Below are 50,522 nucleotides of genomic sequence, written 5' to 3' on the forward strand. Positions count from 1 at the left end.
TAATTTTTCTCCAGACTGGGAGGTTCAAATTGTTGTGCGCGCATGAGCAGCTGAGGATGCACAGAATACTTCCGTTGAGGCTATTAAAATATTATTATTCAATGCGCTGCTAACTGTGTTTCTTAATGGGTAACTTTTGTGCTCACATCAGCAACACTGGAGATACCTGGATGGCATTAGCTGGAAACAATGTTCTGCCCGGTCTACACCTAAAGCTGTGATACTGTGATGAGGAGATCCGAGTGCAGAGCAAGCAGCTTTAATGACTCGCACCGCGACATGCCGAGTGCCAAAAATGTAATCTGAACATAAAGGTCGGAACACAAGCTAAATATATTAAAAAAAACAATCCAGGGTAATGAGAATACCAAGTCCAAGCCATTTCCTGCAAACGGCGTCGGAAAAACAGGCAAGAGTTCAGAAACCGACATCAGCCAATCAGAAGCCCAGCAAGTCAACAGTCGACCAATAGCAGCCCCGCAAGTCAACGGCCTGGTAACAAGTGGGTTCAATACCTCACAAAAAGCCTCATTCAGAGAAAGTCCTCATGCCTCCCCTAAGGTTAATCAAGGAATGTGAAATAGTTGCATAAAGAATTCAAGCGAGGTGAGGTGTGCACTGGAGGGACTGCTCACTGGTGGTCAGCATTACGGAGATGCATTTCAAATCCCATTACAGTCATGGAAAAGCTACTTATAGCTCCACTTGGGAAGAGGAATAGATTATCAGCTTAACAGTTGAGTCATACATTTCGGACAGGTGCAGGTAGATTTCAGCTCCTATCTCCAGAACCTCTGTTACCTTGGTGCTGAGCAAGGAATCTTGTAACTTATATTTAAGACCTTAGTCACTGAGACAGGAGTTCCAAGCTGAAACAGCAGGTGCTTTTTAAACGAATAGACCCCAGTAGCAGAAAGCATCAGTTAGGGAAGCCGTCAATCAGCTGGTAACCTTTTTCAACAGATACATACTGGCTAAAGAGGAAAAACACCTTTTTCCATCCTGACGTGAGTTTACAAAAGGTGTGACAGCCTAAGATCAGCTACTTTGTAAGATCTTCTGGCAAACTACGCATTTAGACCAACCCATACCCTAAACTGTTCTTCAGAGGACTAGAAAAATGATGACCTTCTCTGAAGGAGGTCACTTCTTCTGTGGGAACATTCCGACAGCAGCCAGTGCTGAATATTTCGGGGTTGCCTTAGTCCAGGGGTAGGGAACCTGATCCATGGAGAGCCGGTGTGGGTGGGGGTTTTTGGGATGGCCTCTCAATCAGCCAATAACAGTGGATTCCAAGGACTGGAGTTGAGAATCGCTGCTTTATTATTGGCTGATTGAGAGGTCATCCCAAAAACCCGCCCCGGCTCTGCATGGATCAGGTTCCCTACCCCTGCCTTAGTCTATCGATGCCAATAGATTCTGTAGTGAAGCAGCTATGCACTTCAAGACAGCTGGAGTGCCTGAATCAGAGAATGAGAATATTAAGATGCTAGAGGCTGTGGATGCCAGGACTGAGACCATCTGAGAACAGGACTTTGAGGTCACAGCATTCAATAAACCACAGACAGTGGGGACAGTTACCTCATTTATGGACAACCAAGCTTGTATATTTTCAAGACAAGACAGCAGAAGGTATACGACAAATATAATGGGACCGGACTCTTCAGTGTCAGTTCTTGTAGAGGATGCTCAGTCTCAGCTGCCATTAATCATCAGGGTCTTCGGGGGGGGGGGGGGTGGGGGGGTTTGCGGCTGTGTCCCAGCCCTTACCTATGTTCAGAAGCTGTGGGTAATGACTGAAAGGATAAAATCACAGTTTCAAGCAGTTAAAAATGAGGTTTTCTTGCAAGTACAAGTGGGTTCATACTTTGTTGCGATATGTGGTGCTCAGTGATCCGAAGCAGCCTTTTGGTAGAATCTCAACTTAATTATAAGACAGTAAAGATGACAGAGAGAGTATGAAGGCAGTTCAGGAACTATGTCTCGGAGACGGTTTAAACACCGGCAAATTATAGCAGGAGTAACAGCCCTTGGTTTAGGGTGGTGCGGGGACTCGACTGATCTAACCGCTTGTGGTTCAAAAGTTTGATGAATGGGTATGTATATTTATGCGTGAAATACCTATGGTCTACCACCCTGTCTAGGATAAGCAGCTCGAAGATGGATCAATAGATGGATGGATGGATAGTCTAGTATATTTTCTATTCTTTTCAATGGTATCCATTAAGGTGAAGAGATACCATTAGCTGATAATGTTAAACATTTCTGTAAGACAACCAACCTCCTACTGGGACGGCCTTAATTCCCAAACACGCTTAAGTATGACTGAATCCGTGTTACAGTGCCGCTGGTGGTCAAAAGTACCTTAACGTGATGTCATGCATAAACGTCCGGGGCCTCCTGCAGGTTCGGGAGACGCTGATGCTGCTCCGCACCCAACGCCAGCTGCTGAGATAATGGATTACCTGCGGGCCCAACACTCCAGCAGCTCCCTACTTTACTGCATTCTCAAAGCCTATTAAAATGGATTTGTGCAATCCATGAATTGTCTGTCCCTCACGGCTCCCCCACCAAGCCTGGCTTCGCTTCAGTCCACTGCCACACCGCTGGTAAATAATGCGCAGTAATGTCGCCTGTGTGAGCATGAAAGCCTTTTTTCGGATGCCATTTTCCCTCCCTCGAGGTGAGATACCGCTTTTGTGCTTTAGGAAATTGCATTTTATAACCCTGCAATTTTTTTTTTTATTGTCGAACAAAAAAAACAATTTTGTTCCGGAGCTAAAGAAATACAAGTCACAGACATTGTACACAGAGTGAACTCATAAATAAGGATGTCTAATGTATAACAAGGATTTTATACTAGGGGTCTTCCTAAAACTCCTCTTTGTCTCGCCGTTATATTCGATTTGTCCACTTTGTTTTGATACACACAGCGGGAGACGCTTCTGTTCTCCGAATCCCAGGAGATCTCACAAGCATAAGACAGTAACTAAACATCATCCTCAACCAAAGACCCATCACTACCTTCCTAAAGCTATGTGTTATTTTATTGTTCCGCTTATGGCAGTGTACATAACCTTCTCATCCATAAGGACAGGGTCAGTCGAACAAAAAACTTTCAACTAAAATCAGGCTCGTTTATGAGTGATCATAGTTGGCTAGGGGGCCAGACTGGAATCCATCTAATCCATTTGGATCCCACAGCGCCTACGCTCTTGGTGTTCCCAAGGTCATTCTGTATCTGGGTAGCTCGTAGGAGTTCTACTTACACAAAAATGTTCTTAGGACAGAACAAAAAATGATTGGTTCAGAGAGATAAGATCAGATTGCAGAGGAGGTGGGTCAAGCAACTAGAGGAGGCTAGACCGACCAATTAGATGTCTTGGTCCCGCCTCCTCTACATGCTTGGACCCACCTCCTGTGCAATCTGATTAGTTATCTCTTTGAACCAATCATTTTTCATTCTGCCTTAAGAACATTTTTTTGTGTAAGTAAAACTCCCATAAGCTTTTGGGTCATTTTTCTGTTTCCTTTGATTTGACACCATCTCAATGCTAATATTCTACAATCGTGCTGCTGAGTGGATGTTGATCTCCAGTCCACCTTCCACCCATTCGTTCTGCTGCACCAAAACACCAATTAGACACCCTTTTACTGGAAAAAGAGATGAATGAAGGATTACAGTCTTGCAAAAGGAAAAGTTGAGCTGCACTGATTTCCATATCCTCCGCAATCAGTATATTTTGTCGTCTCCCTACCTTTTATAGCGCATTATCTGACGAGCAATGAACTGACAGTCCGTTAACGATGCAAAAGAAATACGATCAGATAACGACAAAGAAAGTGGTCCGGGCTGTAATTTGCCAGGTGACTGGAATTATTTTATCACACAATGCCTCATGCGACTCCGCCTGCAATTTCTCGCTGATAACCTTTTCCCCTGCTGGCATTCGGTGCGTTCTCAGATGTTTTTTTTTCCGCTGAATGATAAAGTGTAATTATCACAGAGCACGACTGCATGCTTCTGAGAGAATAGTTCTTTTTTTTTTCTTCTTTCCTCTGTGGCAATAACCTCATAAATACACCTGCTCACGAAGACATGCAAAACAAGTTGGATTCACGAAAAAGTGAACGACAAGCAAAATATCCAGTACTCTTCTTCCAGCGTCTTTCCTCTGGTCAAATTAAACCTTATATGAGTCGGTAAAACATTTCAGCAGCAGATAAAGTTAAACCTGCAAGTCTAACACCCAGAATTCTTGTTTTTTTTTCTCTGTAACCCAGTAGGTCTGAAAATAAAGTTCCACCACGTCTTATTTCTCTCTCTCTGTTCTCTTTGACAGATGGCAGCAGTGGCTTGTGTTTAACAACAGGAGATGTTTTATAACCTTCCTGTCAACTGCTGTGCCAGTCTACTGCCAGAAAAACCCTGGACTGTATGTTGTGACACACAACACACACATGCTTTTCAGTCTCTCTGCTGAAAGCGTCCGTATAGTCGTGACAACAGGCAGAATGGCTTATTTTTAATACATGTTTTCTCCAGCTGTTTTGTACTAGTTTTGAGTTAATTAACTTTTTTTTTTCTAAACAAGAAAAAGAATCAATAAAGGTATTAAAATATTAAGTGAGTTTGCCACAAGTTTGTTTAGTTACAGGACAGTTACTGATAATAATTGAAGGGTAGATTTCCCATTTAAATTATATGACATACTGATGAATATGAAGTACAGACGCTCCTCTACTTACGAACGAGATACGTTCCAAACAACCGTTCATAACTTGAAATGTTCGTAAGTCATTATTTGACATCATTTTAAGGGTATATGCAAGTACAAAGAATTAGGATGCTGGGAGTTCGCACGCAGTTTTCTAGCAAAAAGCATGAGATGAAGATATCCAGCACCACTTTATTTAGCGGTTTGACATTTGAGTCAAATCACAATTTGACCATATTTTCTTTAACAACCTAGCAGTTGCAACGTCTCCGTCATATACTACTTGAGCATAGTCCTGGCCCTGCATCCCTGCGACCGCGCACACAAGCGCACCTATGTGTGCAGGCACGCATGCACACACACGCACACACATCTTTGCACCCTGAGAAATAGGTTGACCTACATTTGCCACAAGCTCTGCCCATCACCCTTGGCACCCACATTACTGCTGTCCCTTCGCCAAGAAAGCACAAACACACCTGCTCTCGAATTAATTCGGAATCCTGCTCCGGGTGGATACCGCAATTCTATCTACAATAAAGCGCATTTCTCTGAATCCATTTACCGGCTGACCCGGAGCATCTTCCATATGTATCTCCCGATTTACTCAAGACGGCACCCCCCCGCCCCCCCACCCCGTGTCCTGTCTCACTTGATTCAAAGAAATAAGCCAGACCATAGCTGAAAACCCGATCTTGCTCAAAATAAATGAAACCCAATTTCCAAGGAACCTGGGTTTTTTTTTTTTTTTTACTTGGGAAAAAAATGTTTGGAAGGTTTAGATGCTGTGGTGCAGATGTGGGTACCAGAGCCCCATGTCGCCCCAGCAATGAGATCCAAATTAAGGTCAAAACCAGAGCAGATGGAAAAGAAGGGTGAGCTTAGAGGCTATTGCTTTTTAAGCTGCCTCTCGCTGTTAATGTCCCTTCCTGTGCTCCAGGAGCACCCTCAAAGCAGCCTTGGAGGAGATACCAGGAAGCCGTATGACTTCCACTGCCCCAGTCCCCACCGGCCACAGACAGTCGTATCGGCGCGGACAGAAAGATTTGTCAGACCACTTAGGAAAACTGCTCTGATTGGAGGGAGACAGGAACGTTCACGAACATCATGCAGACCGTTCCTCCTTTCTCCGGAGCGTGACCCTCCTGTAAATTGCTGCCCGATTTTAATAGCAGTACAGTCGCATCATATTTTGTAGTGAAGGTTCAAAAACACATATTTCTGTGTATGAGAGGCACAGCAGAGTTTATCTAGGAATTTAAAAAGATTGCTAGGCTGTTATAGTATAGTTTTGGTAGTTCGGTAAACACACAACCTGAGAGAACTGCTTTATAAATTAATAATGACACCATTGACGCGTGATCCAGAACAACTTAAGTTGTTGAACCCCTTAGCGCAATACCTGAGACGCCTTTAAGGAAACTTCCAGATTCCCCCTGTGTGCATCGTCACGCTCATGTATGACAGCTCCATTTCCTGTAGTCGCCCTAACGGAATCAGTCCTTGTCCCCTGTGCCACGGGAGAAGGCCTGACTTTTCACCAATGTGACGCGGCATTCGGATTGCCGAGTCAGCCGTGTGGTTACCGGATGCCAATACCCGCATCTCCCCGGGTCATCCTGTCGAAAAACAATGAAGGCTTATTGATCGCTAAACCTGCTCCGTTAGCAATATCCCAGCTCACTGATCACTGGGGCATCTCTATAAAAAAGGCGATTCAGGACAATTTCACCTCTGATTTTAGTGTTTCTTTTTTCCTTTCCATCTCGACTCAAAATACAGAAGAGCATCTTGACTAGCTAACCCTGTGTTGATTTATATGCTGGGAAAATTCAGCTAGGAGCTCTAATGAGGAGTTGTAGCTTATTATATTAAAGCATAAAGTTCTGTTTAGTGTTTACCCACACAAATAGAACAAAACAAAAAAGAAAAAATATAATAATCTTTGTTATAACACTGTGGGTAGGATATTAACTTCACTCCTCCAAGCTTCTCTTTCTGCAACCAGCTCTCGGGTTTATCCATGTAACTTCTTTTTCCCTTATCACCCATAGTGTGTATGGTTAGTGCAGTGTTTCTCAATTCAGTCCTCGAGGAACTGAATGTTTTTGGGAAAATCTTCCAGCAAAGCAACAGAGTTTGAGAGTAAAATGACCCAGAGATAACTGGGAAAGGGGTCATTCTAGAATTTTTATAAGGTGGGGGGGGGGGGGGGGGGCATAGGACGGACCATGATTTATATAGAGGGGCCTGCCTTATCAGTGGCCAATGATATGGTTTGAATTGCTGAGTGGCAGGGGAGCGAGCACTCTGGGGGCCAATCAGCTTTCAGCTGAGGCCAGTGCCCCTGTGACCCCACCCCTATATACACTCCTGAACTGGGAACATCCATACTTCTAGAAGTGCAAGTTTCAGTTGACCGAATGTGAAATATCCTGGAGGACAAGCTCACCTTGGTAAACCGTAAACAAGACGAGGCCCTCAGCCTCTTGGTGATGATGACATCACAGAGCTCAAATGGCCTTTTACTGACAGCTTGAAAGCATTACTGTGCGTCGGAGGTTTCGTAACACCCTTTCTAGCTGTTTACAGTACAGTTTAAGTAATAGTTACTCTGAGCACGGCTGGCCTGTTATGAAAAGTAACGACTGCGGGTAGGGAACATCTCGTCCCACTCTGGAGGCTGTGAAGGTAGAAGGGGGGAAAGACTGTGTCATCAATCGCTGGCATCCAAACAAAAGCGGTTAACGAACCGGAATGGCTACCAAATGTAGCACATTGTAACGCAATCCAGCCAGGTGCACGTTCTAGAAATCTCTAAACTGCTCTCCCTCACTAACCACTGTTTTCATATTTTTACAGACGACACACTGATGAGCCCAAGTGAATTCCTGCACTTGGGTTGATGATTATTCATATTCCCAAGTGGTTCTTCCTCAGTAACGACGTCATGTTACTAACACAGTGATGGATCCAGGTACCACCTTCCCAGTTTCTTAATGTTATTGGATGACATCATTGGTCCGTAGCATAATACTCGCATTTTCTCGGCCTACAAACAAGAATGTTGCCAGAAGACCGATCTACTTTATTCGGGGCTTCCCCTTAAGCAGCCAAGGCCAGCATAAACACATATAACTCATCACATGCTCCGGAAAATACCCAGGGTGTACTTGCCACTGTATTTTTGTTTTTCTCAGTGTTTTTTATATTAGACAAACAGGCTGTGAAGCTATGATGTTGCCAGAGGAATATCTCAGAAGATGGATGAAGGCAGCTGTCAGGAAACGTGTTATAATCATTACTTCTATAAATTACTTTTCTTGATATTATTTTGAGACCACAAAGGTGCATCTGGCTGAGAGATATTAACAATTAACTCATAATAGCACAGAAATTACGATTAATCGTATAATGTTGTGAAAGGTGATTCATATCGGTTTAATATCCATCTATCCATCCATCTTCCATAACTGCCTTACAATCCAGGGCTGTATTTGACATAATTTTGCTAGATTTTTCTCAAAAACTTTCTGTAAATCTATAAAGAATTGTCCAAAACATTCTTTTGGTCAAAAATCCATGTGCCCAAACCATAAACAAACCGTTCATTCTGTCAAAGGTAACTCCACTGCACAAGAATAATAAACACTTTTGTCGACCGGATCACCAGCTAACTGGAACCTATTAAATTTGCCGTCTAGGAAAATGGACATTGGCGTTATTTAACTTGGAAAGGACCCGTCTGTGTACCACACATGTGACAGGGTACTATATTCTCCAATGCCAGTATGAGGGGGATATTCCATCTCATGCTCTAGGGAAGCCAAGGTGAGCAACAAGGAAAATAGCAGATGCTTTTCAGGTAGTGAGGACTGTATGGAAACCATCAAGATCTAGTGCCGTTTGAAGAAGTCGCTCGATTGGCCTATGGCTCCTTCATTTATCTCTGGAAGCCAAGCGGATCGTGTGGATTTTAGCATGAAATCATGCGCTGGAGTCTGCTCTCAGGCAGCCAGGGTGGGGGGAGGGGCATTCTGTGTGTCAGCAGTTAGCCAACAGGTCAGGGGACAAACAGACCCCTCCCACTCGAACCACCATAAGCTGAAACCCTTGTATGGACAGTCTGAAAAACACTGACCTGCCACAGAAGCGTGAGAGACTTCCTGTCCGCCAGGACATTGCCATCGGCATGCATCAAGCACTGGTTAAAGTGCAATGCACTACCCCCGCTTTGCAATATTCATGCAAACCCAGACACTCTGGAGCATCATTACTCAACCCAGTCCTCGGGGACAGTCCACAGTTTTTGATTGTTTGGTTCTGGAGTGTTGGAAGCTGAGAGGGAGCAAAAATGTGGACTGTCTGGGGTCCTTGTGGACCAGGTTGAGAAACCGATCTAGAGCATCGACAGTCTCCCAGTGGGTTACATTACTGTGACAATAAACGGATGGTTTATCACTCCGCACAGCTACTGAAACTACCAGCTTCGCCACATCTGAGCTGTTCGCTTCCACAATGATAAGCGTTTGCTATTAAAATCAACTGTTATAGATCAATACTGACAAAAACAGATGAGCAGAGAAGACAGAACTAATAGGAATCAAAGTATATATATAGCATTGATAATGAATGCCAGGACATTGTGTAAAGTAAAGAATTTTGCAAATCAATAAAAGGCGCTGTTAATTTTGTGGATCTGCTACGGGAAAAATCATTGCCTATATCTTTTTTGTGATGGGCAACAATGAGTTTTAGAATATGCCGTGAACTGTCAAAAATTTCTCGCAAAAGAGTGTTTTGGGGGGTTCAAAAAATTCTAAACATAAAAAACACTGCAAACAGCTACTTTTTAAGACTACTGGCAAGAAGCAAATTAGTCCGAAATCAAATGGGTGCAGCTAGCCTCGAGGTCAGATAAGAATACTAGTTAGCAAACCAAGCTCCGTGGCATTGATGATCACTGATGCTGAACTCTGGGACTTATAGGCTCGTCTTCCACTCAAATGATAAATTAGCTTCTCTTTGAAAGCTGGAAACTACTTTGAAGTGCTGTCAAATTTATTTGAGTCGGTAGAACGATAAAATTCTGCAATATACTTATTTGGGACAAAGTTCTGAATGATTAACATCAGTTTCATGCACGCGAGAACTCTCATACCTTACATTAACGCTTTTTTAATCCTCACAGCTTGTTTTTTTATTATTTATTTAAGTCATTAAGTGGATGATGACAAGTAACCTCACTAGTTGCTTCAGACAGCATTGGGGTTCTAGTTAACATTAACGAGTCCTCAGGAGCTCGGTTTGATAGCACGATCTTTATCATCTATAAAGATCCGCCTCACAAGATGGACCGACAAGTAGACAATGTTGAGCTCATTTATTCAGCTGGTTAGATAACTGTATCTTATAATGAAAGCACTCTTATTATCCATATTCATAAATGTATTTTTAGAAAATCAGCCCAAGACCCCACAACAGATTTTCCGCACAGCATTTTCCGTTTTGCTTTGATTCTCTTGGCTGGCCTCAGCTCCCCACCCGTCTGATTACTGTTTAAAGAAATCATTTCAAATCATATCAAGTATATTTGTTTTTTCTCATCTTTACCCAGACAGCTATCCACGCCGAAAATTCCCCGTTTGATTTTTAGAAACCAGTGAAATGAGCAGGTTTTCCTGTCCGCGGGGTAGCGCGCGTGACCTCGTGCACGAGACCTGCACGCGCTCGTGCCTGTATGCGTGCCCGCGACATAACGCGCAAATTTAAAATGCGCGAGCGCGTATCCGTCAGCGTGGCGGATATAAACGAGGCTCCTTTCCGCGTGCTTCACCGGAAGGTTCGTCTCACGAGGCGCCGAATCCCTGTTTCGTGTCCCATGCATCGCATCGCTCCTCATTCCCCCGAGCTCACTGACAGATTGGGGTCAAGTTTGCGGTGCCTCCCTGCACACCGCTCGCGTGTCTTCGGATCCCCCTTGGTGGGCGGGGGCGTTCGGCGGCGACGCTTCCCACCGAAGCGGTGACACCAGTCATATTGCACAAATTGGTTCGGATCTGAACTGGTTCTTCCCAGTGCCATAACAGTACCCCCGGTCTTAAACAAGAAATATAAGTATTTCTTGTTTAAGAAATACCTATAAGATCATGAACGTGAAATTAAATTTGATTAATCTAGTCTTTTATAAGATATTAAAATATTTAATCATTAACTATGTTGGACTACATAAAAATTAGTAATTGTTTAACAACCCAGTGCTTACAAAAAAATAATTAAAAATAAATATATTGTGTAAGCCTATAGTCAAGCTTCGACTAATCTGAGAAAGGGCTTTTCCCTTTCATGGGTTTGTATTGCGGGGTGTGAATGTGCGCTGGGTACTTTAGAAGCCTGTATCTTGTCCCATTATAATTACTGTCTCAGATCAAGGCAGCCTGATATTACTATTGATTTTCTGCACTTTGGTCGGTCACTCCCCTAAATCAATGCTGACGGCCCTTGTTAGTAATTAATTTGCCGGAAGACAACCAAGAATAATGCGGCTGATTCATTTTGCAACCAGCCGTAATGGAAGCGAATCCTTTTTTGCCCTTGGATTCTGCGATTCACACACGGTGGGTAAACAAAGTCCTGCATTTAGTTTGCGGCGAGCGCTGGGACTCCGTGGAGTGTCTCTGCTCGCTGCAGAAGCTTAACCCATGTCAGCCTTGCTTGAATCGTTGGCTTTATTACTTTTCAGGCCCGATAAAACTGAGCTTTTAAGCAATTTAACGCAGTTACACTTTTTTTGTGGTCGGACGTGCCATTCGACTGGGGGGGGGGGGGAACAGATGACCTGTAGCCACGCCTCTGGGAGAGACCGAGCTTATTTGTTTGAAGATGAACTCCCTTAATCTCAAAATTAAATTAAAATAAATACAGGGTCCTTGGTGGGTGGATGTGTCCGAGGGCACAGTAGCTCATTCGGTGGGGGTGGGGCATGATCGAAAAATGAGCCCCCCGCCCATCACACCAACCCAGGCCATGCGGAGTAGGACATGCCAGCCTGCATCAGAATGGCCATGTATCTCCTCACGGATTTTGCATCTGTACCCCCCTCCCCCCCCAGAATCATAAGATTGCCTATAATTACACAGCACACACAAGATAAGGGCTCATGAGGCTACCGGCATAGTCTGGAGATACGTTGCCTTACACCACATCAGATAACGTGCTGAGGCGAAGCAGCAACACTGCAGGTGGAGTCACAGCCTCCCACACGCCAGAAACAACTCCAGCTCAGAGGGGCAATACTCTGTTACATTCCTGGGGGGTTGTGGGGGCCAAAGGAGCAGTTATAAACCCAGCAGTTGTTTCTCAACACAGGGAGGCTGAATCTCTTACCCTACTTTCGGCGCGGTTATTTATCTGAGGTAATTATGTTCACTTTATCTCCAAGAGAAAGATTGTTTTATTTACCCAACAGTAAAACACTGACATAGATTTACCCCCTTTCCTTCACAGGTGGTTTCCATCTGCCCTTTCACAAGGGCAGTTTTTTTTTTTTATTTGGGGGTGGCATGCCATGTGATATGATTGCACCATAGGTTACATCTGGCAGAAGTGAAAGTGACCCACCTTAAGACGTCCTGCGTCGTTATGCACACGCCACCGCGCACAGACCTCCGCTTTGCGGCAGTCCACACCCCTCCATCTGTCACTGTGGCGCGTGGTCAGCCTGCCGCACGAACACCCACCCCCCCCCCATGTGATCCTCCTGCCTCCTGAGGCAGCCGGACTCGTTGCTGCTCTCGTTCACCCTCATTCTGGCAGTAGGCCATCGAATATGCTCTCCCGATCCCTCGGGGGACTGGAGAGGGGTGGGGGATGCATCCCACGACCCTCACGCCATTCCGCCCGAACGATCGCAGCTGACTCGATCATAATTACGCCCCCACGCGTCCCATCCTACTTTCGGTAATGTATGTGCCTCGCTAATTGCCTCCGTATGTTTAACAGCATAAACACATGAATCACTGCTGACTGGAGCTGCTGCTTTGCTCAGAGGGCTCAGTGATAAATCAGGGGTGTGATTTATCATGCACATCTGCGCCCCCTACAGGTCGGTCTACATAATGCATTGGAACTGGCACGGCACGTGGGTGCCTCTCCGACAGGTGATGGGAATCGGCCAGAAGGGTCAAACCTGCACATTTGCTACAGTTCCCCGGGTAGCACAGTGTTATCGGGGAGAGACCATTTTGCAGAGGGGGGAGGGGGGTCACACACAGGTTTTTCCATGCTCAAGTCCTCAACTGACCTTCAGGAGGGGGGGCTACAGTGTAGAGGGAGTGAAAGCGATGTGGGACAGTCCATTGCGGTGGCCCAAAAGTTGTTTGTATCCATTTGCATGTCAGTAACTTTACCATAAATAACTTCAGGGCTGGCAGGTAAGGTGACTGAACCTAGTCAAGGCACTCTGGGACGCGGGGGGGGGGGGGGGGGGGGGCGAGGCTAGAGAGGAAGGAGAGCAGTTGGCCAATCAAAGCGATTTATTCAGGACACAGGTATAAGCTATATTCTGTCAGAGTGGTTAGTGAGGCACTCGATGGAGAGGCACACAGGTGCGAGATAAAAGGGACGTGTGACTCACCCAGCCCCTCGACCTGCGCCGAGACGGGCGGCATTGCTTCATCCCCCGCCGTTGCCATGGTTTTAGATGACTCCACGGAGATAGCGCTCAAGTGCTAGGTAGTTTGATTACAAATCCAGCACTGCTTCCACTTAAGCCCTGGGTGGGAGGAGGGACAGCTTGTTTTTTCTCGCAACATGGAAACACGAATGTTTCTTCTTGCTGGAGCACAAACCTGTCGCATTAAAGAGCCTGTCTACTGGTCGCTGCCGACAGCAAGGGGGAGGGGGGGGGAATGTTGGTATTGGGACTAACTGGCCCCCTTTAGGATTTGTTCGGCTGTTAACAAGACAAGCTTCAGACCGGCAGAGTAAAGAGCGGCAGAGAGGAGCCGGCTGCCATAAAGCCTTCATGTTAAATATCACTGGTGAGGTGGTACCAACGAAGGAGATTAGCTAAATTAGTTGATGATTACGGGAATCTGTCAGCCATGCAGAGGGTTGCATAAAAGATGGGGGGGAACATGCAAAGACAGAGGAGGTGTGTGAAGTATCAGCAGTCCCAGCCCCTAGGGAGATGGACGAGGGTCGGAATAGCCAAAGGAGATTCGAGGCTGGGCTTCTGCCTCAGTCCGTGAGGGTGAGCAGGTGTGTGTGTGTGTGTGTGTGTGTGCGACAAGCAGGGGCGTCAAACCCTTCCCGCCACCATGGCGACAGTGGCCACTTGGGTGTCAGTCGACCTGTTTCTCCTGTCGCCTTGGAGACGGGCGCTTTCATCACCGCGCCGAATGTGTACCGCGGCTCATTTGTGGAATACGGCTAGCGTTCGCGGGGAGGTGCGGAGCTGTCGGGGGAGGGGGCCTCAAACCGGCCTTGGTCTGATCAAAGGACTGGGCTGTGGAGGCAGCTTCACACTGCAGCCTGTCACCCTGGGCAGATCTCTGTCGACAGTCCTGACTGAAAATCCCAGCCATTTCACAGGCAAATATAGGGGCTGGTCTCCATTCTTTTCCTTCCTTTCCTCTACTCATGATGGCCTGTTTGACCCACTGCCTTCTTAGCCTCCATCAACCACCGCTTTCCCGGGATGACTCCCCCCCCCCCCCCGCCCATCAAAGAAATTGTCTGGGACAATGTGATCATTAAAAAGGCGAAACAGCAGTGAAAAGGGGGGAGGAGCGTTTTCTCAGAAGAGAAGAGTCAGTGACCACGAATAGGCCACTCATTCCAGCCTGGATCACGTGAGACGTTGCCTTCGGGGTGCCATGCAGACACACACACACACACACACACACACACACACACACAGGCCAGTCCTATTTGTAGAAGAAATGCAGGGATTATCTGCGTCTAATTAATTTCCCAGTGTAAATACGTCCAGGTTTTTCCGCAAACAAAACGACGGGGCTCTGGGAGCTTCTGGTTTGGCAGCGCAAAACTTCAGGCCCCTTTCCCACTGACGGGCGACATCTGTTTTCCAGAGGAGATTAGCCAATAACGAGCTGGCGATTCCACGCCGAGCCCGGGCTGAGGACGGCCGTGCGGCCGCAGGTGTGGGGGACAAGGCCAAACTGAGTTCTGATGCCTCCGGTCGCATCTCGCTCACAGATAAACGAGAGAGACGCGTGTTACACGTGTTTGGAGTTAGAGTCGATCCGCAGATATTATTTGGGGAAGGAGACAGGACCCAGTTAATCATGCCCGGAAGGCACCCCGCGAATACAAACCACCAGATTCATCCACAGAACCCTGTATCATCCTGCCACCTTCTGCTCAGCATCACTAAGGCCTATTCAACATTCGTCCTCATATATTCCTCAGAAAATAACTGCACGTGATGTCGTAGTCATGCTGGTAGGTCAAAGTGCAATCCCGCTACGTCCCCTTGACATTAATCTCATTCCCTCCAACTCGAGGCAACATCCTGCGGATGCAAAGGAAACCGTTTGACATGTGCCGTGACCCCATGTGACTCTCTGCCATAGCCAGAAGACATTTTGCGTCATAAGCGGAGTAAAGTGTGACTCCTTGACATTCTTCTCACACCCTTTTTCCTGATAATCATCTGCCAATCAACTTGTTTAGCATCATAAAGCAATATTGCTGTGGAATAACATAAAAATTTGACATATTACAGTATGATATTGAAATATTTCCAGTTTGCAATACTTAATTTTATTGCTGTGGTTGTACGGTTTGAGCTGTTAGTGGGTTTAGAATTAAGGTTAGTGTTAAAGTTAAAGCTAAGTTTAGGATTAGGATAGCAGCTAGTTTTAGGGTTATGTTTAGGGTTGCTAAAAGGCTTTGGAGTAAAAGATTAGCGATAGGACATCCTTGTCTGCCATCAACCCCCCCCCCACTCCAGAAGGGCCTGTTTTTGTTGTTAGGTGCCGTCGTGAAGGAGACACTCCCTCAGTTTCATTTCCTGTCCAGTCTGCAGGCGTCCCAGAGGTGTCTTCATTGCAGTGAAAATGTCCATCCATCTTGCTGCTGGCCCACCTTACCTTCTTGTACCTTCCATATTGATCTTGCACTTTTTATTCTTCCAAATATTATGGTTTGTTCTAAATCACTAGGTATTCTCACGTTATGCCCTTAACAGGACAGCATCAGTCCGACCATTTTTGCCTCAAATGAAAGTTTTGATTGGCTCGAGAATCGACTTTTTGTGTACCTTGCAGTCCACAGAATTTTAAAAATATCTTCACTGGCAGAGAAGTTCAAAGGCATCAGTAATCTCCCCGTCCTGCTTCACTGTACAGACTTCACATCCATGGATGGTCTTATAAAGCACCATATTCTGAACAGTCCTGATCTTTGTTCTTCGAAATACATCAGCGCTTGAATATTAGACCCTTCGCCGCAGCCCAGCCGCTCGCTGGATTCCTTCCCTGATTACTTTTCCAAGGCAGCAAAACTTTTCTATAACATCTTTGTCTGCAATGTCAGCAGTAAAGTTAGTTACCTCTTGCATTATGACCTTTTTTCTTCACATTTAGGATTTGAACTAAGTATCTTCAGATCTTCATTTTCTGATGTTGCAGCGTTGTTGGCATATCGAACATCACTGATTCTTCTTCTTCCGGTCTTGTGTTCACTGCCGCCTTCTTCCAGCCTGGTTTATGTCATTATATGTGTATATGTGTAGAGGCTGAATAGGTACGATTTCTCCCCCTTAATCTGCCATTTAATTCTTTGCTGCTATGGAAAGGTAAGTGTTTGCCTTAAGGCACTGCATGAGGATTTTTGAATTAAGTTGCCAGTCGCTGTGATCCACAAGCCTTGAAAACAAAGCGCTGAAAATGCCAAATATATCGCACACAAAACATAATAAATGCAATTTCTTAGCAATTCCGAACAGTGGATGCAATGAACAGCATGAAATAAGTTCCTCTTGATCACAGGAGGCAGGAGAGAGGCGGGTGCGGGGGTGGGTAAGAGACGCGTGGGGCTGAATGACAGTGTCCCATGCCTTCCCAGCAGTGTGTAACTGATTGGCCGGGACAGGTGGGTGTGGCCATTTAGGGTGCCAATCATGGTCACACACCAACGTCCCCACACCGAGTATATCTTCTGTTTTCACTCTGTAGTGTCTGGCAACCAGCACACCGCACCAGCTGCTCACGACCACTTTCTGCCACTGAATACAGCCACGACCTGCCTCTCTCTAAATGGCCACAAGGGGGCCGGCCAATCCCCCCCCCCCCCAACTTCAGTGCGGGTTTCTCTGTTCCAGCTAATTTTGAATTGGAACATTTAGAGATTGTGGCAATGTGGCGAGTAACTGTGTGGCAGAAGGCCAATGGGGAGAGGAAAGTGAGATTGGTGAGCATGTGATTCACTCGAACCAGCCTTTTCAGCTTAAACTGGGCTTCTCTGGCTGCAAGCAGGTGTAAACAATGACGAGAGGAACGTCTTCATTGGCTCATCCTGCCAGGGTTCGAGCTGAAGACAGGGAATGCTGGGTAATACACTGCTGACAAACTAGTGGCCAATCAGACAGCCCCCGTAACTCCTTCATTTCTCATAGCAGCTTGCCCACCCAATTCTGAAGACAGACAGCCAGAAATACTAGATATCGTTCTGCACGTAGGGACCACGGCAGCTCTTTCATGGTGAGGAAACGGCAAGGCCAAATCCGCCAGACAGAACCGCCCACAGATGGGACCTGGTGAACGATCCAGGGATAGCTGTGTGAAACGGTCCCAAAACATCGGCTACAGTGGCAGCTGGAATATGGCCCGAGTAGGAAATTTGTGTCTCATATGTGGCCATCCAAGTAAATCAAAGGCATGTGTGCACGCACGCAATAACACTATAATAATACTCTGTATGAACTGACTGCTGCCGTAATAGAGAAAAAGAACTTTTGGAAATCGTTAGCGGCTGGTGAAGTTTCAGAAGGTGATATGCTGACATCATGTGGCCGCTGTGTGTAGTGCATCTCAGAATCACGAACTGTGTAATGGGAGCTGCTAAAATCTACGAAAGACGCACGAGCGTTTACAGCCGCTCCTCGCTTAGCGACCGAGTTGCGCTCCAACAAACAGGATGTTAAGTGAAATGGAGTTAAAAATCATTACACTGCCATGGCACTTCATACTGCAAAGATCACTCGTACTGCCATCTCATTCGGATAAAGTTTTTGTACAGCCACGACATCGATTACTGTGTTTATGTGAGGTCACAATAAAATAAGTCTAATACCCAAAAGCCATTTATGCCACAAATGTAAAGGAAATAAACACCCAGAACAGACCGTTCAAAAAAATGTATTTTCAACAGATGCTACAATTCAACACTGGGTTAGCACAGCACAGACCATGACACACTTCAGTGAAATTAAATGTCAATTAACAATAACAAGGCTTTCATCAAAGCAGTTATTTTCAACATACTTCTAGGGGGGAAACACACGAAAGAAGTGCAAGAGCTGGTGTCCTGGAGCTGACATGTCACTGCTGTTGGACAGCATCCATGAGTTACCTGATTAGCTAAAACACTAACCAACCAGTCCGGTTTGCCCTGAGCATCCGCTGAGTTTCAGAGCAGCAAAAAAAAAACCTACATCAGTGATTAATTCAGAAGCTGAAATAAAACCTTCATATGACAAGTTTCGGGAACTTCCAGTTCTTCATTTTCAGAAATAAACGCTGACTGAACATTAAAGTCGGTTTTTGACGTTTAACGGCTTTTTTTTGTAACAGAATCACCTTTTTAAAACTCTTTCCGCTAAACCTCTAACTACACAAACGTTCCTACTCTCAAAACACTCCATTTCACCTCCGGTTCATACGTGCCAAACATTTCCTTTTTGCCTTATGAAGCATCCAGATAAAACAGCCGCTGTTATTAGACCAGACACTCCATACCCTGATATGTCTACAATAAGTTTGTTTTAAGGGAATAAAATTTATTAAAAAATTAAAATTCAGCTTTTAAAAAAGCATGTTAAATTAGGCTGGAGTGTAGTCTGTCAATCACATTCCAGTACAATTTTTAGAACACTTAAATTTTTTTTTTTTTCATTTTTAGATCTGTATTAATTTAGATCACGATAACTAAAATCCTTCAACACAGATCCAAATTCAAAATCTCCAGGGGATTGTCCTAGCATACGATGACGAGGATGATGGCTTGGGGCAGGATGGTCGCTCAGAAGGACAGGATGGTCTTCTGAATAATATCCACGCACTCCCGGACCTCGTCCTCCTTGATGATGAGGGGCGGGGCCAGCCTGATGATGTCACCGTGTGTGGGCTTGGCCAGCAGCCCGTTGTCCCTCAGACGTAGACACACCTTCCAGGCGTCGTAGTCTGAAAGAGCACCAAGTGTCAGGCTGAGGGGGAACAGTGGCAGCTGTAAAGTTGATTCAGCTACATCTGGCAACCCATGTGGTCTTTCTTAGGGTCGGTTAATACTCAACGCTGGCAACCCGTTCGCTTATGCATCATGGCTGCCAGGCGTTTTCTGCGTTCATTCCACCCGTCATTTACGGAAGATGCAGTACCACCAAAAGTCTTGGGGGCAGTATGATCACATTTTGCCATGGGATTAAGTGTTTATTTACAACACTGATAGTATTAAATTAGAATTTGATTTTAAGAACGAGTCTCTGCCTCTGAATCTTCGAAATTTAACGGCAGTTTAAGTTTCTTCTGCTTCTGAACTCAATCTAGTGTACAAAGTACAGTGTACAAAGTACAGTGTATAAAGTACAATGAAATTATTACTTGACTACCTTCTCCACAGACTACAAACAATTATCAAGATAGTGCAACATTACAGTACCAAAAAATAGGGCTGGGGGATGCGTGATATTAATATCGACACTGCAAGGGCCACGTTCTCACATTGCAGCTGGGTTGAGATCAAGCTTTTGAATACCTTCATACCGAACGGACGTTTTGCAACATAATTTAGAAATCTTGGTGATGGAATTTGGCGAGTTCCAGGGCTTTATCTACGCTAAAACATTTATATTCCGTTACAGGAAACAAAACCTGGCAAGCGTTGCAATTTTAATGATCATTTCTTTTGGAAATTTACCGCCACTACTTGTGCATGAGGTCTGCGTGCACTCCCTGAGCCAATCAAAATCATTTTCATCCTTTCTGTTTAAATCACTCACACATGTGTTTGTGAGAAATTGATTTTAAACTCCTTTTTGCTTTATAAATACTGTAATATTCATTGCTGAAAATTATATATTTTTTTTCTTTCCCCAATATTTCCCCGGTCATAAAACCAAGTACGAAATACTATCCACTACAAAATATCCAAAAGCATACAGTGCAGCATTTAACATGAGGTAGTAAAGTGATATGTGGCAGAGCGAAGTACCAATACGATGCGGAGCAGTGGGTAAAATATAGAGAATTGCTGTTGCAGTATTACAGAGTCAGCAACTCGCTGTGGAGGCAGCGAGTATAAAACATTTCATACCACAACCTCATAGAAACAAGACTAGGAACGAAGGAGCCGACCGAGATAGTTCTCTCACACTGCCCCCTGGTGGACATAGCTTTTAGTCCTCCTGTTTGGCATTAAAGTATGTATGAGCAGCAGGACTGCTTGCGTAGAGACAGCATGTGTAAGTGCACGCGTGGAATGTAAACCGGCCCTTAAATAGTATCCGTTCATGTGCAACCACTGACCCACTGAGCAGCGTAGCTTTCCCTACCTTAACCCCTAACATTCTAACCTTTAGTTTCTTTGATGACGACGGCGTTGAGGAGACCCTTTCCTCTGACACAGGTGACGATGTCATTGGGCAGCTTCATTAGCTCCGCCCTCAGGAGCTGGCCCATGTTCTCCGCATTCTCTGACAGCCGCTCCTCCTCCAGCACCTGTGGACGAGAGGTGCTCACTTAGCGTCGACGTGGAGGCCCGAGAAACGGTGGGCCGGATCGGATACTGCGGTGCCCCACACTGACCTCCAGGGCGGCGATGGCCACCCGGCAGGCGATGGGGTTCCCCCCATACGTGGATCCGTGCTCGCCGGGCTTGATGGTCAACATCACCTCGTCGTCACACAGCACGGCAGACACCTGGGGCAGGGCAACCGCAGAGTCACATGACAGGAAACTAAAGGGGTCGAGAGGTCATGCATGTGCCGGAAAACTTAAGGAGCACACAAATCAATGATAAGACCAACAGGATCCAGCAGCCATCCAGGAAGGGATGCTACAGGCCAGACTCACGGGGTAGACGCCCCCCGACAGAGCCTTGCCCAGGACCACCAGGTCCGGGCGCACCGCTTCATGGTCCACAGCCAACCTGCGGCCAGTGCGAGCCAGACCAGTCTGCACCTCATCAGCGATGAACAGAACCTGGGCGGGACGAGAACGACATCGGTTTACAAGCAAAGTGTGACCGATGAGATATAACAGGAACTTTTTTTGATCCCATGGGGAAATTCTTGTGCATCTGCTGTGCATAAAAATAAAGTTTAAAGAGGAACGTCAAGCTGACTGCGCTGAAGTTGTAGACACTGCGATGGAAATTCTGTAAAGCAACATTTATGAAACACCTGTTCAATATTCTATAAACGCACAGGGGGGAAAAAAAATCTATGAAAAAGCCCTGATATGTAACTTTCCCAGTGAACATGTCGGGGTGGAGGTAGGGGAGGGCGCCACTCACATTGTGCTGGGTGCAGAGCTCCCGCACTTTAGTCAGGTACCCGGGATCCGGGACCACAACCCCAGCCTCGCCCTGGATGGGCTCCACCATGAACGCAGCCACATTCTGGTCCTGCAGGGCGCGCTGTGGAGCACAGCCCGAAAAAATGCCTTCAGAAAAGTGATGACAGAGCTTGCTGCTTGACCAATCAGAGTACAGCATTCAGCACGTACAGACAATCGATATGTTATGGGTAAGATGATTGGGGGAAAGACTGCAACAACCAGGAGGCGTAAAGCCAAAAGCCCCACCTCCAGTGCGGGAATGTCATTGTAGGGGATGAGCTCGAATCCAGGCATGAAAGGCCCAAAGCCATCGTAACTGCTAGGGTCTGTGGAGCTCGAGATGGCGGCCATGGTCCGTCCCCAGAAATTGCCGGCTGCAGGGCGACAAAAGGGCGCACTGCTGAGCTCGCAGCCAGACAAACTAGACGCATACACAGCGCGCGACTGACACCAAGCCAGTCAAGCTGCACAAGACAACCGCGCCAAATCTACAGCTTTTATGATTTCTGCGTGCAGATACGCAACAGCTGGGAATGAGTTAATCATTCAGCAAGCCGTGGACAGAAGCTATTTCGCGATACAGCACTCATCTGAATTCCAGTGCCGTTAGAATGTAACCGATACGTTATCAGTCATCTAATACCACAGTCATCCGTACCATTTCTACAAAAAGGGAAAGTCTGGTTAAATGCTGATATATATCTGCAGACGGTGGAATCCGATAAACATAATAAAAAAAAAAGACAGTGATTGAGCGAGATCTTCTCCATGTAGCCATTTTGTACACAAGCAGATATTCCATTACAAGGTGGAAATTCCCCTTAAAAGATACGGCACGTCAGATATGATTCACACGATATAAATACATGCTACCGGTGACATACAGGATTATTCCTTCACTGTTAAACCTTTTGATAAAAAGAATCAACTTATTCATGACCTTGATTTCAAGGATCACGCTATTTTTCCACACCTTGCAGTATTTGTGAACTTTATCTCATAAAATACAGACAGACAAAAGCTCCATGTTATTGTCAGTCATTTGCAGATTAAGGAAAAATGTGGATGTTTAGATTGCTTACTTGCAAAGATAATCTTCGCCTTGTATTTGGGTACGCCCTTCACCGTATACGCCCACTTCCGAGCCAGCTTGCACGCAGTCTCCCCACCTTCAACGCCTGTGGGTGAGGGGGAAGTGGGCGTCACCTCAGGAGAAGGTTACTGTGATAAAAGGCCGGACCACGAGGTCCCCTCTGTCGCGGCCGTCGGCGTACCTGTGTTCATGGGAAGGACCTTCTGGTAGCCGAACAAAGCGGTGATGAACTCCTCGTATTCGCCAAGCACGTTGTTGTAGAAGGCGCGGGAGGTGAGCGTCAGGCGGGCGGCCTGGGCGCTCAGCGCCGCGATGATCTTTGGGTGGCAGTGGCCCTGGTTCACGGCGCTGTAGGCGCTCAGGAAGTCAAAGTACCGCCGGCCTTCCACATCCCAAACGTAAATTCCTGTCACGAGACGGGAGATTGTGTGGTCAACCACAATGCACCTCTTCAAACCCAGATAACCATCCATGCAAGTCAGTTAGAGCAGCACTACCCAAACTATATGTGGCATCCCGTCTACAGTACACCCCGAGTTGCCAGGGAGGGGCTCCAGCCCCCCCCCTCCACAACATTGTACTTGTGGAGTGATGGCTGGAACTATACATGTACAAATTTAACACATTTAACCCCAGATATCGCATATTAAAGGCACTATTGAATATGGTAATTTTTCCACAATAATCTCACCCAATACGAGGGCAGCATGTGGCTCAGCAGACTAAGTCTCTGTGCCCAAGACCAGCTGGTCGCAGGTTCAAATCCTACGGCCACCAGAACGATGTCACCTTAGCCTGAATTGCTCCAAAAACTGGCTGATCCTCTTTTTTTCACTTTTACGTCATTTTCAATTAAAGCGCCGGTTAAATAAATAAAATGTAAACATATATAATGAAGGCGGAGCCTAAGCAGGTAGCACTGTGACCTCTAGTACTGGCAGTTAGGCAAGTCTAGGTCTCTGAAATATCTTTGATGTGTCAGACAATGTGATTGGCACCCTTTGCAGCGAGATCCCTTGCTGTGTGCCATGCGCTTCCTAGTACAAGCTCCAGGCCTCATTTTCCATTCCCTGCATTTCATGCGATTGCAGTTGCCACCAGCCCATTGGCCCGTAGCCCCAGTGGGCGTGTCTCACCTTCTCCTCTCTGCAGTGCCACGGGTAGAGGGTGGTAGTTGTGCGCTCCATACTTCTCCTCCCGGGCGTACACCTCTTCAGAGGACAAGGGGCGTTCCGTGCGCCTGGCGGCGGGGGCCGCGGTGGAGGCGGGCCGGGCGCCGGAGCGCATGCTGTGGCTCAGTGATGGCACCGCCTGCCTCAGGACGCGGCTCAGCCTGGAGAGCATGCCTTGCTTCATCTATGATGCGTTTTTTTTTGCTGTGCGACAAGAAGGACAAGGAGCCAATTAGGAATTAGACCAGCATAGCACTCAGGCTTTATATACAGCTAAAGGAGCTTTTCAATATGCCTGCGCCCTATCACCAGGGAGTGTGGCGCTCTGGGTTAGAATGCTGTGCCTGTGATCAGAAGGTTGCTGGTTTGAATCCCACTGTTGGCAGAATAAAATCACAATTCGGCCCAAGTCTGATCCCACTTTATTCTGTTGTTCATTGCTTTGCCAAACCTACATGGTTTTCTAAATAATTAAAGTTTCATAACTCGGGCTGTGCAAAGGAGTCACAGGTTTTGTGACCAGGAACTGCGGAATCTCACAAAGGGCTGTGTGTGCTGTGTATGCTGGTGTTCCAAGTCACACGCTGACACTGCTAACGAGAAGACTCCTGATGAACTCCTCAAGCATGCAGTTCTTGGGTTCTCCATCCTGTCTAGAACGGGAGAACACTGGAATGAAGCTGGGGAGAAGGCCGACCGGAAAGCGAACACGAGACCTAAACCTGCGTCTCAGTGGATGAGCCTCCGTCGGGGTCGAAGCAAACAGCCGCCGTCTGAAATTTCATCCAGCTGCCAAACGGGCGGCAGGCCGAAATAACCAAACGTCAGCGCCTCGGACTGACAATGGCCAGTGGGACGTTACCGGGAAACGGACCCCCCCCCCCCCCCCCCCCACCGGACAGTGAATTTCCATCGTCGTACCTCAGTAAATAGGTCAGTCCTCGTGGAAGCCGTCTGCATCCAAATCCCCGTTCTTTGCGTTAGAAAACATATCCAAAGTTATGGCATTTATGGCCAAACAAATACAGACCAATTGTAACTATTCTAAGAACGTGGCCTGTGTTTATTATGTGGTTTTGCCTCAGATTTGTCAAAGTGAAAACTTTGGTATAAGTCCTTAAAGATGGCGGCAGGGTTTGTATTGTGGAGATTCTGGGACAAGGTGGGATCGAGCCAGAAGCAAATTCACTTCCTTCTCCAAAGCCGCAGCAGCAGCCAGGCAGCTCCTGTTGTCCCTCAGTTCCCAGCAGGCAGATCTGGGGGCTGGTGCCCTTGTGTGGCCTTTTCCACGCGCCCCTACGCCCAAACCCAGATAACGTCCCGCCTCTCCCCCATGTCACGCGCTCCTGTTCTACGTCCAACACATCCCACAGTCCATTTCTGTGCGTCCTGCCCTTTTAACAGACTCTGCCTTTGCCACAAAGAACACAGTATTCTTTTTTTTTTTTGGGGGGGGGGGAGTGTTTTTAGCCTAACGGCAATATCACACCACAAAAGATTTACTCAATTTATCTGTTGGACATTGGCGCAAGACCAGCTTATGCTGAGCTCACCCTGTTTGCTCAGTTATCCTTACAGTACCTGGATTTAAACATTAACAAATTAGCAAATGATTCTTAAGGACAATCTACAGACGGAGACAAATTCGTTGGTTCTCTTACAGCTCAGAAAGTGCTTTATGCTTCCGGAAAAGCGATGCAGTTGTCTCATGTATACTTGTGTGCCTTTCATATGTCATGGAGTGATGCAAAACGAGTTTGAAAAGAGATAAACTATTGCTTATTCTACGAAGATGTTCTAAAATGGCCTAAAAAGAAAAGTAAAAACTGAATGTCACACTGAACATGGTGCTGAGGAGGCAAAGGAGGGGGCTGGCTGGGGGAGTAAGAAAAGTAGACAAAGTCTATAAAGCCATTTCCAGCAGCTTGAGGTTGCAAGTATCATCAAGAAGTTTAAGGCCCACAGGACTGCAGCCGACCTCCCAGGACTGCAGCCGACCTCCCAGGACTGCAGCCGTAAAACTGACCCCAGGCTGAGCAGACGGACAGTGAGAACGGCAGACAAAAAGCCAAGAACACCTTTCAAAGGCCGTCATTTTTGGGGCAACAGTGGACGAAGGACCAGAAGAACTGCACTGGTCAGAGGAACACATGAAGAAGCCAGACCTCACTTTGTCGAAATGCACACCGACACGCCGCAATGCTTCTGGGAAACTGTCCTTTGGACAGATGAAACAAAACTGGAGAAAACTTACTAGACTATACACACAAAAAAATAAAGCTTGCAAAGAAAACAACACTATAGCTATTGTCACACACGGGGGGGCACGCAGTTTCGTTTTGCAGTGAAATACCTCTAGTTTGTGCAACGAAATATTATGTTAAGGGTCTCATCATTTTTGCCAATTTTCATTTGTGTCTTTTAAAATAATCCGTTGCATCAAAATTCTAGATCAAAGTCTGATTTTTACTAAATATGGAATAAACAATGACAAGTGACGATCACGGCTGGCCCCCCATCCTGGGTTGTTCCCTGCCTCGTGCCCATTGCTTCCGGGATAGGCTCCGGACCCCCCGCGACCCAATAGGATAAGTGGTTTGGAAACTGGATGGATGGATGGAAGTGACGATCACTTTTGTCAATTTCAAGTTATTTCAGAGACAACTGTGGATTTTTTTCTTCTTTCATGGAAGAGCCCCAGCAGCTTTGTGCACGTCTGCATAAAGATGTCGTTTGCGGGATGTGAAAGCAGTAAGATTTTCTAGGTCTACATTTTTTTACCTTTTCCACGGCCTGCATCACACTGCCTGTGGTCAACAAAACTTGTGATACGCTGCAAAAAATACAACTGACTTGAGCCCTAACAGCTAATCACAAACGATTCCCACTGTACAGTACATTAAAAATGGAGCTGCTTAATCCCAGGTGAAGCTCTGCAGGCAGAAATATCAAGGCATAGGAAAACTGCTCCCTGTAGAGCTGACAGCGATATGACTGGGGATCGCATTTACACTACCCCCCCCCCCCCCATATACACACCTGCCCCAACAGTAAAGTGAGAGTCCCCAATCTGGCATTACAATCTTTGAGTCATCAAATCCTATGTTACTGAGGTCAGAGAAGCTGGCAGAACCGTTGGTGATTCGATTGGCTATTCAGGAGGTGTTAGGACTGCGCTGGAAGGTGATAGGCTGTCAGGGCACTGCCCCCTTGGCTCAGCCCCTTTGGCCAGAGCCAGCAGCTAAAAGGAGACTGACGTGCCTCACACACCCTCATCAAACCAGCATGCCACTAAAGTTCTGCCAAAATGCAGGCGGGAATGCAGCCCTAACACGGAAATAACAAAAAGATATGACTAACCTATAATATTCTAGATCGCCGGAGTCAATTCCACTTTCTTCTGAATAAGATGACACTGTTAAATTGCTTTGCGGTGCATTGCACTGCTGTCCTTGAATCAGCTCAGAATTAAACAATAATAATCATGTGACCTACCTCCCTAATTCATATTTCATCGCTCATTACATAAACCCCATTCACTCCTTACACTGGACTGAGATCTTCAGGTCAAGTGAAGTATCAGGTAGCGGTGATATAATCAGCATGGTCACTAACTAACTAACTAACTAATCGTTCTGTCCCCCCCCCCCCCCAAGACAGAGCTCTGATATTTGCTAGGGCCATAAGGATAAAGCCTAGAGGAGTCTATGCATTAATCTGCCCCTGAATGTAATAACAGAATGTTCCTTTATCCAATAAGTTTGTCAACCTCGTGCCTTAGTAACTCCATGTCATGAGATAATACTTCAGCCATGGTCTTCTGTCTGGCTTTATTTGAGGTCCCCCCCCCCCACCCCCACTCCCTAAGGCCTGACGTGGAGGTCAGGCCTGAGCTAACTTCAAAAATCCAGGTAGCGGCTGATAAAGCACATTACTGTTTGTTTTCTGCAGAAAAAAAAAAAAAAACCCACAAGTGTATCAGACAGGAATTGTTCTCTTTTCACTAATCAATATTATCGCGAAAATCGATGGTGTTGGCCCTGACCTCGTTATTTATCCCCCCCATGTTCATCATGTGCTTAAAAATGTACTATAATTTGCTTTTCCTGCGACTCGGCAGAAATTTCTTTTGAAATTAACGCAGGATAATTAAATATCCTTTTGAGTGTAATGTAACAGTTAAACACAAATTATGAAAGCATCACTGAACAAAACTTAAAGAAAATCGAATTGCTGTGGCATGAATTTACACCGTAAAACTAATTTAATCCTCACATACAAGGCAGAAGTAAGAAATGCGATGACGTGCATTAACAGAAATATTTAACCCCCTTCCCAATCCCTACGCCAATAACTTTTTATGACCGACTGAAATAGTTCTTATAATGACTTGATATAAGGTCTCCCAGAATAAAATTATCGTGAAAAACATCAAAATCACCAGTTTTTACCGTTTACAATCCTCGTATATTTTCAGTTACATTACACGCAAGCTCCTGACATTTTCCATTTTGTTCTTAATTACCAGTTGGACAATGACTTTTATTAATGTCAACATATACGACCTCGTAAGTAAATCTATTTTATAAACCGGTGCTTAGTATACAATCACCTTAAGGGATCCATAAAATTTCTTAAATGTGTGCATGTTCCCGCTTAGGGATATACCGAGCTGCATTCCTATAATTATTTTATTAAGTATGCATTCATTCCTCTCATTCTAAGGAAACGAGGAAACACCACCCGGCTCGTAAACTAAATAATAACCCCAGGATTATTTAGTTCGGATTTCTATTCGGTTTTACAAAAATAGAGACACGGGTTGCTGCAGAGCAGGTTGCTTCATTCATCCATCCGCCTGTCTCACCATCATGGAAAAATACCAGCCACGACGGCGATGGTGGGGGGGCGGAGGCAGCCTGATAGCTCCTCGGCTAACCGAGTTGTAAGCAAGCGGCTACTAACTAACTAGCCATCCAGCGGAGGGCTTTTGCTCATCGCCGTCGCCAGTTGGATGGGTCTGTCGCAAAATGTCGCCGCCGGTCCGCCGGTTACTGTCCGCGTTACGCTGCGCCGCGTCCACATTTAGCCGGACATGCTACAAGCGCTAAGCACCAAAACCGGCATGATGCTGCACCTCCGGCCACACAGATCCTGCGCTGCGCTCCCCCCTGCCTCACAACTCCATCCTCACCCTTTATTAAATATCAGTTATCACGCCAATTAATTTACGATTCGATGATCATAAGTCGCGCCCACCTGCAACAGAACCGGGACAGATGAGACCGACATAAATCACAAGCCCGCACCGGCTGATCCATCGAATCAGATGGCCTGTAAAATACGCTTTAAATAATCTGACGGCACCAGCTGCAAAGACGTACGGAAATTAGAGTTAATACTTGCAATGAAAGCGTCCGACTCCTCGTGTCTCCTTAGTCCCCTGTCTGCCTTCAGCTCTTCTGCTGTGCAAGCAGCTCCTTCCTCCGCTTTTACGTCATGCTATGACGCCAGAGGGGTAATCGATTATGCAGTTAACTAGTCGACTTCTAAAAGAGACACCTACCGAAATCCACTCGCTTCTTTGAATTAAACAATTGTAATTAAATCATCATCATCATAGTCGTCGTCCTTTGAAATAAACGCCAGAATGCAGATACCGTCTTTTTTCCCTGATACACATTAACTACATTACATTAACTGCTTACGTTAATTACATTAACTGCTTGCGAGTTCTATACGAAAACACCGTTCAGGTCACACCTTCCACGCCTGGGTACATGCGCTGCCCTAAACATCCTATTCTTTCTGCACAATAGTAAAGGATGAGAGAGTCTATGTTGTTTGCTTATTCGATTATTTCTGTAACCCTACCATCAATTTGCTATAGCAACATTAAACATTAGATATCCATGTTAAGGAACAAAATAATGCATATCTCAACCACTGATTAATTAATTAAAACTGTTGCCATGTTTTCTGTCTGACATAAACGACTGAAATGTTATTGCAACACACTTCTGGTAAATCAATAGGATCGTGTAATGATTCACTGGCCACAAATATCTTAAGATTGTGTTGTTGATGAGAGAATCTTTGGACAGGTACAACAGTCAATAGACCCGTCTGACCTGTGCTTCAATTCAGATAGACCTCCCATGCATCCATTTTCTGAAACTGCTTGTCTGTTTCAGGGTCCCCCCCCCCCGACCCCAGATCTCCCATCTTTAGTGTTTTAGATTGAAATGTCAGAAATAATACTAATTGTGATAATTGTGATTTCCACCAAGGGCCTAGGAGAATGGCAAGGCTTGAAAGTTCAGTCAAATAAAAACTGTACAACCACCCCTGCCAATAATTTACGCATCCATTCTCGTTTTACCGATCAGTCTGCTTAAAATAATTTCTGAACGTCTGAATGCACCGTATCGATTTGATGCGGACTCCAGGATCAAATGACTGAATAAAATGCGATTTAATATTTGTGCTAGGGATCAAGGTATTAATGCAGTTATCAAGATAAGCCCCCCCGCGACCTTCATCGAGATAAGCGGTTATAAGATGGATGGATGGATGAAGATGACTCATGAACGTCCCCCGGAAACTACATGTCCCATGATGCATCGCTCACAAGCAGCAGGGTCTCGCCATGGCCGAAACGGACTGGAAACATGCTATACGCGACCTGAAAGGCGTTCTGTTAGACATGTGCGGCGTTTTGTATGACAGCGGGGAGGGAGACGGCGTGGCTATTGATGGGTCGATAGAAGCGGTGAAAAGGTGGGCGCTGCTTTGCCTGTATAAAAGCTCAACTTTCTTTAAGTTTTGATTTTATGTCTATCAATGAAAATATAAACATTTAGCTACATTCTGTGCACTGGAATACTCTTCAGGTCCTTACACACACACACACACACAAGGGGGTTATTATATAACCTACGGTTCATAACTACTTTAGTGGCTGTTAATCGCTGTCATTCGGTGACGGATAAAATAGAAGTTTACAGTAAGCTGAATTGGGGCCGTGTGCTGTCGCATCATGTTACAAAACACGTCAGTTTTATAAAATCAATACCAAAAAGTCACTCGGTAAAGTAACAGCGAAATCCTCACAGTTTAATCTTCGAACGAGCCACGTAACTCGGCGGCGACACTAAAAAAGTCGCCTTGCATTGAGTATGCATGAGCTACCGGGGATGTACTTGTGTTTTTGCGCATGTGGCACACCTTAACCATTGAAGATGCGCTATCGACATACCGAAATTTGTTATAACCTAATTAAAAAGTGAACTCGTCAAAGCATGTGACGAACTGAAGTGCAGTGGTGACAATAACAGCGACTATGACAGCGGGAGAGCGGAATGCGGAGAAACTGCACCATCCGGACTCTGTATGTTTTTGGGGCGCAAAAAGCGTGCGTGTGTCTTTCTGCACAGCGCCATTCACAGTGCTGAGCGCTCTCTCCCGAAATCATCTGCGCATCTTAGAGGGACGATTATGTTAAATTGCTACTGATGCTTGTTTGCACATGGAGTGTAGCTGGTTTTACGTATTCAGTACATAATAGCAAAGGGACAATGACAGTCAACAGTGTGAACTAAGATTTCCCTATTCTAGAAAAAAATACATGGCCAGCTTTCAGACCCAGGTAAAAGTAAAGAATAAACATAATAAGTTAAAAAAATTATAATAAAAAAATCCTCCTGGATAATAACGGTGTTCTGATTATAATATATGTAATACCACCAAAGATATACATAGAGTTTGGATCCAACGGCTCCCCAGTTTGATGATACAGCTCGTCAGCACCAGCTATGTGTAAAATAGCCGTGGGATGGTGAGGTTCCAAGTGCAAAGTTTTAACTTGACCTACCCTAAACCTTGCCTCTTATCCCACTGCCCTCCTACCTCCAGGCTCAAAGCGTCGGACCTGCAGCTGCGCTTCTGCACCAACGAGACCCAGGCCACACGGGAGAAGTTCGTGGCAAAGCTGGGGCGCTTGGGCTTCGACATCTGCGTGGACGAAGTCTTCTCCCCAGCACCTGCGGCCGTGACCATCCTGAAGGAGCGCGGCCTGAGGCCCCACCTGCTGGTGCACAACGGTACTGCATGGCCTTATGTTATCACGGGGGAGCGTGTCCTTTTGCAGTCACATGACCATAGCAATTTATATTATGTATCAGTTAATAAATTCTCGCATGAGCGGATTTCCCCTCAAATCTACTGTTTATAGAATTTGTGATTTTTATGGATGGATGGATGTTGGGATGGATGTGAAAGTGTTAAAAATTGTTTTGTTTATTTTCACCTGAAATGCTGCTTTGATATTCATATGGTAGTCTGAAAGCGTTTGTAATCAGTCCACTAACTTGTTTATAGCATTCACCACCAAACTAACAAACGCCATTGTTATTAACGGTGTAACGTCCTCACTGCAGATGTGGTGCCTGAGTTTGAAACAGTGGAGAAGACTGACCCAAACTGTGTGATTATTGGTGATGCTGCTGACAGCTTCTCCTACCAGAACCTAAACAAAGCCTTTCAGGTCCTCATTGGGCTAGAGACACCAGTGCTGTTCTCCCTGGGAAGAGGGTAGGACATCTTTGGGATTGTTATTTAGGAATGTCCGGTTCAGTGGCCAATTGCTGTATTTCCTGTTTGAACTGCAGATATGTTGGGGCTTTTAAAATATTCCTTATTAATTGTTTACAGTTCATGTTATTAGATTATTCAACACTATTAGAGCCTGGTCAGGTTTGTAAGTGACATACCCCCTTCTGGTCATGTTTGGAATTGCAGGCGCTACTACAAGGAAATGGATGGTCTGAAGCTGGATGTAGGAGCTTACATGAAGGCCCTTGAGGTGCGTCACAGGTGATCGGGACACGAGACGTGGAACTGGTTCTGTCTCTTCTATGCCCCAGCACCCATTCTTTGTTGGTTGATGGTTTGAGATCCATTAATAGAATCATACTTTTGATTTCGACCAATGGCCTACATCATGAAACCTTCTCTGAGGACTTTGAATTGCTTGTGTATTTTGTTTGTGTGTTTGTCTCTTCCCAAAGTATGCCTGTGATGTGGAGGCGGAGGTTGTGGGAAAGCCTTCCCCAGTGTTTTTCCAGAGTGTTCTGGCGGACATGGGAATCCAGCCCAGCCAGGTAGGTGCCATTTTCTCCCGGCGTTCTCTGGGAGACAATGACCAGTGATGTCATCATGGACCCAGCAGGAACTTCACGGACCCATTTGGAGAACACTTAAAGCAACCACGTCTGGCTGATAGTAGTGATGGCCAGATGTAACTTCATGAACCACTTGCTATATTTTCTGACCCCACTAGATGGTGCTCTTGGCTTGCTTTGGGGCCTGCTTTATTTAAATCTTTATTGAACAGAGAGCACCATCTAGTGGGGTCAGAAAATACAGCCAGTGGTTCATGAAGCTTCATTTGGCATCACTAATTGATAGCATCAGATACATTAACTGGGAGCTGTGCTGGAAAACATCGTTGATGTAATAATAGATGGAATAATAAATGTTATGAAACGTTGCTGGCATCGTAGATTGTTTTTGATTGCATAAGGTGCCACTGCCTGCCAATCACTGCGTTCCACTTCTCACCTCTACAACCACAGGCCTTGATGATTGGTGATGACCTGGTGAATGACGTGGGCGGGGCCCAGAGCTGTGGAATGCGTGGGCTCCTCGTGAAGACGGGCAAGTACAGGTGAGCAGTTGGATTGACTTGTGCTGGAATTCCTGTCCGTCTCCTCCGTTGGTATTGGAATGTGGAATTAAGATTTACAGAAAGATAGAATTTGTCATTTAATCTGAGTCCAATCTTTCAACGCGGCTGCATTCTTGCGTTCATTTGAGGTCAGTTTAGGTTTATTTAATTGATAGTGCTTTTTATAAGACACCGTCACAAACCGGCTTTAGACTGAAAGCATGAGAGGTGTGAAGGCTCAGAAGGATGGAACCTATGCTCTTCCGTTTGGCACCTCTGCGATTTAATGATGCACAGAAATGAAGCTCATATTGCAAATGCAGAGGGAGAGCAGTCTGTTAATGAGAGATAATGAAGGCAGGCCTCTTCATGTTGCACGATGGCCTTGTCCAAATATTCGTCTGTAGGCTTCACTAAACAAATTTGTATTTAGCATAGATTTGCACATTGAGAGTCATGAATTTGAATTGAATTTAGTGATCAGTGGTCATTGTTGACACACCACACCACACAGTGCACAAAAAGCGAAATGTGTCCCCTGCATTTAACCCATCGTGGCATAGCAGGGGTCAGTGTGAATACCCCGCAATCTGACAAAAGTTTCTTCTGCAATCAGGGATCTTTTAAAGAAAATGCCAGAACAAACAGTATAAGAAAGGCAACATGGTCATATTCTCTAATTCTTTTGAACTGAAGGGACACTTAAGAGCAAACAGACGGCACAGCATTACAATAACCCGGTAATATATACGTACATCTGATACATAAATAAATGCTTTGTCAATGCCACGAAGAGAGAACAGTTTGCTCGGCAATGTTTAAGCCAAAAACTATTGACAAAATGTTTTGATGAATATGAGTTAAATAGCAGTTAAACCCAAAGGTTATGTGGGAAAATTTTAATTGTCTATTACTTGAGATTATGGGTAACACCTTGTATAATATTTGCATTTTCTGAATTTTATAAATAATGATGAGGGAAAACTTTGCAGGAGAATCCTTCCCAGGCTGACATATTTCCAGTTTGTCTGCCGATGTAAATATTGTACATACTGTAAATTTTAATGTCCTGTTGTTGTTGTTCCACGTCTTGCCATCAGATGTCATTGTATCCCCATAGTTATAAAATAAAAGCAGATCAGCGAATGAACGGTTACGTACATGTGCAGTAGACATCATAAATGTGTGTACTTGACCTTTTTTCACGGATTTTATTAGGTCATTAGGAATTCAGATGCGTTACTTGTCACCGTCGTTTTCGTAATGTGATTTTAACGGCATATTTCACTGTGTGCTGCGTATTTTTTGCTGTCATAGACCTGGAGCACTTATTAAGTGAATAGGGTGCGATCGGGACTTTGTGAAGGTGTACTCTGCAATGAACGTACGCGTTTATTGTTATATATGAAGAGCTAAAAACAAAGAAAGATTTTTATGCAGGTTATAGGAAACTTGGCTGATTTGCATGAGTGTTTCATAACAAGGACATTATACCTGAGACCCGAGCTGTCTAGCAGAAGTTAAACTTTCAGGATTATAAGACGTTATTATTCACAGTATTAATGCATAATAGGAGTATTATCTTGGGGTATGTTTTCACTTACAGACTTTTAGTGCATTGATAGTATTTCCTGAGTTCCTGGAAGGCAGGCTTGAACGGCACAGTTTAGTTCAGGGAGAATGACTACAATATTCTTCTGTGTGAGAGGACATTGACACAGCACCACTGTGTAAATATCTCTGCTTACTCCATAGTCAGTTCCAGTCTGAACTGCTAGAGGAACATAAAATGAATTGTTAGGTTAAACAACAGGTATAGGCTAATTAAATAATAAGGTTTCTGTGTTCTGTAGATTTACTTCTTTCTGGAGTTTTAAGGTTACATTTTATGAGACAGAAGGAAAATCCGGAAACCAGTGTTGGGCGTTTCACGTTCAGAAGCTGCTCATCCAGACCAGGATTTTGTTTCTACCAAGCAGTTGAGCATATAGAGTCACAGTCACAGAGGACTCAGCAGGTTTGGTAGAAACTAAATCTTGGTCTGGATTTGTAGTTACTGGACCTGAAATGGCCAACAGTGTCTGCAACACGCCTGCATTTCTTAGAATATACATCTGGGATAAATGTCTGTGTTTTTTTGTATTGTTTTTGCTGTTATTTAGCTACCAGCCGACACCTTTACAGAGAAGAGGCTGCAATACAGACAGTATTGCGCCTTAAATGCGCTGAGAAATTTGTTCGGGATTTAACTAACTAAAATTTGTATGTAGTTCTAACTAAAATTCACATAAAACCTATTAGGAAAATGATATTTTTTTTTGTTCTTTGTTGTGCCTGTTACATTGATCACAGTTCTCTGAGTGATCATTTTGAGAGGGGTTATTATTATGAAAGATGGAACGGTTTTGTGGATGCAGTGCGAGTTTATTACGTAGCAGCGGCAATCTCACTGGGTGTGACGGAAGTGTCAGGATACGCAGGTTCCCGGCAAAGCGGGGGCCTGTACGGAGGAAACACTCCCACAATCCCCGGAGCAGAACACAGCTTGCTGGCACCTGAAAAGCAGTAAAACAGACACGGGCTGATTCAGGATCAGCAGGTGCCAACATGGCGAATAGCAGCACATGCACCGGATGGGAGCGGCAGGGAGTCGGAGGCTGGAGGTGCATCGTGGGATGTGTGCTCTGGGTGGAAGGTAGACTCGTCCCAGCCATTTCGCCCGGCTTCACAGGCTTCCTACGCATGCACTGGGCGTGAGCCAGCAGAGCGACGTTCCAGCTCCTTAACGCCTCTGGTTCTGGAATCCATTCTCCTTTTTATTCACCAACGGCGTTTCAGACGTTCTAGGCAGACCTAGAAAAAGGCTTTTATTTCTCCAGCATATCTGTCTGCTAAAGGAACATCCAGCTGTTTATTAATTCACTTCCTGTCTCCTCCCCTCGGCCCCCCCAATCCCTCAAACATATAATTCCGAGTTGTGCCTCATGAGTGTTTGGGGAAAACCAAATGGACGTCTGGAGTTCTGTTTTCCCAGAGGTGACCACACTGGCATTAAAAGAAAGCTCTTAGAAAGGAAACATGACACACGGCCCTGGACTGCAGACCCGGAGGTCAGCGGGCGGAACCCTGGTCGTATTCACGTCATCGGCCGTCCAGCTGAGTAAATCACTGGAGAGCGTCCGTTGTGCAAGTCGCCCTCAAGGGAGGCAGCATGGAGGGCAGAGTATCACGGCGGAACCGCGGATGCTCTGCTGGTGACCCTCCGGGTTTGTCGAGATCTGTCGCCGATGTTCCCCAGTAATCTGCATCACCCCAGCACAAATTCCCAGTGACCTCGCAGATCTTCGCTGATGACTGTTACCTATTTGCTCTCACATGTACTGGCTAACTGCCTGCATCTGTCCCAAGCAGCATAGGGCACAGGGCTGGGGTGCGAGTCCATCGCAATGCACACGTGCATAGGGCACAGGGCTGGGGTGCGAGTCCATCGCAATGCACACGTGCAAAGGGCACAGGGCTGGGGTGCGAGTCCATCGCAATGCACACACTGTCATACTGTGTAGGAGACTGAGGGACACCGGTTCACCTACACAGATATTATTGGACCTTGGGAGGAAACTGGAGTACCTGAAAGAAACCTGCACAACATGGGGGGGGTGGATTTGCAAACTCCACCCATATGAAATGGATGCGATATTCGGAACCCCCAGCCCCGGAGCTGTGAGGCAGCAGTGTTACCCCCTGAGCTACCCTGCTCAGTGACTGGCTACATTATAGTCACATTTCCAGAGATCCTATACTTTGCAAAGGGTAAAGTCATGGGGTGGGGGGGGCAAATCCAAGGGGCCCTAAACATTTTGGAATATGGTCTGGGTTAGAGGCCTCTTGCAGTGCCGATGGATGGATGGATGGATGGATGGATGGATGGATGGATGGATGTTTGCAACAGAGTAGGACAGAGTTTGATAGTGGGGGTGGGCACAACTTAGTAATTTAAACACAAAAATGTATTATTGGGGGGGTGAATGAATCCAAATTAAGTGTTGGGGGTACAGGTCCCCATTTCCTATGGCCATGCATATATGAAACTTCTAAAAATACTTCATTTTAAGCTATCGATCTTGGGACGTGTTTTTTGCTTTGGGGGACACCCACTTCGCTTTTTTCCTCCTTCCCAGGGAGCCTTTTCCATCTCCATCTTGTAGCACTTTGGTGGGGCCGTGCATTCTGATGGTTTTCTAACCGTGTGAACGTGCGAGTGTGGCTCCCAGCTGCTCTGGCTCCCCTCCGCAGTGACGTCGCTCTCCCCCAGGCTCGCGGGGGCGCCGACACGCGGCATGCTAACTGCTAACGGCTAACGCCACTCAGCCACTTCCACGTGTTTTAGTTTTCCTTTAATTCTGCGTGGTTTTCTTTCTGGAGGGAGGGCTGGGAAGAGGGGGGATTTTAAACGCTGTTTTGCACCCCTGGCCCGGAGAACCGCACGGCTCGACAAGCGACGATAAACCTTGCCGATATTTCTTTCCAAACACATAGTTATTTCCATGGCAACCAGATGCCGTGGGAGGCCCCTCCGTTCCCACTGGGCCACAAGGACCTTGTCTGTAAAGCCCTGGAAATGCAAGAACAGCAACCATCGCATTGAACGGTGCAGTCATCCCCCTGCGATGCCTTTCGGAGGTTTCCTGTCGTGTCTCACTTGTGTTGGGTAAGCCGACACCGGCTCCAGGTGCTATTATCATCACCCAGAGTTGATGCATCCGTTCAAATCCATCCCACCCCTTTGTATTTCTGCCTGCAATATTTGGAAGGACCACTAGGGGGACGTCTTTTTTAAACTCTTGGCGAACCAGATGCACTAGTGTCACTCTAACCAAGGATTTTCCTCTGAGCTGCAGTTTCTAGGTTCTTTCAGTGATTCTTGATGGGATTCATGTCCGGATTCTGGCCAACCCACTCAAGGACTCCCTTTTTTCCCCCCATAATTCCACTGTGGCTTTTCCCAAGTAACTAGGCAAACGTTGAGCAAATGTGCAAAGAAGAGTAACTCCAGACCTGGTGGGTGGGCTTGCCCCTTAAAGACTCCCTGCCGTCACCCCCAATAAAGGCCCTTTCACTCATTTCCTAATTTTTAAATATCCCTCTGACAGTTACACAGTGGTGGGGGCCGGGAGAGTTCTGTAACACACTGGTGTTGCATAATCTTAATAGGACGTTATTCAGACCAAACACACCCAACAGTACAGTGTGAGACTCTTAAAACGCCTGTGTGGGCTTGGATTAGCAAAGGCTAATCGAGCCCCTTCAGTGTCCATCAAGCTTTGACTCTCGGCTCCGCTCGTTCTCCGACACTGCGAGCTGGGATTCGGGATGCCAGACGGGCTTGGTGGCGCGGATTTTTTGAGACAGAAACCTGTGCGGGACAACGGGCCAATCGAAGCCACTTTTAATCAAGAGGGGCCGGTGTGGGCCTCAGAATGTGACGTGGATTTGACCAGGCGGGACTCGTAGCAGTGAGACAGCTGCTGAACTACCTCCCCTCCTCTCTGGAGTGAGATGTATAACCAAACAGGACAGTTTTCCTGCAGGGTCTACTAATGCAAAACAGGCTTCACTCCCCTACATCAAAAAAAGAGCAGGAAAACAACGATCTTTAACACTCATATTGATGATGTGTAATGTGCTTGTCGTTGTCCATATAAGTGAATATGTAGTGAATAAGTTGCATTGTTGCCATATTTATTATGTTTGTATTCAGACCTTATGGGACTGTTACTTACACAAAAATGTTCCGAGGGCAGAAGGAAAAATGATTGGTTCAGACAGATAACCAGTCAGATTGTAGAGGAGGCAGGACCAAGACACCCAATTGGTTGGTCCCACCTCCTCTATTTGCTTGGACTTACCTTCTCTACAATCCTCTACAATCCTTCTGCCCTCAGAACATTTTTGTGTAAGTAAAACTCCCAGGACCGTATTCAGACCACCCCTTATGCTGGCCTTATACAGAAATACTAAAAAGCCTTTTCGAAGGTGCTGAATAGCAGTGGGTGCTTTTTATAAAAGGACTGGGGGGGGGGGGGGGGTCCACAAACGGAACCAGGCTTTCACAAGCGGAGGATTTCAGTGCTAACAGTAAACAAAACAAGAAACATTTCAAAAATGCAAATGTAAAATTACAATTCCAGTAAGACTTGAGGGGAGGGACAAGGGCTCACTTATGTTTGGGTCTGACGTGCAGTGGGGCGGGGTCTAGGGTTACTGGCAAAACAAACAGGAAAGAGCAACAGGTGAGGCAAATCAGCATGAGCACAATGACCTCACAATCCCTAGGGCCCCAGGCCGCTGCCCCCCCCCCTGCTCTCCCATATCCTCTGCTAACTCTCGCTGTTTATAGGCCGACCCTCTTTCAGCCCCTGTGCAAATTTGCTGGTGCTCAGATGCTTCTGGAGCTCAGCACGGCTCATGCATCAGCAACTGAGGCAGGTGTCCCTGTGTCAGTCTCTGTGGTAGCACATGCTATGTATCTCGTCCTGTGGCTTAGTGATTTTTTTTTTTTTGCTAAATTAATCAGGCTTCCCCCCCCCTCCTTTCCAACACATTGGCATGCTAATCATCACTTCTGCGCTGTGCATGCGGTTGCCGTGGCAGCAGAGGGGGCAAAACATGCTAGAATTGTGCTGGTTTGCAGGACGTTTTTCTCATTTTACACCCTGCTCTGTCATTCAGCTTTTCGATGTTCTCTTGTCCGGAAACTGAAGCCGTTACCCTTTTGCTGGTCATATCAGGCTCTGCAATTCTCTACCAAACTTATCCACCCATCTGTCCAACCATCCAGCATCCACTTACCCAGTACTGGTTTGTAATGACCCTGCAGCCTGTTCCAGGAAGCACCGTGGACAGGATGACAGTGCATCACATATATAACACATATATAACACACCCATCAGCTGTCATAGGCACTAATTCCCTTAACTGCATGGTTTGGAGAGCCAGACGGAACCTGTAGGAGCTCGTGGAGATCCTGCAAACTCCACACTCCCAAGCCTACAGGCTTCAGGGTATAGAGACACCCCCTAAGCTACCAGGCTTCAGGGTATAGAAGCACCCCCTAAGTTACCATGTTACACCCTCTACCAAACTAGCACAGATTAGGGCCTGGCTGCTTGCTAATTAGCTGCTGTATCCAGTTACCAGAGATCAGACAAGTATGTTCCCTTCTGTCAAAAGTGATGCTCATGTCTGTTTTCGGTGATTAATCCCCTCATTTTTCCCAGGCATCCACCCTCCCAGCCTACACCGCTGTGCGCTGGTTTCCAGAGTCACATGATCCAGTATCATTGTCAGCAGGCCTACTGCTTTGCCCCATTCCAGCATTTGCTGATTGGCCCGTTTCCCCCATGAACCACTGATTGGCCCATTCCCCCATGAACACCCCTTCCCATAATGCTCAGCTGCTATACCCTTCAGCGACTCCTTTCGCCTTGCGTTGTAGCCGTGTAGGTAACTTGAAAGAGGAGCAAAGTGTCACATGGGTATCTTTCGTTTAACATCTCAGCTGAACAAGCAAATAAATAAAGTGCTTTCGCCCACCGCCTTATCGCACCCTCACTGGGCCGTGCTGCCTGCGATAAGCTAGTGTTTCCTGTGCTACCCGTAGCCCGTTTTAGCCAAGGCAGCTAGCTAAATAAAGGCAATTATCTCAAATGCATTGGAGGAAGGAAAGATCATTACGAAAGGAATCTAAACTAAGAAAGTTAAGAAGCCTGGGGGCAGCAGAAAGCCCCCAGCGGTCCCCGGTCGCCCCTTTGTTCAGCATGCGGGTCGGTAACTGCAGAACATCACGCTCCGTTAAATCCATTCACGTGCAGATAAAGGAACCCGTCTCCACTGTCAGATGGAGGGACTGGTGGTGCATGTCGCCATTATCGTGAGTACCTCCATGCCGCCGTTCTGGAGGGAGATCAGCATCAGGACCGCCCTCCAGGTGGCGCTGTGGCAGCCTGACCGCTTTCCGAGCAAAACGAGACCCGTCTCTGGGCTCGACGTGTCTCACACCCAGCAGATATAACGACCAGCCATCTTGGAAGTTATTTTTGGAAATTATAGTTCCCTGCAGACGTTGATGAGTCCTTGTGTCTGTCACTGTTGCACCTCTAAGTGTTCCAACAGACAGTTGTAGAACTGGTTTATTTATTTGTTTATTTTCTTTGAAGGTCACAGTGGGGAGAGTGTAAAAAACAGTATGGGTATGGAACATTCCTCAGGTGTGCTATTCTGATTGGCTACCTCCGCAGGTTAAGAAGGACCCTTCTGATTGGTTGCTGCGACAGATGCCCGCTCACTGCGCTTCCATGAACATGCTTCTTGAACGGCCTTCTCACAGTTTGCTTTCACTGGTCTATCCTTGGGCCGTCCTGCTGGCATGTTTTGTCACGGAGGGAAGGAAGTGGACTGATCTCCGCTTGGTTTTATTTCGGAGATCTTGCAGCTGCAGGGCAGCGCAGAAACATGAGCCAGCTTGTGGCTGGGAGACCAACTCACCCCCAAACACAACCGGTCCAGTACTGTGGCTTGAGGCTCTTTGAGCTTCGACAGAAACTAGGTTCAAATCCCAGGGTCGGCAGAATGATGTCACCGTTGGAGCCTTGAGCAAGGCCCTTTACTCCCAATTGCTCCAGTCTGACCCTGCTTTCCAAATACTACATCACTTTTTTTACAAAAGTGCCTGCTAAATAAATAAATATATATCAATGCAAATGTACCAGGATTTCCTGTGGGATCGATTCCTCCTAGGACACATTTGTCGGAGTGGCCCAAATATGAGCATTTAAAGAGAGAGGTCCCCCTTCTGTGGAGAGCTTGGCGATCTTCCGGAGCGTGACTGTCAGCTAGGCCTCCGGCTGTCACTCTCAAACCACCGTCCCACCCAGCTCCACCCCAGCCCTCGTTAAGGTCCCGCGGGATTCGCGTCACCGGCTTGTGACTGCACACATGGTGCATGCTGGGGATATCTCCAGAAAAAACAAACACATCTGAAACCAACCTTTCTGGTTTAAAGGTATTTCAATCACCACACATGCTTCTTTTTGGTATGATTTAACAACCACATGTCCTGGGTCTATGTTCCTGCAACAGCAAAATCTCATCTGTTTGTAGGTCTGTCTCAATAGCTCTATCTGAACACATACTACTCCCACTTAGCATTGTTAGGATTGAGACTCGCCTGGTTACAGTCCCCTCCCATTACTAGGACGTTCCAGTCTGCTCCATGTTCTCTGAATGTTCTGCACTTTCCAGAATGCTCCAGAAAGTTCTACACTGCTGTGCTTTCCACTGACTGGACAGTTGTCTTATTAGGTTCTTGTTTCGTAGTTGCTGTGTGGCTCCTGCTCCAAACCTGCTTACACTCATACCTGGGCTTTCACTGGAAGCTCAGTCTAACTGCACTTATACCTGGGCTTTCACTGGAAGCTCAGTCTAACTGCACTTATACCTGGGCTTTCACTTGAAGCTCAGCCTAACTGCACTTATACCTGGGCTTTCACTGGAAGCTTAGCCTAACTGCACTTATACCTGGGCTTTCACTTGAAACTCAGCCTAACTGCACTTATACCTGGGCTTTCACTTGAAGCTCAGCCTAACTGCACTTACACCTGGACTTTCACTGGAAGCTCAGCCTAACTGCACTTATACCTGGGCTTTCACTTGAAGCTCAGCCTAACTGCACTTATACCTGGGCTTTCACTGGAAGCTCAGCCTAATTGCACTTATACCTGGGCTTTCACTGGAAGCTCAGCCTAACTGCACTTATACCTTGTCGCCTCCTCGACAGCACGTATGTGTAATGTTTATAACACGCTGTTTGTGTGACTTGTATGTTGCTTTGGAAAACAGCAATCTCTGCATAAAATAAACCTAGATGTAAATATATACATTTTTCATCCGGCCATAAAGTCTTAGCTGAAGTGAACAACTTTTAATGGAAGTCTTTTGGATCAGAATTCCAGCATTTTAGATAAGTTACTGTTGATTTAGTGTAATCTGTGCACAGTAGTGGATTATCTTACATTTCATTTTTCCGAAAGCAGGGTGGAACCCCTGACACGTGCCAGGGCCCGGGGCTATACCCTGGAATAGCCAATCCGCCTCTGGCTGAGCACGTCCAAGCGTAGGGCTGGGGCTCCTACAGTGAAGGTTCTGGTTCCCCCAAACATCAGGCCCCATCCCACACGAGTGCCTCTGTGTTGGCTTTCCTGCTTCCACCGAGGTCAAAGACATGCTTATTGTTTTCGTTGGGTACTGAAGGCCCCCCAGGTGACTCTTGGTGGGGGTTTACGACAGCCTTTATCAAGGCCTTTTGTTGGATCCGGGATCTCTTCCCCGCCATCTGAAAGCTGTGCGCTGAACGCACACAACTCAGACAATACAAAAATAAACAGAATGCCGCCGTTGGACTCACGCACACATGGAGGCCCCCTCTCCCCTGCTGGTGCCCGTTCCTCGCCCTAATCCCTTCTTGTATGTTGTCTGCAGCTGACACAATCGTGGACAATACCAAACTTTCCCCTGCCTTCCGGTCGCTTCTGTGGGGGTGGGGTTTAAGTGGTTTGTCGGGAAACTGCCTGCGTGCAATGTGCTTTTTGATGTCCGAGCAACAAATAAGTAGATAGAAGACTATGAATGTGCAGTGAGGGAAAAAGAAAACAGCAGTTTAAACCGTGACATGACAGCTGCTGACTAGCTTTCAACTAAACTGTCGAAGACGTCTTAGCCTAAAAGATGGTGGTTTGTGTCAGTGGAAGAACAGTGATGTTTTACTGTTGAAACTATTAATCTGAATAGTTTATGTACAACCATATTGCGGAAAACTACTGGAACTGTATCCTACGTATTTTCTTTTGGACACAATTGTTCGTCAAACCACTAGAGTTTTATGGGGTCTTCATGTTTCAGGAGTCGCTGTAACCAAATTTCAGATTAAAACGTAAAGGATATAGGTGTCATGGAGAGGAGGGGCATCAGCCAGGCAGATGATGGCATCCTTCCTCTGATTGGCTCTCCAACACAGATATCACTAATCTAGGTCACGCCTACAACCGACATGAAGCTGCCAAACAGAAGCCTTCAAGCCATTCCGGGGGCATGGGTTACTTCGCAGTCATTTTTCCCAGAATGCATCAGCTGAGGAGGATGGCGGTGGTTCGAGTGTAATAAAGTCACCCACCACATATCTAAGTGGTCAGGTTTTGGTGCCCTGAGACCAGAGGGCTTGGTACTGGGCTCCAAGGCTTCCTTCTTTAGTCTGTCGTTTTGCAGTCACATGTCAGAGATTGTAATGCCTGCCAATCCCTCTTCCAGTTCTGCCTTGCAGTATGACTGAAAGTTGGTGCTTCTGCAACCAAATAACTCTACGCCACTTTTCTGCATGGTTTCAATGCTTTCTAGAAACTTCTGCATGGTTTAGCAAAAGGGTGGGACATTCGCACAGAGTGCTTGCTCTGGTAATGAACTTGGCGGCTTTGGAATTTGTGTCACAGATCTGCAGCACTTACACAGCTGTGATCCATCTGTGATCAAATTAAAGATATTTAGTGGAACAGGCGCGCCACTTATGGGTTCTTGTTGAGTCCAGGAGAAGCAAGTACCTTGAGGGCAGCTGCCACTACCAAGTCGAGAAGCTGTCCTCCATCGGCATTGTTACACCAAAAGTCTGGTTGCTATGGTTCGAGAACAGCAGTAAACGAGGAACAGCAGTAAATGAGTAACAGCAGGGGAACAACCTGGATAAGCTGTGATGTAAGGTATTCTTCTCCTGACGTGTCTGAACAAGGTGTGGATGGATTTATAAAGAAAAAAAACGTCAAGTTCCTCTGAGCTGATGGACCTACCTGCATCTCTCATGTTGTCTGTTACTCTCAGTCATGTGTGTTGTTTTTTTCTCTGTTATTTTTCCAATTTGTTTAACAAACCTGTCCAACGAGAAAAACAAAGGGACAATGATGATAATGATTATGGTGAATAGCCAGTTTAAACCCTATTCAGTCATGTCTTCTGAGAATCCCAGTACGCAGTAAATCACCCTCGGTACTTTAGTCCAGAGAAACTGAACGGAGATCATGTGTTTGTCCTTTGGGGTTAGGGTGGCTTCAAGATAACTGAGGAACAGACGCTGATCACAGGGATCTGGGACACGATGCTGAAGCTGTGTGAGCTAATCCCTCCAAGATGTGTCCTTGTTTCAACTGTAGTCTGTCCTCTGGTGAACATCTCATCATGTACAACATACACTCCATCATGCAGCTCTTTTACATAGAAATCCTTGCGTGAACATTCAATCCCACGCCACAACATGCAGCTAAGGGTGAAGCCAAATGCATTCGCTGTGGCTGCATTATAAGGTAAGCTAGCTAGTTCTCGTTCAAAGGTAGATGAGTAGAACAATAAGAGAATACCAGTGGTGGGCACACCTAACCGAAAGGTTAGCTTAGATAACTACTAATTCATTAACTCCGAAGATTACTTTGATAACGGTAAACTGATAAACTACTAAAAAAATTAGCGGAAGCTAACAGCAACTGCTAAATGCTAATCGCTAACTTTCATTATATGAATTTAACTTCGGTTTGGTTTTGGGCTCTGAAGCCCTTAAAAACAGAAGCTGAAATTCTAACCTGTTTAGTGATTTAAATCCTCAGGACTGGAGTGATTATTGACGATACTTAGGACTCGTTGGTTTCTGTAGAATCTCTTGAATACGTTTTCTTTCAATGATATTCCATTTGTGAGTGTTTTTGTCGGAGGAGTCCTATTGCGTGATTGGCTCATGCTTTTACCCTCAGTGAAGCCACCTGGGGACTACAAGCATGGCACCATTTACCCAGAACTAGGAAGGAGGATCTCAGCTCTTTATTGGTCTATAGCTCTGTCAATCAGAACCCAGAAAATGTAGGAAAATAACCAGGGACTGAAGTAGGATTTCTGGCTTAGCCGGATAACTTGTTGTATTTAAGGTAATCTGGGCTGTGTTTAGCTGAACAGAAACCGAACCTATTAACTGTATCTTTGTGCTTTATGGATTCAATTTCAGCCACATTTTTTGTTGTTTGTTTCCTGGTAGAATTAGCAAGGAGCTGTGCCCATTTTGCTGGGATTATAAATGTATGATAAATATATTACATACATGCATGATAGGCCAACTAGCTGAGCTGATAGAGCATAAGAGTCGCAAGGTTGTAGGTTCAAGCCCATCATTAGGTTAGGTTTAGGGTTGGCCTTAAGGTTAGGGTGAGGTTTGGTATTAAATTAGGGTTGCCATTATGGTTCGACCTAAACTTAGGATTGCCTATTTAGAGACTTTTCTTAGCATTCACATGCAGCATTGATCTACTGGAACAATAGGATTTGTGCATGCATTTATTTTTGTTGCATTAGCTACCACTGGTGTCTGTGACCGCAGTTTCAGAAGGTGACTGCAGTGACCCCGTCCGCCACGCGTGCATTTAGGCGACTCTCAGTAGCGACATCTCTCACCAACCACAGTGAATTATTTATGGTAACAGAAGAGAAGCCGTGGGACGAAAGCAGCTGCACGGATGCATGCATAGGCAGTGTCCCGGGTGATGTGGCTCGCCTGACGCAGTGGGTTCAAAACCTCTAAATCTAGTACAGATCTTCCTTTACAATTAGACAGCAGATTGGTTCATGAACCGTCAGTCTCTGCTTATTACCAGTGTTTCCCATTCCGGGCCTTGAGGACCCACAGATTTCTTGATAAACTGTCTGCCAGGGAACTTGAAGGGAGCAGAAACGTGGACCAGCTGTGGGTCCCAAGGACCAGATTGGAAAACACTGCCTTGTACCAAAAGCCTCACTTCACCTCCCCGGAGCTCCTCAGTACCCACAGAACTGCAGGCACTAGACCAACCCACCAGTCAGTCTCACATTACCTCTGACCGTAATCTGTGAAGAATAATCCCACTCCAGCTCTTCCCAAAGGGTGGACACTCCCCCCCCTCGCACTGCCTCCAGGGGACTGACTCACCCGGCTTTCTCAATCAAACATCGCTTTGGATAAAAGTGCCCGCAAAATTAATCTAATTCCTCTGTGGCTTCTCTGAGAAAATGCCGGAATGGAGACCAGGAAGTGTGTTTTAGACTCTTAAACAAGCGAGGATCTGACTGTGGATGGCGTGACACAGCCCAGGAAACAAAGATCATCCTAAATCGTGGGCGTCCGCTTTACTCAGGATGCTAAAACCTGCTCCTTGGGACCTCTGCTAGTCCAAAGGCCCTGTGTTTAGGAATCTTCCATCTGTGTTGGAGTTTGCCAATAGCTTAGGTCAATGTTTCTCAACCCAGTCCTCGGGGGGGGGGGGGGGGCTCTCCAAACAGTCCACATTTTTACTCTCTCCCAGCTCCGAGCCAATCAGGAACTACCTGGCACAGATACGTTGGGAGCTGGGAGGGAGCAAAAATGTGGACTGTCTGGGGTCCCCCAAGGACTTGGTTGAGAAACATTGGCTTGATCTATGACTCAAGGTACCATTTGTTTCTTCTACCTCTGCTCCATAGTGTCTCAGGCTCCTTACATGTAACCCGCCTCCATTTCCCAACAGGCCGAGCGACGAGAGTCACCCCACGGTAAAGGCTGACGGCTGTGTGGACAACCTGGCTGAAGCGGTGGACATCCTCCTGAAGCACCGGGGGCAGTGACCCCACCACCAGCCCCACTCACAGACATCCAGCTTCCTCCCCAGGACAGAGACTAACCTGGAACCTGCACACCCAGCTTGGGGACTAAACACCGTGATCCTAATCAATGGGCGAAATAATGTGACACTACACCGTCGGTCTAACCAAATGTATGAAGGAAGGTTGGGTGGAACCAGTACGCCTTAACGACCTTAGATGTTAACAAAATGGGGAGGAGCAGGGGGAAAAAATAAAAATTTGATACCTATCGCTGTCACGTTTACTTAGTGTTTCCTGGCCGGTGCGACGCAGCGATTACTCTCGAGTTGAGCACGATGGCAAGAAATAGAGGCACAGCGGGACCTGTTTTCCTCTCTGGTTCGCTGGTACAGAAACAAAGAGTGGAAAGACATGTTTCAAAGGGAAGTCCATTTATAGTGTCTGCAGCATGGCAGTAGAGAAGCTTCTAGACAATACACAATACAGATGGTTTCTCTTTGGGGATAAATGCTTTCGGGAGATGGAGGGACTGCTTATTTCAGGAATAAAAGAATTACGAGGGGTGTGTCTACAGCTTCGGTGATAAATGTACCGTAAAAAAAAAAAACTGTCCGTTTTGCACTGTATGGCATAATGTCGCTGAATAAAACTGAATTTGGATAAACCATTTAATTTGTGTTTAGATTCCAGATTCAGAGGGACATTGCTGATAAACGTACTGTTTACAGCATTATTATACCCTAGATCTTGATACATTCTATATTGCTGTGATTATATGCCAACCCATACAAACACCAAATCCCCCTGGATTATGGTATATGTGTTTTGGGATGTATTAGCAGTGAAAAATAACATAAGGGAACCGTTGTCTTAAGTCCAAATGACCTTGATTCTTTGCTGACATCAGTATTTAGATAATGTGATGTTTCAGGTTGAAGTTAAGCACTTAAAAAGATGTAAACGCATTGTTAAACCTATGGAACTGTACTTAGCTACCATCATGCATGTGGAATACCTTCATCTCAGCTTAGTCTGTTGATCTGGTGTTTATCTTCTGGGTATTCTCATGATGGCAATCTATAGGGGCCTAGCATTGGGGCAGGGGCAAGACTAAAGGCGGGACTTTTATTTTGATACGGGGTTCTTTCTGTCCTGGAACAAACATCCTTTGTTCTACGTACCAGACCAAGGAACACTCGCTTCCACAGTCACTCTTCTAGCGATCCGGTAGGGCACCCCATATGCTGGCTAGCAATGAACGTACACTCTTGGCATTCCATCAGGAGTTACGAGATGTTCATGGAGACCAGAGTATGGGACGTGGCATTATGAAAGTGCTCTTAAACACTGAAGACATTTATCTAGCTGATTCAATGCAGTCAAACTTTTGTGCGTTGATTTTAGCAAGAAACTGGCTATGGAATGAAAACTTTTCAGTGCTATATCAATGGCTGCTATTTTCTTTAGATTTACACATTATTTACATAGGCGGATACCAGGCTTTACTGAAGAAGCTTGTGTTTAAAGGTGGAACAAAGGCATTTATCTTTAAATTTCAATGGGCAGTTGGCAGAAGTCGGTTAAAATACAGATGAATAAACTGTTTGTTTGCCTTGAGGCACATCTCAACTTCTCTACTGTCAAACTGAGGAACCTAAAAAAAAAAGTTGGTGAAGTGAAATTTGATCGCACAGACTTACTTAATATATAATCTGTTCTCTTTAAAGACAAGCAAATTATGCTCAGAATTTATGACCTTGGCCTTGCTAATCAACATGTAATTCTGCCTCTGTCTCCGGGGAAACACACCCCACTGAACCCTGCCAGTAAGCTTTCTGTTACATCTAGTAAAATGTTGTCGGTTGTTTTGAGTCAAACGCACAACTTTTTCTGTGTTTCGGAATGATTTTTTTTCTGATTTGATTATACGGATGGTTGTGGAGTAAGATAATTTTGTAATAACTTGCCAATAACTATGTCTGTCTCCTAGTGGTGATATATTTTGTACTGCTAATATTTGGAGATTGTACAACAAGCTCATTCATACAGTCTGCGTTCCCAGCTTTTGAATGCACAAAGTAGAGCACACTGAAGGCGAAACTATAAAGCATTTTTCCAAGGTCATCATCCAGGGAGGAGATGACACACTAAGCTGGAAGCTCACTGTGGCATTCAGGAACATCTGCTCTGATTGATAAAAACACAATCAGGCTTGTTAATTTTATTCCTTCACATAACACCGGCTGCAGTTTCTGCCCCCCACACCATACTGCTGGCACACAGTCTGTGCAGTGTGAACGTGGTAAGTCGCACGAC

The 50,522-nt window shown here is 45.9% G+C and overlaps 2 protein-coding genes across 3 annotated transcripts; one reads left to right on the forward strand and one right to left on the reverse strand.

Moving 5' to 3' along the window:
• Positions 1 to 18,087: 18,087 nt before the first annotated feature.
• Positions 18,088 to 29,305, reverse strand: oat (ornithine aminotransferase). Of its 2 annotated transcripts, none has more exons than XM_048987777.1 (10): positions 29,192 to 29,305; positions 23,750 to 23,989; positions 22,795 to 23,019; positions 22,603 to 22,698; positions 21,767 to 21,894; positions 21,477 to 21,599; positions 21,035 to 21,163; positions 20,768 to 20,881; positions 20,536 to 20,680; positions 18,088 to 19,147 (listed from the first exon to the last, which is right to left on the reverse strand). In XM_048987777.1, exons 2-10 carry the CDS (start codon positions 23,967 to 23,969, stop codon positions 18,987 to 18,989), a joined length of 1,341 nt encoding a protein of 446 aa, XP_048843734.1. In that variant the 5' UTR covers positions 23,970 to 23,989; positions 29,192 to 29,305; the 3' UTR covers positions 18,088 to 18,986. The 2 variants fall into 2 exon arrangements, with proteins under 2 accessions (XP_048843734.1, XP_048843735.1); XM_048987778.1 differs by having other exon boundaries at positions 29,188 to 29,299.
• A 1,102-nt stretch (positions 29,306 to 30,407) lies between these two features.
• Positions 30,408 to 48,474, forward strand: LOC125715394 (phospholysine phosphohistidine inorganic pyrophosphate phosphatase). Its single transcript, XM_048986815.1, has 7 exons — positions 30,408 to 30,565; positions 31,700 to 31,887; positions 32,224 to 32,377; positions 32,585 to 32,648; positions 32,854 to 32,946; positions 33,421 to 33,512; positions 48,131 to 48,474. The coding sequence occupies exons 1-7, from the start codon at positions 30,435 to 30,437 to the stop codon at positions 48,225 to 48,227; spliced, it is 819 nt and encodes a 272-aa protein (XP_048842772.1). The 5' UTR covers positions 30,408 to 30,434; the 3' UTR covers positions 48,228 to 48,474.
• Positions 48,475 to 50,522: the final 2,048 nt, after the last annotated feature.

Source organism: Brienomyrus brachyistius, chromosome 20 (assembly GCF_023856365.1).
Source record: "Brienomyrus brachyistius isolate T26 chromosome 20, BBRACH_0.4, whole genome shotgun sequence".
Classification (NCBI taxonomy): domain Eukaryota; kingdom Metazoa; phylum Chordata; class Actinopteri; order Osteoglossiformes; family Mormyridae; genus Brienomyrus; species Brienomyrus brachyistius.

What these genes read in the sequence shown, in the direction of transcription:
- oat (XM_048987777.1), bottom strand. Translation starts at nt 23,969, where the DNA reads ATGAAGCAAGGCATGCTCTCCAGGCTGAGCCGCGTCCTGAGGCAGGCG. An exon ending in GGCGAAGATTATCTTTGCAA is followed by an intron (nt 21,895 to 22,602) that starts GTAAGCAATCTA and finishes GTCGCCCTGCAG; the next exon opens with CCGGCAATTTCTGGGGACGG. An exon ending in ATGACATTCCCGCACTGGAG is followed by an intron (nt 21,600 to 21,766) that starts GTGGGGCTTTTG and finishes TGTGCTCCACAG; the next exon opens with CGCGCCCTGCAGGACCAGAA.
- LOC125715394 (XM_048986815.1), top strand. Translation starts at nt 30,435, where the DNA reads ATGGCCGAAACGGACTGGAAACATGCTATACGCGACCTGAAAGGCGTT. An exon ending in TCGATAGAAGCGGTGAAAAG is followed by an intron (nt 30,566 to 31,699) that starts GTGGGCGCTGCT and finishes TCCTACCTCCAG; the next exon opens with GCTCAAAGCGTCGGACCTGC. An exon ending in CTGTTCTCCCTGGGAAGAGG is followed by an intron (nt 32,378 to 32,584) that starts GTAGGACATCTT and finishes TTGGAATTGCAG; the next exon opens with GCGCTACTACAAGGAAATGG.